Source organism: Neltuma alba, unplaced genomic scaffold, assembly GCF_004799145.2.
Source record: "Neltuma alba isolate B1F8T4 unplaced genomic scaffold, ASM479914v2 tig00011756_pilon, whole genome shotgun sequence".
Lineage (NCBI taxonomy): Eukaryota > Viridiplantae > Streptophyta > Magnoliopsida > Fabales > Fabaceae > Neltuma > Neltuma alba.
Genome location: NW_021636384.1, coordinates 687,217 through 748,164, shown reverse-complemented (window position 1 = coordinate 748,164; position 60,948 = coordinate 687,217). Strand labels below are relative to the sequence as shown.

General features: G+C 31.8%; 5 protein-coding genes across 10 annotated transcripts in view; 1 reads left to right on the top strand and 4 right to left on the bottom strand.

The window, feature by feature from the left end:
* Positions 1-2,933: 2,933 nt before the first annotated feature.
* LOC114717567 (ATP-dependent zinc metalloprotease FTSH 2, chloroplastic) lies at positions 2,934-6,983 on the bottom strand. 2 transcript variants are annotated; one of them, XM_028902763.1, is made up of 5 exons: positions 6,872-6,983; positions 4,876-6,086; positions 4,492-4,805; positions 4,027-4,267; positions 2,934-3,627 (listed from the first exon to the last, which is right to left on the bottom strand). In XM_028902763.1, the coding sequence occupies exons 2-5, from the start codon at positions 6,061-6,063 to the stop codon at positions 3,286-3,288; spliced, it is 2,085 nt and encodes a 694-aa protein (XP_028758596.1). In that variant the 5' UTR covers positions 6,064-6,086; positions 6,872-6,983; the 3' UTR covers positions 2,934-3,285. The 2 variants fall into 2 exon arrangements, with proteins under 2 accessions (XP_028758596.1, XP_028758595.1); XM_028902762.1 differs by having other exon boundaries at positions 4,876-6,071; positions 6,874-6,983.
* An 856-nt stretch (positions 6,984-7,839) lies between these two features.
* Positions 7,840-17,753, bottom strand: LOC114717568 (general transcription factor 3C polypeptide 5). 4 transcript variants are annotated; one of them, XM_028902766.1, is made up of 15 exons: positions 17,655-17,753; positions 16,485-16,643; positions 15,697-16,015; positions 15,480-15,572; positions 15,289-15,379; positions 14,754-14,823; positions 14,320-14,362; positions 13,074-13,245; positions 12,881-12,979; positions 11,997-12,065; positions 11,702-11,840; positions 10,210-10,408; positions 9,059-9,165; positions 8,922-8,958; positions 8,051-8,306 (listed from the first exon to the last, which is right to left on the bottom strand). In XM_028902766.1, the coding sequence occupies exons 2-15, from the start codon at positions 16,617-16,619 to the stop codon at positions 8,149-8,151; spliced, it is 1,731 nt and encodes a 576-aa protein (XP_028758599.1). In that variant the 5' UTR covers positions 16,620-16,643; positions 17,655-17,753; the 3' UTR covers positions 8,051-8,148. The 4 variants fall into 4 exon arrangements, with proteins under 4 accessions (XP_028758597.1, XP_028758599.1, XP_028758598.1 ...); XM_028902765.1 differs by lacking the exon at positions 17,655-17,753 and adding an exon at positions 16,870-17,563; XM_028902767.1 differs by lacking the exon at positions 17,655-17,753 and adding an exon at positions 17,149-17,562.
* A 6,996-nt stretch (positions 17,754-24,749) lies between these two features.
* LOC114717626 (uncharacterized) lies at positions 24,750-28,884 on the bottom strand. Its single transcript, XM_028902835.1, has 8 exons — positions 28,678-28,884; positions 27,486-28,001; positions 27,184-27,269; positions 26,549-26,627; positions 26,018-26,077; positions 25,730-25,851; positions 25,555-25,626; positions 24,750-25,101 (listed from the first exon to the last, which is right to left on the bottom strand). Exons 2-8 carry the CDS (start codon positions 27,930-27,932, stop codon positions 24,999-25,001), a joined length of 969 nt encoding a protein of 322 aa, XP_028758668.1. The 5' UTR covers positions 27,933-28,001; positions 28,678-28,884; the 3' UTR covers positions 24,750-24,998.
* Positions 28,885-32,885: 4,001 nt separating this feature from the next.
* Positions 32,886-37,382, bottom strand: LOC114717627 (uncharacterized protein At5g43822-like). Of its 2 annotated transcripts, none has more exons than XM_028902837.1 (6): positions 37,127-37,382; positions 36,834-36,952; positions 34,781-34,960; positions 34,489-34,545; positions 34,257-34,343; positions 32,886-33,253 (listed from the first exon to the last, which is right to left on the bottom strand). In XM_028902837.1, exons 1-6 carry the CDS (start codon positions 37,256-37,258, stop codon positions 33,238-33,240), a joined length of 591 nt encoding a protein of 196 aa, XP_028758670.1. In that variant the 5' UTR covers positions 37,259-37,382; the 3' UTR covers positions 32,886-33,237. The 2 variants fall into 2 exon arrangements, with proteins under 2 accessions (XP_028758670.1, XP_028758669.1); XM_028902836.1 differs by having other exon boundaries at positions 34,279-34,343.
* A 20,335-nt stretch (positions 37,383-57,717) lies between these two features.
* LOC114717610 (uncharacterized) overlaps positions 57,718-60,948 on the top strand; it is a 4,606-nt gene continuing 1,375 nt past the window's right edge. Inside the window, exons 1-2 of the mRNA XM_028902820.1 lie at positions 57,718-57,900; positions 60,711-60,785. Of these exons, the coding sequence (XP_028758653.1) occupies positions 57,718-57,900; positions 60,711-60,785 (258 nt within the window). The remainder of the gene's footprint in view (positions 57,901-60,710; positions 60,786-60,948) is intronic.

The following is a 60,948-nucleotide window of genomic DNA, read 5'->3' as shown; positions in this document are numbered from 1 at the left end:
CATGATTGCTAATCAAATAATCTTTTTTTTATATATTAAATATTTAACCATTGTTCTTAGGTCTAAGCCTTGATATGAAGCAACATTAATATTCTGTTAGGAGAGCTTTATTAGTCAAAGTCTATTGTATATGTTTCTTTAATTAATATTGGTTAATAAAGAAATCGAGTTCATTTTACTTAATCCAACCACCATTGCTTACCAGAGTTATATTGAATATAAAATATTTTTAAGGAAAAATACTATACATAAAAAAATATAAAATTATATGTGTGCAATATATTATTCATATAACGGGTGATTGAAATATGCATGCACAGTAAAACAGGGAGGCCCTTTAGGTTAATTGGATCTAAGAACAAAAAGGCTATCAATAAAACTAAACATGTAGGATTAACTGTTAATTATGTAAATTGGGGTTCTAAAACCAAAGTTAGTAAATTGCTTTATACAAAGCCGTTGTCTTGAGGTGGATTTTCTGAAATTTATGGAGGGTAGTTTTGTCATGTTATTATGTTAGGTTGGGTATTTATTTCTTTGGATGTAAATAGACATTTTACTTTCTAGTAACATTTTTCACTCTAATCTGAACGCAAATGGCTTCTTGAGATTATGACCATTGTGCATTTTATTCCTATAAAGGTTTTTAGCCTAAGATTCTGTCTCAGTAGTTTTGCACTCTATCCTTCGGATCTATAATTTTTTTTATCATTAATGTATTATTACTAATATTATTGTAATTAAGAAATTACTTAATTAATTGGGATTAAAATAGTTCATAAATATTATTTTTTTATAATGATAAGAATATATATGAGATTGAAGTACTTAAAAAAGTTAAGATACAAGAGTGACTGGAATTCAATCCAAAAAATTAACTAAGGCTATATATATTTCTTTCCATCTGCTTCATATGTTTTTCTCACCCGTGTTAGTAAATATACACAGAATAGATATCTAAATTGTGGCAAGTTATGCCTTATTTTTCAATTCATCACCAAATGCTTTCAACACGTCGAGCATGTAACCATCAATGTTGGATTCAGAGCTAAGATGACTCCGATCAATAATAAATTGATCAAATTGTTTATATGGTTCACTGTCTGTCAAGAAAGATTCAGATTTATCAGTAGGTCTTTCTGTCGAGGAAGCCATAACCGCACTGCTCGTATATGATCCTAATATAAGAAGAGAGGTGGAGTATTGAGAAAGGTGAAGAATTTGGTAAAGATAATGAGTTGATATAAGATGATAAAAATAATCTCAATTAGAAACTATTCAAATAAAATAAAATTTTTGTCCAAATATTAACATAAAGTATTTTATGATATTTTTAAATTTTAAATGATGATAAGAATATATATATATATATATATATATAAGATTCAAGTACTTAAAGAAGTTTAATCATATCATGAAAAATATTGGCTAAAAAAATTAATAGTAATAAAAAATTGACAAAGAAAAAAAGTTTCTTTTTGGAAAGAAAAAAATATATAAAGTCTACATATCCACTATAAAATATTATATAAGCCATACAAAAAAAAATAGAAAATAATTAGATTAAGTTACTTATATCTGTTATATCAAGTTTTTCAATCACATATGGTCATGTATTTTATTTTCCTAAATGAATTTATAATTAAATAATATTAAGTGCTAATATTTGAAAGATAGAACACAGATCCACGGTATGATGGAAGAAACTGATATAATGAATATAAAAAACTTGACCTAAATATTGTCCTAAAAAGCTTATAAATTGTAAACAATATAATCATAAAAATTATTATAATATTATAATAACAAGTAAAATAAATTTATAAAATAATATATCCGCCCGTTCCAAAAAAATTTCATGACGAGACTATTCGGCTCTAAAAATTGGGACTAGGACAGAACACAATTAAACATGATTTTTGTTGAATCCTTTACTCATCTTTGTCCTCCATCATCAAGCAGCATCTGGCTCACCTATTAAAGACTTTTTAGATTTTTTTTTTTTTTCAGATTACAAACCGCAAGCATGTATTTTTTTTTTTTTGGTCTTTACTATGTAACGCTTACATCGCATTTTAATCATTATTATATTGAAAAAAAACCCTTATCAACAATAGATTTTTCTAACCAAATAGGCCGCTCATCAAACAATACAAATAGAGATTTTTGGGACTCCCACTGCTCATCCTCCAGGCTTATATTCATCTTTTATTTTGGCCAACGGGATTATATTCTTCTTGTCCTTGGAGGAAAATAAAATTTAATGGGCATGCATGTTTGACCATATTTACTCGAAGGTTAAATGATGGTTGAAGCAAGGCTCGAGCTATCACCAGGAAGTAGAAGCCCATCGGGGAGGTGTTTGATTCCACTCCCCTCAACCAATTAGAATTAAGAAGAATGTTAGGAATAATTTTAATATCAAGCACTTCATTAAAATCGATTGATTTCAGTTGAATGATAGCATATTCAACTTACATATACTACTCCCAATCCTTAATATAAGACCTTGTTTGACTTTTATTTTGATAATAAATATAAGACCCCAATCAATTTTATCACTTATATTTATTTAATTTTTTCAAGATAATCATTTTAATAATAATAGTTCCAACTTGATTAGGATAGATATATTAGAAAAGACAATACCTATTATTACAAATAATTAATTTAACTTATTTATTTAATTATTCAAATTAATCGACTAAATTGACTAGTTCTTATATTTAGAATCAACATCTATAAAAAAGAGAAAACAGTCATGAATTTAATCCTTCTTTTAACTATACCCTCCAACATCATTGTAATTCCCACGACTCTTGTTCTTATAGAATAAAAGTGAAATCCTTTTAGATCCTACAAAATCTGTGCCAAATAAAATTATCCAACAGACTCATTCCCCTTCCTTTATCTCCAACGACCGGGGCATGACGTTTGAAAACTAAATATCATCACATTCAAGCTTTAGTCTTTGGTCTGATATACAGACTCTTCGTTGCTTTACACAAGGAAAGCGCTAGTAGCCTTTTTTTTGTTCCCAATTCACGTATTTGTATCAGGCAGTATTCTAAGTTATAATACATATTACAAATATTTTACAGTTTCAAAAATCTGAGTATGCAGAATCTAGTGCTACACTAACAATGACTGCCACACATCCTCTCGCACTGGAAATAATTTCTGGAAGAGAGACAAACGACTGTCCTGCACAAATTTGTGTCTCTTTTTCTCCCTCACCAAAGACTGTCCGGAACAAGAGAGGGTTCAACTCGAACGACAGGCTCTTCAAACAGAAACCGGTGTAGGAGTTGAAGGCGGCACCCGATTTTCAACTGGAATTTCAACAAATTCTGACAGAAGCGCCCGGAATTCGTCCCCGCTCATTGTCTCCTTCTCCAGAAGCACTTCCACAATCTTGTCAATGGCCTCCCTGTTGCTCCTTATGTGGCCAAGTGCAATTTCATATGCTTCATCTGATATCCTCTTGACCGCCATGTCAATGTCTACTGCGAGCTTTTCTGACATCGAGTTCCTGGCCATCATCCTCATGATGACATCAGCACTCTGAGCTGAAGCGTCCATAAGCGACCATGGGCCAATCTCAGACATTCCAAATGTCGTTACCATCTGCAAGAATGTGATTTTCCAAAGAAGCACATGCATCAAAGAATTGTCCAATAAGAGGTGGGAAAGTTGAAACTTCTTTCCTTCTTTTTTTACGTGAAAGATGAAAATAGTTACATGAGATGGGTGTTCGTTCCAATCAGAAAAAAAACAGCATCATTTGACTAGACAGTTAACACGAATCATTTCCACAGGTACTCAAGAAACATTTACCAATCAGATTTAGCTTACTCTAGTGCAATGCTCTCCTGTGGAAGGATTCAGTTTAAATCATGGCTGGAGCCAAACGAACAATTTTTCTTTTTACCGGAAAAAAAAAAGGGCACAACTTCCTTGTCACCAATCACTACTACAAGCTTATTCTTTCCAAACCAATTCCCATTGATGTCAATAAACAAGTACCTGTCTGGCCAAACCAGTGATTTGCTGCAAATCACCAGCTGCTCCTGTCGTAACCTCAGGTTCACCGAAAATAATTTCCTCTGCAGCTCTACCACCAAGTCCACCAACAATTCTTGCAAAAAGTTGTTGTTTGGAGATCAGAGTGGGGTCATCCGAAGGAATGAACCAAGTAAGACCCCGAGCTTGACCACGTGGAATTAGGGTTACCTTTTGTACAGCATCATGACCAGGAGTCAAAGTTCTGCATACAAGTAAAGACAAAATTGGATATAATATTAGAACATTATATAGAATTCTCAATTCCATTTAAAAGAGATTTCAAATATCAACCGTAATTTGCCCTTTTTTGCCTTTCCAGTTGACCTCACAAAAGCACAAAATGTAGCAGGCACACTTCCCTTCCAATGCAATTAGACACAGCAAAAAGTTGAAAATAAAATAAAACCAATGCCTAATTTTGCATACCCACAAATGGCATGCCCGACTTCATGATATGCCACTAAACTCTTGCTCTTCCCATCAGTCATCACTGTTCCTTCCATTCCAGCCACAATTCTATCTATGGAATCATCAATCTCTTTAGATGAAATTGCTGTCTTTCCACGACGTCCAGCCAATATAGCTGCTTCATTCAAGAGGTTTGCAAGATCTGCTCCACTAAAACCAGGTGTTCTCATTGCAATTACATCAAGAGAAACATCGGCATCGAACTTCTTATTGCCGGCATGAACCTTAAGGATCTCAGTCCTTCCCCGAACATCTGGAACATCTACAGTCACCTGCAAGAACGTTATGTTGATTAACTTGCCCATTCATAATTGCATAAATTACTTCCAGTCATTTACATACCTGTCTATCAAAACGGCCAGGTCTCAACAAAGCAGAGTCAAGAATGTCAGCCCTGTTAGTTGCTGCAATTACAATGATACCAGTATTTCCTTCAAACCCATCCATTTCAGTTAAAAGTTGGTTGAGGGTCTGTTCTCTTTCATCATTTCCCCCACCAATTCCAGTTCCTCTTTGTCGTCCAACAGCATCAATTTCATCAACAAATACAATGCAGGGCGCATTCTCTTTGGCCTTCTTGAACAAATCACGAACTCGAGAAGCACCAACACCAACAAACATCTCAACAAACTCAGAACCTGAGATTGAGAAAAATGGAACTCCAGCTTCACCAGCAATAGCCTTGGCTAATAGTGTCTTTCCAGTTCCAGGAGGGCCTACAAGAAGAACTCCTTTTGGAATACGAGCCCCAACAGCAGTGAACCTCTCTGGTTTCTTCAAAAATTCCACCACCTCCATAAAATCTTGCTTTGCTTCATCCACCCCAGCAACATCATCAAATGTCACTCCAGTATTGGGTTCCATTTGAAACTTAGCTTTAGATTGACCAAAAGCAAGAGGAAAGCCAGGCCCACCAGGACCACCCATCCCTCCAGATGATCGCCTTGATAGAAGGAACAGCCCTCCAATCAAGATCAGAGGGAAAGCTAGATTTCCAATCAGGTTAAACAACAGAGAACCTGAATCTTCTTGGGCATTATGAGCTGCAAAGTCAATGTTCTTTTCCCTAAATTTCTGGAGAAGTTCTTGGCTGAGTCCTGGAAGTTGAACCCTGACTCGCTGCACCCTATTACCCAACTCCGGAGAGACAGCCTCAACAATAGCTATGGTTCCATTCTCAAACAAATCCACCTTCTTAACTCTATCCTTGTCCAAATACTCCAAAAATCTAGAATAAGACATTGGAGAGGAGGAAACCCCTTGTTCATCAGCAAGTGCTTTCCTATTTCCCAATAATGCAGGTAAACCCACTCCTGCACCTCCAAGCAGTTTCAGAAAGCCTCTTCTCCTCTCATGCTGCTTTTGATCTGAGGATGCCTTTATGTAAAATGACTTTGATGCCCTATTTGATGACGGAAGTCTCCATGATGAAGTCAGATACCTTCGGTGGAAGTCCTTGCTAAAAGTTCTTTTATTATTCTGTGTGGATAAACTGTTTCCAACAACACAAACTGATGATGCTGACGCCATATTCAGTGCTGACAAAGTTGTAACATTGCATAGTTAATTGATCAGTAGGAAAATAAATATAGAACAATTAGCATTTATCACTGCAAAAGCGCAAAGTGGAATTTAATCTCATCTAACACCTAACCAACAAATGAAAATCAGTCTCCGTCAAAAGTCCCATCTATATTGTGCCGTTAAAAATTATGGATACACAGTTATCAAAAGAATGACAAAGAGAGCCAATGTGCAAAACATACACCAGAAGCCAGTTCAAAGAATATATATCAGCATACTGAAGAGTATAAGCAAGACAACATGTTAGAGACAATTAGTCACTCAATTTCGCTTTACAATTCATCAAAACACACTTCTTTCACTAAACTTAACCACCCAAGTCGAATATTGTACTCGTGTATGATGAATTCAACAAGAAAACGAAAAAGAACATAATTTTGCTGACGACGAAGACAAGAGTAAAGTTAATTGCCTGCATAGACTGAGAAAAAACAACGATAGATTAGTTTAAGATGTAAACTAGCTTACGCTCCGAATGAGCCCCGAATTACACACACACAATAGGACAAAAATAATAACCCCCAGTAACGCAGTTCTAAAACAGAGATTTACAAGTAACAAATATCAATAAATCAGCAGGCAAGATCAGCCTTTCTAGTCAATTTCGTAACAGAAGAGAAGCGTTTCTCCACTTGAAGGAAAGATGCAATTCTAAAATGGGTTTGATTGATCGTTGGACTTCAAGGACTGATAACTAATGAGAAGAAGTATGAACAGACCCACCAAAAATTCAAGCGGGAATAGAGAAGCACATACCTCGGGAGAGATTCTGGGAGAGATTGCAAGGGAACAAGAGAAGCTCTGGGCCTTGGGGCGCAGAGGGTGATGCAGATTACAGGAGAGACGTGTATGGGGTTATACACAAGAAGTGGATGTGGCTCTGGCAAGGTAGACGTGGCCTTTTGCTAATGCTGCCTTGTCCTTCGACGGTGTTTAGATTTTTCATTTTTGTTTGGGTTTCTCTTCTTCGCTTCTTGTTTCTTTCGGGCCACCGGTCGTATTTTAGATCTTTATCATGCCTTGATGGATTAACAGCATTCACAGATTATGTGCATATTCTTTTTTTTTTTTTTTGCCTGAAGATTATGTACATATTATATTTTAATTAAAAACATTCTTTTTCCTAAAACGAATTACTTTTTTATGTCTTACATCTTTAAACTAATTTTGGTCAAAAAATATTTATAAATCAGGTTATATTCTGTAGAATAATTTGACGAGCCCTTCCAATAATATTTGACAAAATATATCATGTTTGACAAGTCTTGCTTGAAAGAACATAGGACAAACAAGGATTAATACATTTTTAATTCCTCAAGTTTGTATAATTTTAGCTTTAGTCTCTTGAATTGTAAATCACAGATTTTTGCCCCTGACAAAATGATCTAAGACTTTATTAAATTATAAAAATCAATATTTTAAACAAAAAGAAATTTGAATGATCAAAATCAGAATGAAAACAAGCTTAAGAAACCAAAAAAATTATATCAACCGATTGTAAAAATTTTAAGATGTGATTAAAAAACGATCACTTTGGGTCGCAGTATTTTTGTCCTAAAGTAATTGTTTATTTCTTTTATGTGATAAAAGAATTACCCTTGCTATCTCTTAGAAGTATTTTTTACCCAAAAAAAAAAAAGAGTTCTTTTTCATTAAATAATATTAATTCTGGCAATGGTTGGCAAAAAACAATTCTGATAATTAATATTTCTACCAACTATCTTCATAAAAGCAACATATTAACAGACTTTGTTGGCCAAAAAAACAAAATAACAGACTTTAACCATCCTCCAACTGATACTAACTGTAGGCTTCCCAGCAAAATGGAGAAAGACAGGGAAAAAAGAAAAGAAAAGGGAGGGGGGGGGGGGAATCAGAGAAGCTAGGCAGCAATTATGGCTTTACATTGGCTTATTCCTATTGTGTCTCTAGTAAAACTACAAATTGCATTTTAATTAACAATATAAATACAAGAAAGACAACTTTAAAAGAAATCTAGGCATATCTGGAGAAAATTTTGCAGGCTAACATTCACTCATCAGAGTAGCTGTCATCACTATCTTGCTCATATATCTGGTATTCTTCATCACTAACATTTTCTTCTGGTCTGTCAGCATCATATCTGCTAGAAGGAAAGCTATCAAAAAGCTCCTGTAGATGGGTTCTTGAAATGTTCTCTGCATTCATATCTGAATCATGTATAGGAACACAATAGCACATATGGATCCAATGATACATGAATTGCCGGGCTTGTAACCCAACTTACAGTTACACCAAGCTGGCCCTCCCTTAGGTTGTGAGTTCAAACCCTCGGTACAAAGTTGGTTTAATGGGTGTTTGAGTTTTGGGGAAAAAATGATACATGAATGATATTTGAGCAATTCTAACAATAAACTATAAAAGATATTGATGTTACATAAACCTCGACACAATATTCATCAAGAAAACAAATTGAAACACAATTATTCAGATGCATGGGGTGATGTCTACCCAGACAATATAGAGACCGGTTGTCAGTCCATTGTTTTCGTTAACAACTCGAATTTGTGAAATAACACATCAGATGCAAGGAGGGGATGTCAATATCAATATAACACGTTAAAACAATGGCAAATTATACAATTTGAAGGGGGGGGGGGACAATGTGACTCATTCATAAAACTTCAGGCAATAGCTGAAGATAGCTAGTAATAAGACTGGATTCATAGTATTCAAGACACGTACACAGTATATTGATTCATGGACTAAAAGGCAGGTTTTAATGTATTGAGAAAAAGTTATACGCTTCAAGTAGATATGGATACAAGAATGTGATGGCAAAGGCATTTCACCATCTTCAGCCTACACAAGAATCAAACAGCAAAAATCACAAATTAGTCTGGACAAAAGCCAGTTGGAACACGATTGAATACAAAATGAAGTTAGACGAGAAAGATCATACCAAATCAAGTTCGTCGTACGGATCCCATTCCTCATCACTGTTGTTAGCCTCAGCGGCATCTTCCTCGTTATCTTCAGCATCAATCGCTTCTTCATTCTCTTGCAGACCTGATATTCCGGATACAAAATTTTCATTAATATCAGTAAATATTATTTTGCAAAGTCTCAATTTGATTGAGTTCATAATTACAATATAAATGAAATTAATTTTTACATTACAACTAAATAACCATGACATTACTAATTAATTAATTCAAAGAACAGGAAAAAACTTGAGAGAAACCTCTAGAGGTTTTTCTCCTTTTGATTATAATAATGGGAAGGGAAAAAAAGGGAAATTCGGTGTGTTATTTGAAATATAGCATAAAAGGAGAAAATAACAAGGACTCCCCCAAGAAAACAAAAGAAGGAGAAATAAGACAAAGGGCAATAAAAATACCAAAAGGATCAAAAGCGCAATAAATACCATACTCCTTTGCATACCCAAAGGAGAAGCCAGTTAGATAAATTGAGAAGAACATGAAATGCAAATTTTATGATAAAGGGACTTGAAAGATAAAAGTGATAGGAGGCGAGAAAAGCAACTTAAAATTTGACATTTCAGCACCTTTTGGTTTTGATAAAATAAGAGGATTTATTGAAATGAGAAGAGAGTAAGAACATAGGAATACAAGAAATCATCTGAAAAAGAACAGGTACAGTCACAGAAGTCAGAACAGAACTACAAAAGAAAAGTCCCAATTAAGAAGACCATGGGCAGAGCACCAAAGAGGAGCCATGAATACAATTTTATCTCATAATATATTCAAAGGAAAAGAAAAATCCTTGAAAATGCGGGCATTTCTCTCCAACCAAATAAAGTACATAATCACACAAACTACACATTGCAACAGAATTTTGTCTTTCTTTCTGTTACCAAACCCTTAAAACCAATTTGGAGCAACAGATCTGTTGGGGCACTAAAAACTCCATAAAAATACCAAAGAGCAGCTTTTTATCTTGTGAAACTTGAAGCTAACAGATTTTCCATGGCCCTTATAAAAGTACTGATACATAGCTATGTGGCACTAATTTATTTTAGTCAGATTTGACAGCCTCCACAACACTAAAACAAAATGTAAATAAAGAAACTAGGAAGATCGTAATATGAACCTGAGTTAGCTTGCCGGCTGTCCTCTCCGTCAAGCTTTATGGTTTCCCTACAGCAGTCCCTCTTTAACTTTTCAAACTTTGAAGTGGCAGCTCTGAGTAAGCTTTCTGCACCAGGTTTTGGAAATACTGATAGAAACCTCATCATAAGACGTTGTCTAAAACAATTGATTATGTTGTGTGAAAACCACCCTGTAGCAAACTGTAAAAATTAGAATGTTAAAAGCAAATATGATAGTTTGCCAAATTTCTTGTGATAACTTTACAGAGAAAAAAAAATTCAAATAGTTTGTGCAATTTTTAATAGTCGACGTAATGTAAGGAAACTCAACATACATGCATAATTTCAGAACAAAACAAGAGTATACAAAATCAGGAACCTGCTTCATTTTTCTTAATACATTGCTCCATAAACATTTAAATCTAAGATTTACTGCAAATTAGCAAAACTTTTTGCTACTAGACCACAACTAAAGGTTACTCAGATGCTTCTTTGTTGTTCAAGCAAAAAGTAAGCAATAAGGAACTTTTTATGGCCCCATACATAATCAGAGCGCTCTTCCTTCAAAGCTAATTTGATGCTTTATGACTAATAGAACCAACAGCTACTAAGGGAGACATGAGTATAACTAGAACTTTTATCTGTAAGAATTATTTGTTTGAAATCTGAACTGGATCATCATTTTCTCAAGGTTACGCAGAAGAGGCACATACACTAAAAGAAAGGAACAGTGTCCGAATCTGGCATATGTTAATTATTAGACACGACATGAAACTTCATACTACATATGGGCACTTCAGATTTTGTTGTGTCAACAGCATACCTTGTGTTCATTCAATATCCATGATTATAAAGCTTCGTAGTAACAATATTTATGTAGCTATATTTTGGAATGTCAATGGTTAATCACGTTGCTAGGGTGCTTAATACTATTGCATGGAAATTTATTTGTTGTTCCTGGAATAAAACTTGAGACCACTTTTTCCAATCCTTCCATCTTTCAAAATGATCCCCTATTTCCAACCCGTACACACAACCAATCAAGATTCTGAACGTAACAAAAACAGATCTGAAATCAGTCAAAATGCCATGCAACAGAAAAATTTGAAAGTTTACTCAAGGGAGGAGAAAATGTCTGGCGACTGGTCAACAACATCCGGCTGAAGAACTTTGCAGACACATTCAATTCCAGATTTTCTCTTATTTCAAGTACTGGCGTTGGAAATGATTTGCATATTCCCATCACATTATGAAAGGGAGTAAAGATCTTGCACACAGTATCCCATCAGTCAATATTTCATAGATAGGTTATCCCTTAACTTTCAAGCATTTGTTACTAGTGCTTCTAGTGAAAATTACCAATGGATGAGAAAAATATGAAACTATATAATTGCTTAGCATCTCTGCCTCTCAAATAACTGTATTATTGTGTAGACGTGTGCCTTTGAAAAAAATGTGAAAATGTTATGTGAAAAATCGTAATTAATAACTTACAGTACAAGTTGCCTGGAGGGGAGGCTTCTTTATTTCCAGCTGGATGTAATCATCAACAAGCTCAAATAACTGTAATGACGTTTGGATCTTGCAAGGGAAAACACGAAAAGCACATATGTCCTCCCATCTGTGCTTCTTTCTGCATAGAAAAGTAACATATAAGAGAGCAATAGAAGCTAAAAAATTGTTTGAACAACAAACAAGCATCAGATTCATTAACATCATGTCAAATGCAGACGCTCGAAGTCAAACCTTCATTGGTAAAGCCAAAGATGAAATGAAGAAAAGAACTTACTTGTTGGCCAATTGAGAATCACAGTAACTTCTTAAAGGTATTGGTACTCGATAATCGATTCTTTGATAACTGCCAAAACAAAGGTTTGAACATTAATAAGAGAGTCAAGGTCCAATATTTTCTTAAAGCAAATAATTCTTCAGTATATAGTTAAAAATGCTCCTTAAGGAACTTCAAGTCCCTAATTAGGGCATCCATTAAGTTATTACGTAGTAACCAAGCAGCAATAAGCATTTTAAAGAGCCTATACCATTATGACAAAACCAAGTATGCTGAAGTTGATCCGCACTGTGTCACAAACATTTGTCATTTTAGGCTCATAAACAGAGTTAAATTATTGTATAGAATTTGCAAGGGAGAGAGAAGCACGAACTCTTCAAAGTTTTGGTCTTTAAATGAGGACCAAAGTGGTATGGGATGCCTATGTGGCATATTAAGTAAACAGGCTGTTCAATGAAATATTCAAGCAAGCAGACTCCTTCACCTCAGTATATATATCTTTCAGGGACCGATCCCCCCCCCCCAAAAAAAAAAACCCCGCGAGCCTATAATGATATAAGTTGTTTGGAGTGTCTAGTTGTGAGAAACAACTTCAAGCTGAGAGCTTATGATATTAGAAGGCCCATGAATAATTTTACTAATATTTTTAACATGCTTCAGCTAGTCTATGAACATTGAACAAAACAACTTCTATAATTCTTAACTAATAAAGATTCAAAGTCTTTTTTGTTACTTATGAAGGTATGAATATACATGATATCTTAGTATTCTAAAAAGTCGTATCACAAAACTAAACAATAAATTAGAAATCATTAAACACTGAAATTAAACAAGAGTGCAAGAGCGGCCAAAGTTTAAGAGATTAATCAAGAGTAGAACTTAACATCCGAGAATCAGGATCTTTCCGAGGATCATATCCTTTCTTGATCCAAAACCTAAGAAATGGTCCACTGGAAAAGTAGTATGCAATTCTAGAAAGAAGCCTGCAGTAAGAGAGCATAGAAGGTTTCTGAATGATTATCAGGAATTCAACTATCTCAATTTAAAAAGGTGGTTCACAGAACTTAAGTTAAAAACCTTCTAAGCATCTCATTTGAGAAATTTAAGCCTTTGTCAAGTAAGCATTCTTTGATAGAATCTTTTGGCCAAATAGGCCGCTCATCAAAGAGCCTATTCATAGCCTTCTGTGACTCCCACTGATCTGAGCCTTGGGGCACATATTCTTCCCAATTCACTATCTTTGGAATCTGTAAGAAAGTTAAGTATAACCCAAAAGGCACAAGTGCAACATTCATTGCAATATATCTAAACAAATTTTTATTTACTTTCATTTTAAGACATGCAAGAAGTACCAAATACACTGCAAACCTTTTAAATGCACTCCACTATTTTCAAATTGAAAGAATTATCAATGAAAAGAAGGGTTTAACGAAAACAAAAAATCATCTTACACTCTCAATGGAATAAACATAATCAGCAAGACGTGATATTTCATTATACTGATTTGGGGAAAATAAATTATTCTAGTAATAGCGTTTTGGGACCAAAACACTTTGTTTTTTTAATTTCCAATCTAGTAGAAAACTCGTCTTCTTTGTTGGCGTGAAATAAATTTTCAGTGATATATTCAATTACAAGTTAAGACATTCCACAAGTACCACTAATTACTAATCTCAGTGGAAGCAGCTTCTAGAGAAACTTTCAGGTATAAGTTATACAAATGATAGAGAGAGAGAGAGAGAGAGAGAGAGAGAGATACAAAAGAAGAGGAGAGTACAGAAATTTCTTTTTTTTTGGGAGTGGGGGTGTTTGAGTGAGAACAAGAACAAAATCACAATGGTGGTTTTTAGCAAAAACAAATTCAACACTTTCTTCTTTTGAAAGCCCCCAGGAAGCCTGAGTTGGGAAAACCAGACGGGGATAGAAATCTGAGTTAGGAAAACCAGGGACAGGAAACTATACAGAAATTGGTTAACTTTCTTACCTTGAAGTTTGGTCAGCCAACATAATTTTGAAAAAAATTAGATGAGCCCATCTCACCTCTATTCTAAAATTGATCCCTTTCGCTTGATAAAATAATCCGTGCAACCTCAATATGTCCTAAACTAACAGTCTTTACCAGTTAAAAAAACACCCAAATAATTAACTAAAGAGCCCAACTAAACAATAAAACAGTAACTTCAACCACATAATTCAAGTAAAGAGTACCTGTCACTAACAGTTGCTTACCCTTAGACAATAAAAACAGTCATTATATAAAGGCATTAAATTTTAAGCTTCAATAATTCACAAAATGATTCTTCACTAATTGTGATAAGGATATCTTTAATGTCAAAATCAAGTGCAAGAACTGACTCTATGTCCATCTGCATAAAAAGGACAAGTATAAGTTTTCTTCATTAAAAAAAAAAAAAAAAAAAGATCATGTACTTATAAAAGCCCAACTGCAAATATCAACAAAGTCGTCCTTTCACAATATTGTACATGCACTTATATTAAGTGCCAATGCAAACATGTATAATATTTTGATTGGAACAATTTCTTTTAATCAGATTTTGAAGTCATGGGCAGGGAAAAAAAAGTCAACTGTGCAACATTGTGCGGTCTTTGTTGATATTTAGTCATTATGATGTGCCCATAAACAAACAAAATCAACAAGAAAATAAACCAGTATTTCCAACTGACTGGTTCATTCTAATGTAACAAATGTTTCACAGCCTATGTCCCATTATGAAATTAATTCAAGAAGTGTAATACCTCAAATTCAAGTTGTGGATTAACCTCTTGTCTCTTTTTTGAACCTGCCGACAATGATGGTGGTCTCAAACTGAAATGTAGAAAATATGAGTTCAAAATAATGAAAAATACTTAAATTAAGAATATATAGGATTCGAACTCAATATTTCAATATATTTTGTTTTATTAAAATTATGTTTCATTTTACTATGTTAACTTTATCAAGGATTACAAGCTAGTCAGGATTTGCATGTTATCTAGCATTCTAGAACGCTATCTTTTGGGCTCTATGTAAAGTGCTTATATAAATCAGTTTTCTGATTGATTATCATTAAAAATTTCTTAGTTCTCTATCCTTCCGGCCCTTCTTTTGCTTAACTGGCAACTAGTCCCTCATAACTCCCCGTCCAGGAAAATGAGAGGTATGCCCTGATAGCACATTGCGTCCACTTAGAAAATAAGTAAAAGTCTTCAATTGTAATAGATGATATCTAACCAGATATTTCAAGTCAGGAAGTATGCAATCGACAAAACAGGAAAGGCTACAGGAACGTACACTACATTGTCTGGCACATCTTTTGGGGAAAAAATTGGGGGCACTATAAGCATAATATCCTCGTGATCCACACCCATGAGACCACCCTTTTCTGTGACAGCACACAACCAAATACATAACCACTATAATGGCAAGTAACTATTACATGCATCTCAGAAACATATGCAAACACAGAAACACACAGTACTCACCAAAGTGAGGCTCCTCAAGTTCTGACCAGTTTCTCTTCCTCCTCTGAGCAATATTGGCATGAACTGGAATAACATGTTGGTAGTCTACCATTCCTTCATAATTTTAAAGCACAAAACAAAAACATGTCAACTTACCTTTGAAGTTGCATAAATTTAACGAAACCTACCAGACCTTAGCATGAGATCACCTAAAACAAGCCCAATCTAAGCTTCTAACCATTAAAGCAATAAGCTTCAGGAACATGAGCAACAACATCAGCAATGAGATTTGCCTCTCCATCTGCACGTATGTGGTTATCAGCTTCTTCAGTGACAGCCGTCGTATCCGTTTTTGATTGAGTTGTTTGCACCTCATTTTGCATCTGATTATTTGATAGGCTGTCAGAATCTTTAGCATCATGACCATCATGTGGTTTTCCCCTAGATATTTTGAGAAGAAAATTCTTGCAAGGACGAAGCTCCCCAAAAGCAGGATGTGAATATGGATCTTCAGGGCGGAAATGGAGCTCCAATTTCTCAGATTGTGAACTGCGTGCCTGCAGAACATCAACCAGACCATAACATAAGTGAAAATGCATTGAAACTAAATCCCGTTGACAAATCATGAACAAGGGCCTATATGTTTCATCTTTTCTATGGAAAAAAAAATCACTTTTTTTGTTCAAAATTAAGTACTTTTAAGAAATTTCAGAATGTTTGTCTATACTTTCACAAACAAACAAAATCTAGAAAAAAACCATATTTCTAATCCTTGTAAAGAAGTTATTTTGAATAGCTTCTGACTATTTTAAAAAGAACTTTCAAATAAAAACTGCTTTTTTGTAATTATAACCAAATAAAAAATAATCTCTTTTTATAAAATCTCTAAACAACAAATCAATTTTTTAAACAATTTGACAGTCCCTTAACTTTTAAGATTAAACAAACGGGTCATAAAAGTTAGTATTGTGAATAAACAAATAAAAGAGCAGCATCTGAACTGGCATAAATAAAATTTTCTGGTACCTTGAGGATGCCTTGAATTCCACCAAGAGTTTCTACAGCACGAGTCATGGATGATGGATAACCAGGATAATGGACAAGAAATCCACGGGGGCTAGGTAGAAACCCTGAGATTGTGCCATCTTTAATCACTCCCATTAAATATACAACGAAATTTCCACTCTGCCAAAAAGATTTCACATGTTTTATTAGGTTGACCTTTTTAACCATCAAAAACAAGGTATCATGCTTAAACTACATTGGAGTATTGGACATAGATGGTTAATTACTAAACTACCCACAAAAGGAGGGGCTGGGATGAAAGGAACATTGAAATGGAAAATTTAAGACAAATATAACCATGCTGCTCCGATTTACTTTGAGCTGTGCTGCACAAAGCTAGACGTACATACTATTTAGGGACTAGAAATAAAGTATCAGCATTCTTCATTCCACAAATCAATTGACTACACAAGAAAAGCTAAGTTGTCAAGCCCCTAATGCAGGTAATAAGATTCAGATCTCAGAGCAGATTATTATACTAATCTCATTGCATCCAGCCTGTTTAAAAGAAGAAATTTCATCAGAAAAAAAGAACAAGAATTACAGAGAGGAGGAGCTTAAATATCCTTCTAAAGAAAACCGTGAAGAGTGAACCTAAGAGGCTCAAGTCAAAAGTGAAAAATACCTACATCTCTCAGAAGCAGAAGATCAAAGACGGCCCATAACCACAACCCTAGCGCATAACATAAGATCAAACTCTTTTCTGGGAATGTCTCCGTGTGTACAACTACGTTTGAAGCATGATAATTGCTATCATATGTCAACTTACTCTACTTCCATGTGATGTATGCCAAAGCAATATTACATGTAACTTTGGTTATAAAAACTTCTCAAGCACAGAACTTGGGACTGGCATTCATACACATTAACAAAATCAAAATTTTGCAAAATTTGACACCCGCAAGCACACAATGAACTTCTATCTTTGTGCACACATCCGAAGGACTAGAGAACAAAAGCTATTACGCGCTATTGCGATATCTAACATGGAATGGGGTGCTCATAGGAATACATAGCATCAGTACAAAGAGAAGATAGAGATGGAGAGGTCAAGAAATTAACAGTATACCAAACAAAATTGCGAAAGCTTGCGGCAAGAAAAGGGAGAGAAAGAAAGGGTTAGAGACAAACCTGATGGCGTCGTCCAGACGTCAAACAGACTCAAAACTGATCCGCTAGAGTGGCGTGGTGGAACAACGCCGATGATTTGTAGCCGCCGGTGACCAGTGTTTGCCGGTGGTGACTCTGAGAGTGAAATAATAACGATAATAAAATGATATTATAAGTATTCACGGCAAAAAAAAATAAACGGGAAAATTGCAATTAAGTCTCATTCAAGAAAATTAAATACAAAAAATTTCTTAAAATTATGAAATTATTCTGAAGTCTCAATAGACTTTTTTACAATAAATTTTATATTTAATTACCAAATTATTCTTCTTCTTTTTTAAAATTTGTATTAACAATTGAAAGAGTAATGGTTAACAACCTAGGATGCAAGGACTGACAACTATTGTTGCTGTTTTGACAACTTAAGGTGTGATATGCTGAGAAAATGTGTTGTCAAAACAGCAGCGATAGTTGTCAGTCCTTACACCCTAGGTTGTCAATCACTGCTCTTTCAGTCATCAATACAAACTTAAGAAGAAAAAAAAAGTAATTTAGTAATTAAACAAATAAAATTTATTGCAAAAAAGTCCTTTGAGACTTCAAAATAATCTTATAATTTTAAGGGACTTTTTTGCATTGAATATTCTTAGGTGGGAGCTAATTATAATTCTCCCAAAAAAAAGATATTATAAGAGGAAGAAGAAGAAGCTTTTTTTTATTTTTATCAAGAACTGATGAGAATTGAGATAATACCCAGCCAAAAAAAAAACTAATGAGATGATAATCTTCGCAACTAAAGTGCAATCTTCATGGGTCGCCGTATCTTGCTGCACATCAATTGGATAATCAGTTTTTTTTTTTGTTAAGTTAAAAAAGAAAGAAAAACAAATAACAGGATAGTAAACTTTACAAAATATTAAAAATGAAACAATAATATCATCCATTTAAATTCTCGAAAATAAATAAACATTTTTAGCCGGTTGTTTTGCATATAAAAACTAATGTCATTGGAAAGATTGAGATCGAAATTATGGATTAAAAATTTATATAACACTGTCTCTTTTTTTAAATGTAAGAATTAGATAACATATTTGCTTTATAATAAAGAATATCCTTCACTTTTAAAGTAACTTATATGATTTCCACTCCTTAATATAAGAATTAATTAACTAATTTATGTAGATTAAAAAAATTAGTTAAGTTAGTTATTTGTAATAAATAGGTGTTATTTTTCTTAAAATATCCTTACTAGTCAAATATATTAGTTAGAACCACCATTATTAAAAGGACTACATTGAAAAAAAAAAGAATAAATATGAATGATAAAGTATATTAATATCTTATATTTAAAATTAAAATAAAAATCAAACAAACTCTTATACTACGAATCGTAAGTACTATAAGAGACCACTCTTTACTTCTCACAAATTAATTGTGTAATTTTCATATTAAAAAATAAAACCATTATGTGTTTAGTTTCACTTAAAAAGTTACTAAAACAAATTCATTCAAAAAATTACTAAAACAATAGATTCGACCGAAAACAATTTTTTTTTAAAAAAAAAAATAGAGGCAAGATGACATTAAGTGAAAAAATAAAAGTTCAAACTCTAATAGTAGAAGAAGTGCAAAAACTAGAATTAAAATGTAGAAGTTGAAATTAGATATTCAAACGAAGACAGTAACCTCTGACCCAATAAAATGCCAGTCTCAAATATAAAGTAGTGAAAAGTTGAGGCAGTGAGATTTTCATGGTTATCATGAGAGTTTGAAAGGCCTTGCCATGAAATAATATAACAACTAATTAATTGACCTAACTCTTCTTTTTGTTCTTTCATAGAGTGATATTCCAATCACCACTTGAGGTTGTATTTTGAGATTGATGAAGAGTGTTTGCTTTCATCAATGGCCTAGAAACGAAAGTAGTTGAAAAGGCCATTTGAAAGTAGTTAATTTTACCTTAAAGCTCTTTGATAACTTTCTCAGATCCTTTGTGGTGCCCATGCAACTAGGTTTGGCACCTGTCTACAACCTTTTTAATGTGTTCGGACCTTATATTGCATGCTCCCAATTATTGGCCTCCTACTGCTTGGAACAAAGATTTGCTTTTCACTCCTTATTCACCCAAAATTTCTAATACCATACTCAAAATTCCGCTTTCTTTCTTGAATGCTGGAGACCAATTGTACTGGGCTGGAAATTCATGGGATGCCACGTGTTAAACCAGGCTTCAAAAAACCCTTTCATGCTTCTCTTGGAATATGGGGACAACCAAATTCTTTCTGAAAATTTTTATAGCCCATAACCCTGCCTCCCAGGTATCTTTTATTCGTTTGAAAATGTGAAACCAAACACTGAAAAAGAAAAACACATTTTGTGCAGATGTTTGTCATTTTGTACTGTTTATACATTATTTTATTATGGGCAATTTTTAGTATTAGAAAAATAATTATAGAAAGAAAATAAAAGTGCATTGACATTAAGACGATGTACTTTTTTTTCCTCTCTTCCTGAAACCCAGATTGCCATGTCAAAACTAACTTTTTAATCCAAAAAAATAATTCAGGTTTAAAATGATACTATTTAGCATGAACAACCTGACTTTTTCTCAAAAATTATTTTAAAACTGGAACAATTTTTTCCTATGCTTTCACCTTTTTCTTCAAATTTAAACTTTCTAAAACTATTTTTTTTTAATATATCATTCAAATAGATAAATGTAAAACTGACTTTTTTATTAACTAAAGTATACATTTAGTCGTTTAATTTTATACAATATTTTAATTCAGTTCCTTATCCTTAAAGAGTATATATGTAATCTTTTAATTCTAAAATCATTAGGGTTAAATGATGATTTTTTGTAACAATTATAATTTTTTAAAAAAATTAAAACTTAATATGTTAGTATTTAAGAATATTTTATCAACCTTTAAAATTGAAACAACATTCATTTTTTTTAACATTTTTAGGATTAAATGACTAAAATTATACCATTTAAAGTTAAAGGACCATATTAAAATCATATATAAAGTCAAATAGACTAAATATATACTTTGACCCTTTTTTATTTTATCCAAATATAAATATCATTTTTACAAATGTTAATCCATATATTAGCGTTGGTTTCTCAGGTTGTGAGCGCATTTGTTTTTGTTATTCTTTCTTTTTCTTTTTATATTTTTGGGCTTATAATATGTGCCTCTTAAAACTCATTGTTTTTTTTGGGTTAAAGTGTATCTAGTAACTCAAAGTATTTTTTCATATGTATTCAGTATCCTAAAGTATTTTCTGGTATACTCAACACCCTCAAGTACCTTTGTGAGTGTGTCTAGTGTAACACCTTATCCAGAAACTTGCCAAACTTAACACAAATAAAAAATGCCAACATCATTACCATAATAATTAAACAAAGCGGGTTATAAAAGTTGTTCCAGATTTTCTTTCTCTTTGTCACATAACCATGATATAAAAAATAAGACAATCAATCAGTAGTACAACATATCATAATTATAAAAAAAATTCCCACTTACCTATTGTGCATAACCATGTTAGGAAGGATTATACCCCTAACATGGTTATAAAATACGTTCCATATACTTGATTGACACAATTTGTAACAAATAATATAACAACTAAATTTAACTTATTGAAATCCTCAAAAATGTTCAATCATGGATTAATAACCCTCAAGACTCTCAACAAGAAATTTATAATTAAAGACATGTAAATAGTTCAATCATAGAGATTACAAAAAGATATGCATAATGATGTCCTAAGTGACAAATAATTAATGACTAAATATAACCAGAGTTTAGGGTGTGATCACTAATGAAGGTGACCTCATGCCTCTGGTTCCTTCCTTACTGCGACTCCTCTACTACTTTTACCTGAAAATAGTAGATGTAACAGAGTGAGACTATTCAGTAATGAAAACTCCTACCCACTTCACTTACCAACACCCCTTAAGAAACGTTAAGTGGGACTAACATGTAAAATAATAATTAAACACGATACTATCACATTATAGACACCAGATATCATAAACGCATAAGCTAAAGGAAAATATCAACATAGGTACATGCCTTACTCATCATTCATTATTTATTACTAATCATTCAATCATCGTCTTATATCCTCCTTGTCCCTATCGACTTAAACCCATTGGTCAAGTCCTAATCATATGACTGGTGACTCACGAGTTTCCCACACGTGTAATACATATCAGCCAAAATCATAAAGTACACATGGGCCATAGGTTGCTCCAAAAAAGAAGGATGTTGTCCCAATGGATTTCTTGCCTATCATCCTAGCAGTGATACTGCTCTTAGGGGATACTACCCCGAGATACTCTGGAGTATCATAAATAAAGAGATGCTACCCTCTCTAAAAGACCAATCATAGTGCGTACTATGAAAGCAAATCACGTGGTAATATATATATATATATATATATATATCAATCTCCATCATCACACCTTCCACGAGTGTTAAACCAATTAATCATAACGATGGCATTTCTCGATTCTCATTAGGTATCTCAAGAACGTGTATCATATTATATTGAAAACATGCCTCAACCATATCAGATAATTAATATCATACTATTTAATAATATTTTTAGGTAATCAAGGCATAAACATATCATTCTAGAAATTCATGCTAACATACAAAACACAGTCAAATAAAATAATAACATGGATACTTCACTGCAATGAATAAATAACATTTCGCCATGACAACTACATGGTACGCCACAATTCTAGAATTTCATCCATTACTCATCAAGCTTCTATCCAATCCCAAAGTTGTAGCAATTAATTCTTTTTTCACAAACCAACGACACTAAGCAAGTTCCAAATTTTTAAAAATTTTTCCATAATTTCAAAATAGTTTTCCCATTCTATATTATTCAAATTCTATCCTAAAAGGTTTGGTTTAATTAACAACTCCCCATAAAGAAACCAGTAGAAGAAACAAGAAAGAATTCATATTACCTTGTATCCAATAAGTGCTTACGAGTCAAAAATCAAAACCCTGAATTTGGGGTCATCAAATCAAATTTCAAATCTGCAAATGGAAACTATACGTTACTACAATATCTTATAGGTAAGCTATATGTTAAATTTCAACTTACAACTCCTTCTTTAAGGTTTATGAATTGTTACTCAGAATTCTAGCTTGTACAAATTTTTTATGATTTGGAGTAAAAACAATGATATCAAGATTTAGATTCAATTCATAAATTTCTTTAACTTATATTATCTTTAAATTACTACGATATATCATTAAAATTGTAAATTATAATTGATTTGTAACCTAAGTAGAAAACTCTTATTTAATAACCTATGTTCTGTTTTTGAAGAACTTAGAGAAACAAATTTAATACAAGTTAAATTATTCTTACTATAGTGGTTTAATTATTAATCTAACTGTTGAGATTAATGTATTAGATGTCTTGAGTCTATTCTCCAACAGTGAACAAATTTAAAAACAATAATTTACCAAAAGAATGGTGGCATGCTCTCCTCATTACTCATTTGTGAGCTCCTTGTATCTTTTAATTTACTATTAAAGATTCTATCTATAAAATCTGAAAAAAGAGTTCAATACATACCTAATTACTCATATCTCGGAGATCATATCAATAATCCAACCGTTAAAATCGATGAGTTAGATACCTCGTCCCAAACCAGTAGACCAAATTTCTACCCGATCCTACAATTTACAAATTCGCACACGGCACTTTACTACCACCGATATATAGGCTCATAGAACCCTATTTTCTATCATTTAGTCGATGTGGGACTTCTCAACCTTATTATTTTATTCATTTTATTCATATATATATATATATATAGTTACGCACACATACATATAGTCATAATTATTTTAATTACTTATATATATTTAACTTCTGTTAAACCAATGTTAATAAATATTTACTTAAGTTATAAGGAAAAAAAATTCCAATGTTACATCCAACACCTTGAATTATTTTTTTATGCATCCGATACCCTAAAATATTTTTTTAAGTACATTTAGTACTTTAAAATATTTTTTTAATACATCCAGTACTAAGGCAAAAAAAAAAATACTTCATGATATTAGATGTACTCCAAGATACTAATATACATCATAACTTTTTTTTTCCCCTCTCGATGAATTGTTTTGATTTCCTTATGAGTTAAGTGTCATTCAGAGAGGAATTCTTATTTTACCTTTATTTTTTACATCAAGATGTATCATTTGTGAATAAGTACAATCGATTATCAATTGCCATATTGATTACCCACTACCTTGAGCTTATATGACTTGCTTTCTTTTTAAAAAAAAAAAAAATCATAACAAACTACAAACATTCTCACTTTGCCAATTAAAATATAAAATATATAATTCTCATAAATACATTTCATATGGAGCAGTAGCACATTCACGAAGTTAAAAAGGAAATTCCATCTTAACAAGTTGTGTTGAATGCTGCTTAATATAATGCAAATCAAAATAATAAAGGAGTACGCCGATTTGGCATGAGAGAGTAAAACGAAAGCAGAACTTTTTGGAAAGTAGAGTATTTATTTACTTTTATTTGATTTTAAAAATAATCTGGAACTGGGAGGTCCTAGTCAAGCATAGTTTTAGAAAGAACCTTGCTTTAACGGATCAATTAGTGAAAACTTCTCATAGGTTAAATGAAAATTCTTGTATCTTTGATCAATCTCCACCTATACTCCATGGGGTGGATCTTGATCAAAATGAGTAACTTTGTACTTGTTGTTTGTTACTAGTAATGAGATTCAGTTTTTATTCAAAAAAATAATTTGGAACTTCAGAAGTGACTTCCCAAATGCAACATTAGGAAGTTGCACTTTCCAATTCCAGGTATATATTAATTTCCAAAAACAAAACATTATTAAATCTCCTAAATCTAAAACAAGGATACATGAATCATTAACGTCTAAACATAGCATATTATTGTAAAAAATAGATTTAAAGTTCTAGGAAGTAAAATATTAAACAAGCAACTCATGCATAAACTTTCTGAGAAGTTACTTTTGAGGAAATAACTTCCCTAAAAGCACGAGTAGTTAAGTCAAGCAAACCTAAATCGACAACTCCATTCAAATAAAATTCTTCTAAAATGTTCTGATTAAGATATAACTATCAAATAAGTTCTCTCAACATATTCCGAATAAGCTACTCTACATCTCAACATAGTGTTATAGCAATTGCATCAAGCCATTGAGGAGACAACAGGTTCAAGGGAGATTTTACCATGGCATATAATTCTACACTCTTAGCAATAAATAATGGTAAAAAAATCTACAGTCTATTATGTACTCAGTACCATAAATGCCTCAAACATTGTCTAAATCTTGTGAACGCTATAACCCGCTTCCTCAGATGTCAAGTTCTCCTTCCAATTCTCAAATTCTGCTCCCCCAAACATCAATTGCTTGATCCCAACAAAACTATCAACACAAACAGAAACCACAAAGATCGATGAGTACGTCAGCAAAAAAACAAAAAAAAGAGGGGGAGAGGGAGAGAGAGACAAAGAAACGTGCGCCATCATGTGTACAGGGAGAGAACTAACTAATCAATGGTTTTTGCATTAATCTTATCAATACTGTTTGATTGCAAGTGAGCGGCACAATTAATGCCAAAATCATTACAAATGTGTAATAACTTTTTGTTTCTTTTGCTTTTTGCGTCATATCAGCAATAGCCTACACCATAAATTTATAAATTTAATGAAGGCACATGCTGCACATATAACCCGCCGCGGGAGTAGAAGTTGAAAAGCACAACACAAAAATGACAATCTCCCACTTGTTTGTAGAGCCCAAATGGCTCTGGCTGGCTAGTCCTTTAAACCAGAATAGTCAACCAAGTGGAAGAAAAGCAAGAAGTGAAGAGCATACTCGGAGCTTATCTGGGTCAATGCGTTTATTAAAACATCCAGAATCAATGGTTCATTAGTTCCAATATCGACCCTGTCACATCACAACTACAAATTATTAATAACTGAACCTCAAGTCTCATTAACGTGTAAACAAGAAGTAAAGGGAGGAAAAACAGAAGATATTGGAGCAATACCATATTCGAGCAAGGTTATCTTGGACCTCAAGATCCCCAATGTTGTAAAATGTAGTTGGTGTCACATTCGCCCCCTGAATATAATCATAACTTGGTCTCTTGTCCAAAGGACTTTGTGATAGCTGTAGGAGTACGGCTAGTTCATTAAGGACCATCATCAATAAAAAATATAAACATAAACAATGCGGTTCATACAAACTCTAATGCACAAGACTCAATCTTATTACATTGAAAAATTTACAATTTACAAAGCATTCAAATGGCATCCATTAGAGAAGAGAATCTTACTTGCATATTCATAGAATTGCATCCACCGAGACGTCCAACTATGTGCCATGCCCGAATAGTCTGATCAGAGTCAAATCAAACAAGGTCAACTAAAGTCCCTAACATATACAACTGCATCTATAAATATTGGAGAATGAACTAAATACCCATTTTACTACACGGATGAGGCATTTCTCAACTTAAGACATATAAAATTGCCATTTCAATTTGATCCTTCACGGATATATATTTCTAAATAATGTCATATTTTTTGGTGAGTTATCACTTACTCACGCTTTTATTATATATAATTTAAATAAAGATTCACAGTTAGTTTCATTAATAGTAAATAGTTTAACGGACTTAGCTTTTGTCGGCTTCATATATGAAGGACCAAATTGAGAAAGCACTTGAGAAATACCATATATATGAGATTATGAGGGATCAAATTGAAAAGGCAATCCCACGAGGGACCAACTCAATGAAAACAGTGTTATAGTCATTAGCGAATGAACAATACAAGAGCATCTTGAGTTGCATGAAGTCCCTTACATCACAAAGTAAGGAGATGTCCTTTGCAAGTGGAGTATTGTAGAATTCAATCCATATGTACGAGTTTGAGAAATCAAATCTGGAAATTCCACCATTAAGGGTATGAACAATAGTAACAAGGGCATTATTTAGGCATATTCCAACTCAAGAAAAGAAACAAAACCACAATTAAAGAAAATATAAACTTCAATTGATGCTTAATTATGATGCACATTAGGGGACCCAAAACAAAAAGGTAAAGGACAATTACATAACATTCACCCAATTATATATATACTCAAGAAAAAGACATCCGTTAAAAAATACCCTCTAACATTTTGGTAGGCAAATTTGATGGGGAAAAAAATGAAACTCACACCTATATTTTATTCTAAGAAAAAAGGCCAAGAATTATTTATCATAAGTGCCAAAAAGAAACAATTATATAGTTACAAGGTACACATATCTGAAGCCGTAGTAAAGTCATTCATCACCAAAGCCATGCATATCACTCTCTCAAAGATCCCAAAGACCACATTGTATTTCTTGTCTTCAAATGCAACGTTGTACATATATGTTAATAGCTTACTAAGAGAGATTACTGCAGCAAATGACAACAGAGGCAAAATCCTGCAAACATCCATGATTAAACTTACTTGTTAAATGACACTTTCATTGGTACTCCCGATCCGGTCTTTGAGTGCAGTATCTTGCTCCTCTTCTTTCTTAACCTCTCCTCCATCTGAAATTTTGTTAAGTAGCTCCAATGAGATTATCGCTCACTGAAGGGTTTCCTTAATTATCAATTACTATAAATGGCCACAAATATCAAAGCGACAAATATCATCCTTAAAGAAAAGGCATTATGGAAACAATATAAAATTCCCTCATAAGAATACATCAAGTAAACATTTACATGTAGAAACCGAGCAAACCATCTTTAGATTATTTTGCTTACTTTGGATCGGGCCTTGCTCGGGTCATCAAGACAACTTCCAAGAATTTCAGCAAATTCTGGATCACGGTCATAATCTTTTTCTTGTTTACCTGCATATGCCCCTCGACCTGAAAATCCAGCCGCATAATCATTTTTATCTTCTTGTTCATCCTCAAGATCAATATCCCCGGTCTCTCTTCTTGCATACAGTCCCTGAGCTGAAAATTCGCCTACATCCTCCTCCTTGGATTCTTGTTCTTCATCAAAAATATCTATATCAATATCCTTACTCTTCACCTTTTTGTGCGGATCTTTCACATCACATAAGAATCGTATGTTTCTAGTATAGCTTGGGACTATCAGTGCAACAGATGAAGATGGCACAAAGATGTTGTTGTGGAAGAAACGTTTGGAGCATGTAATGGCTGGGCCAGTCTGAAGGGAAGCAGAGAGATGAAGGATAGCCATGAGTTGTGTGATAAATTTGATACGGAAGAATGAATCGTTGAGGCCAGTTATCTCTAGTCTTCCATTAACCTGCACTAAGTATGTAAGAGGCTTTAGACCAATACATGGGTTGGGCAGATGACAAAAGTTCCGGCCAGAATTTTACACGAACCATGCATACAGGAGTCGTCAAGCTTGTGACGTATTTGACACAATTATAGCGATATGTCACGTGCTAAAATAATATTCTGCAACATGACCAATGGATGTAAACAAAACTTAAGACAGCTTTGAATGCACATCAAAATTCTCCACTCGAACCATACGCTCCAAAGAACAACATAAAGTGCACATTACCACCAAATTACACGAATATCAACATCCTAAGATAAAACTTCTAAAGCATTTTTTATTTCATCATTTATAAAACTGAATACATCTGGGTTTACTTTTTGATAGATACCCCAAGGAATATAACCGACTACCGGTTATGCATAAAAACTTGCTGGTCTAATTGAAGATTGTAAGTATTGGTCAAAAAATGGAGATTGAAATAAAGTAAAGAATCATATATATGGTAGTATTATGAGTAGAGTAACTAGCTCTTCCTCATGGGAAGAATAGGAAAGCAATGTTAACCTATCAATGATCTAAGTTGATTCGCACTCCTTTTTCAGAGTCAGCAGAATTTGACGCTAAGATATCCAAAAGAGAATTAAGTGATTCAACAAATTAAAAATTCCGCGAGGTTGCAGAAGGAGCGTACCAGATGTGTACACAGAATCTTAGAAGAAGTTAACCTCCTGAACAGATCGTACAAGAGGGCAACCACCAGAACAGGGCTCCGTGAGGGAGATAGTTTGCTGGTTCCTCGGTTCCTTGCTTCAGTGGCGAAGCTGTGGCGATGAGTCGGCGACAGTAAGGACTGAGGACTGAGGAGTAAGCGAGGAGTCAGTGAAGTTAATGCTGAAGAAGACGATAGGCTGCTTCCTTCTTGCTCGGCTGTTCCTCGCTCTTTTTACTTCTTTTTCTTTCCTTCGAAGAACAGGTAAAAATGCATTTTTTTTCTGGGTCAAGATGCACGAAAACTATTTTTTTTGTGCATCCGGTAACATTTTCCCTAATATTTAATACTGTAAAATATTTTTTTAAGTATGATTTAAGCATGGTGAAGTATTTTTTATATATTTTGAAGGTATTTTTAGTACTCTAAAATACTCTTCTGATCCTAAATATAAAATCCCTTCTATAGTGTAAATATACATTACAAAAAAAGTCTTATATTTAGGACCGAAGTAGTATTTTTTAGTACAACTAAAATCAAGACCAAAAAAATATTTAAAAGTGTTAGACTCATTTGAAAAAAATTTTAGGGTACTAGATACATTACAAAATATTTTAAAGTAAAATACATTTACTGCCCTTCTATCTTATCTCAATTATAAAAACCTCTTCTCTATTTTAAAAAAACGTTTTTTGGTGCATCTAGTATGAAAGCCAAAAAAAAAAAAATACTTAAGCATGTTGGACGTATCTGAAAAATTTTTCTGGGTACTAATGTACCACAAAATACTTTAGAATAAAATACACCAACTGCCTTTCTACCTCATCTCCATTACAGAAACCCCTCCTCTATTTTGAATATATATATATATATATATATATAAACTTTCTTAAAATTAAAACATATGTTTCACAAACCTCTCAATTATATTTAAAATTTCATGTCCATCTACTCAAACTCTAGTTCATTGTTAAGCTTGACTTTAAATTATTTTTTGATCAAAATACCCTTTTTTTGCATAATAATTATTTAGATACTTAGATTTTCCAGAAAATATTTTTTATAAAATCAAAAAATAACTCTAATGCATATATTTTTGGGAAAATGACAAACAAAAACGCTTGAATTACTAAAATTACAAGGAAGTCACCTAAATGAGCCAAATTACCATGAGGAACCTAGTCCCATATGGCAAATATGAAATCTTGGTGAAATGTCTAAAATACCCCTCAGTCAAATGACAAGTTAACTATAAAAATGACAAGTTCACTTTAGCGAATGACAATTTCAGTAGATCAAATCACAATTTAACTGAGGGTATGCCAAATGACAAGTTGACTATAAGAAATAACAAGTTCATTTTAACGAATGACAATTCTAGTAAGCCAAATCATAACTTGGCTAAGAGACATTTCAGACATTTTATCAAGATTTCATATTTGCAATATGGGGCCGAATCCCTCATTGTAATTTGGCTTATTCAGATGACCTCCTTGTAATTTTGGTAATTCAGGGGGTCTTTACTTGTCATTTTTCCTATATTTTTAAATTTTTTAATATGTTATAAAATTTATTAATTTTGATTTAAATCATAAAATTCTATAATTTTAATTTGTTATCATATTCATTAGAAATTATTTACTTTGATTTCTTTTAAATTGTAAACATATATTTCAAATACATAGTTTTTGTTTATCATAAAGTTTAAATAATATAAGTTTAGAAAATTTTATAAATTAAATTTATCATTCAACATTTTTAAAACACATCTTTTTACAAAATTTATAAACATATTTAGTCAAGTATATATGTACTGAAAAAATTAGTTAAATTTTTAATCAAGTCTTTTATGTTTGTCTTAATTAAATGAAATTTATATAACTGTAAAAATACAATGTAGGAATTTATTAAAATGAGAAGTAAAATAGTAAATAAAATTTATTTTAATATAAATTTTAGTTAAAAATAATGTTTTTATAATGTTTTTAGAGTATTTCTAATTGTGTTAACTGATTGGACTAAATTGTATATTGTTAAAATAAAAAAATTATATGTAATTGATGTAAATTACAAAGGTAATCAGAGTATTTCACTCAATACTTTAGCACACTAGATGCATCTTATTTTTTTTTTTATACAAACCATAAACCCTAAAATGTTTTTCGTCTAATTTTATCTTTTAAATTTAAAATTTTCGTAATAAAATTTTAGTGGTAAAAGTTTTTACTTTAATATTTAAATATATTTCTTATTATTGTGTCTTTCAAATTTACTATTGAGTTATTTATATTTTATTGTGTGGTTCTGAATACATTATGTATAATTTATCTTAACAAAGGAAATAAAAAGTACTCTTCCGGTCCTAAATATAATACCCTTATACCAGTGTGCATAAGAGTTTTATATTTAAGACTAGAAGAGTACTTAATATGGTTGGCAAAAAAAGGTATATAATATGGTTAAATTAATTGTGATAAAAAATGTAACATGATTTACATCATTTGTTGGTTGGCGAGTGGAAGTTTAATGGCAAAAAAAATCATAAAATCTAAGACTATAACTACAGTATTTGCATTTGAATGTAAATCCCAGTTATGTTAGACCTGATAAATAAAGTTAAGGTTTATTGAGATTTAAATTTAAGCTTAATAACAAAACAGGACAATCTCTGGGGGGATGTAAGAACCTGTTGTCTTTCAAATTATATGCAGTTTTTAAAAGAAATATTGTTATCCATGCACGCATGGCAATATAAATTTTCAAGAGGTTAGTCTAATTATATATTTTTCAGGTCAAAAAAAGTATAGTTATATATTAAAGGGTTAAGATGCATTTAACACCCTGAAATATTTTTTTTGGTACATCTAGCACTGTAAAAGTATTTTGTGATGTATTTAACACCTTGAAATATTGTTTTAGGTGCGTCTAACACCTTAAAGTATTTTTTGGTGCATCTAGTATCTCAAAGTATTTTTTTTAGATATATTCAGCACCCAAAAATATTTTTTAGTGCATCCAACACCAAGGCAAAAAAAAAAAACTTCAGGATGTTGAGCTCCCCACAAAAAATATTTCAAGGTGTTAAATGCACCACAAAATACTTTAGTACACTAGATGCACCTGAGAAAATATTTGGGGGTGTTAAATGCACCTTAACCCTATATTGACCCTTGTTGGGAGAGTACCCATATTCTGTACCCAGCGTCTTAAACAGGGTTGTCTTCGCTAAGAGAGTACATGTGCCTTTTCAATTGAAAAGAAGAAGAAGAAGAAGAAAGAATACGAAGATGGCCGAGTTGTTTTGGGTTCTACAGAACAACACCATAAACCTCATTTTCTGATGTGGGATGAGTTACGTCGTCCTTTGGAGCAAGGGGGTTTGCAATTTCGAAACATCAGCCTTTTCACTCAGGCTCTGCTTGCAAAGCAATTTCGGAGGATTATTGATGGGCATGGATCCTTATTATGTTCAATCCTAGGACAAAACTATGGTACACATGGTTCTTATTCACAATTTTTAACCGGCATACAATAGTTCAATAAATTTGAAGGACGTGTTCAAGTCGAGAGAGATTATTCTTAATCACCTTACTTGGAGAATTGGGGATGGTCAGTCTATTTCGTTGGATGATCGGCCTCGGGGGCCTTTGAAACAGTTTGGCTGCTCTTTCTCTAATTTGAAACTGGCATACCTTATACTGCGCGAACGGCAAAATTGGGATTTTAAGAAATTATACTCTCTTCATCCGAGTAATGCGGTTCAGAATTTTGATCTCCATCTTCTGTCGAAGTTCCCCACGTCAGACTCACTTTGTTGGGAGAAAAATAACCGGGCTTTGTATGCAGTTAAGGCTGGTTATCAATTCATTTGTAGCCTACTAACGAAGTCTTCCAGTTAAAATCAAAAGACAGAAGTAGTGTTACAGTTAGAGGATGGTGTTCTGAAACCTGGAAGTTGAAACTGCAACCGTGAGTCAAAATGTTTTTGTGGCTTTCGCCTCATGCACTGCCTACTTCAGATACTTTGCAGAGACGTCGTCTTTCGATTGATACGAGTTCCTGTCATTGTTCAGGTAAGGAGGACTCTTTGGAACATATTTTCTTATATTGTCCTTTCGCCAAGTGCCTGTTGGTTTGGTAGTTTTTTTTTAAATTTAAGAGTTGATCATTTTCCAAACCCTTCCTTGATGTTTCGTGATAAATAAGGCAAAGGATAGTGAATACTATTATGAGTAGCATCTAAATTTAACATTAGCATATATGATCATATTAAAAATATAATTAGATTTCCTTCTAGACGACCATATTTTACACATGGAAAAGTAGAATTGTCTTGTTCCCAACCAAAAAATATAATAAAAATAACTTAACAATAAGATGGATATTACATTATCTCCTTTTATTACCCGGGCCGGCAAGAAAAGAATCCCATTTCCATGAGTGCACAGATCGAGGTATTTGAATTCCAATGACCAAGCATCACCAGGCAGAGACTCAATACCATGAATAACACAGTTTCAGCATTCTTCAGCAAATATTATGTCAAAGACAAATTGAACTGCACCGAAATGTCCAAGAGTCAGAATGGGGCAAGTGAACATAATACAAGAGAAAGGCAAGAAACTTATTAAAGCATAATACATAAAAAAGCAAAAAAAATTTCTCTAATTAGAGATCCTACTGCATGAAAATAACAAAGTTACTACTTATTAGCAATACGAGAGAGTAAGAGGGGAATGCTATAGAGCTATTTTTAACAAAGTAATTACGATAACCATGCAGAAGAATGAGAGACTACTTCCAAAGATATGCACGAAAACAAATAAAGAGACAACTCATATTGATATATTAATATTTCACACTGCCTAGATGAGTGCCAAGTGCCAATAGACAGCGGGCAAAATTTAGCATTAATTTTCAGCATCTTCCATTTTTTAAGCTTGAAGCCTTTTTTTTTTTTTTTCCGGCCCCACAGCTTGAAGCCTTTTAAACTCCTTACAAATTATACAGAGTTTTCGTCATTATTTCCCATGCTTGTTCAGTCGTTTGTCCTTGAGAGGAAGGGAGGAAACAGGACTACACCAAAGCTGTTAAAATCAAGTTAGCTCGTGAACTTGGCCAAGTTTAATAGCTTGGGTTAAAACTTCAAGAGCATGAAAGTTCTTCATAAAGATATTACTCAATCTACAACTTCCTAGCAGGCGAAAATATCTTGGAAATTCTAAAAACGTCAAGCAAGAAAGGTAAAAAAGAAAAAGTGAAATGTGTTAAAGAAAATTGACACCATAAAACAACTGTGAAGATGAGGTCTCAGGAGAGCTGATGAATAAAACGCACATTAACAGTGAAGTTCTAAATTAAGAAAACCACATCAGTGACCTAAGGATCAACCAAGAGGGGAACCATTGCCTGTATAGAAACAGAAGACAAGCTATCTATAATTACCTTAACTACTGCACAAAGTCTTGATAAAAATGTTTAATTTCACAGATGTATTGCCCATCACATGAATGAACGTATAGACATATTTTTGTGATTTATCATCAAGAAGACACTTCTACCTAACAAATAATTCTTTCATACCTTCCTCACTTGGGATGTTGGGTTGATCAATCAGGAGTTGTAGTAGGGCACTAAGGTCACTGCCACTGCAACGCAACACAAAATAATAATATAGAATAAGATGAAGAACAGCATTGATATAAAGTTTCCTAAAAAGATAGAGACAAGGAGAAAAAGAAAACCCAAAATGTGGCAAAGATAGTATCCAAAGTTTACCATTAATCTCCATACCTGAGCTTTAAGGCACCAGCTGATAATGCTAAGATTATTGATGTCTTTAATTGATACCTACTCCAGAGAGAGAGAGAGAGAGATGAGAGGTAGAAAGGAGAAAAGAATATTATCTCCGAAGACCAAATCAATCCCTTCACATATCATACAAGTAAACAACCTTGGGGAAAAAAATTGCCAGTGAACTCCAACAAGAGAAAGCAAGATTACAATAAAACAGAAGAATCTCATTAGTCATTACTACAGTTTTACTAACAGCACAATATAAATGAAAGTAACATATATCACTTACTCAGAGTTGTGTATGTCATGAAGAAACAACAGGCCATCCAAGCAATCAGTAAGGGTAGGTTTAATGCCAACTCGCTGCTGCAGCTGTTTAATAGTTGGACGTGAAGAGCCACCTTTCACTAATTGTCGACCATCACGATGAATTTTCTCAAGAGATAAAACAATTTTATGAAATTCTTCCCTGAAAGTTCCATTTTAATTTATAAGCTCGTTTTTAAAGAGATCTCCTAAGATCATAAGCTTTCTTTTAAAAGGCAAAACAAGCAAGATTCCTGTAAAATTTTAATCAAAAGAACCTAAAGAAGTTCATGTCATGGAAAGTCGAAAATCAATAGAGTTATGTAACGTTCCAGACAAAATCTACATTACAGGACAATAAATAACACAGAAGACATCTCTCCTTAATTCTTGCAATCAGCATTCACGCAGTCTATAAAAATTAACTATATCTGGACAAGAAATGGCTATGCAAGGCTAAGTTTGACACTGATGATGCTCTTCAAGAGCTGTCAGCAAGAGTTACTTCTATAGGGCAATTTTAGAAACTACTCTGTAACTAATATCGATAGGATATATTTTAAATACTACCTCCAGGCCTAAATATAATATCTAGTTCGTAGTGTAATTTGCACTTATATTTAGAACTGGAAGTAGTACTGTGATAGGGACTTTGTATGGGCAAAGTCCCACATCGGGTAGTATGGGCTGCTTGATGGGGTATTTAAACCAATGGCTCTCCCTCCCTAACAGCTAGCTTTTGGGGATTGGCTCTCCAAAGGTTTAGGTACCTATCAATGGTATCAGAGCCGGTGGTCGACGCATCGGAAAGGGCTACCTGCGGAGGGGCTGACCGGTAAGGGCCGAGTGAAGCGTCGTAGAGTGGAGCCGCCGGGACGTCGGCTTTCCGGGGAGGATGTATTGATAGGGACTTTGTATGGGCAAAGTCCCACATCGGGTAGTATGGGCTGCTTGATGGGGTATTTAAACCAATGGCTCTCCCTCCCTAACAGCTAGCTTTTAGGGATTGGCTCTCCAAAGATTTGAGTACCTATCAATGGTATCAGAGCCGGTGGTCGACTCACCGGAAAGGGCTACCTGCGGAGGGGCTGACCGGCAAGGGCCGAGTGAAGCGTCGTAGAGTGGAGCCGTCGGGACGTCGGCTTTCCAGGGAGGATGTATTGATAGGGACTTTGTATGGGCAAAGTCCCACATCGGGTAGTATGGGCTGCTTGATGGGGTATTTAAACCAATGGCTCTCCCTCCCTAACAGCTAGCTTTTGGGGATTGGCTCTCCAAAGGTTTAGGTACCTATCAATATAGCCTTTTCCGATGCGTCGACCACCTGGCTCTGATACCATTGATAGGTACCTAAACCTTTGGAGAGCCAATCCCCAAAAGCTAGCTGTTAGGGAGGAAGAGCCATTGGTTTAAATACCCCATCAAGCAGCCCATACTACCCGATGTGGGACTTTGCCCATACAAAGTCCCTATCAATCTGCTTAAAGGCTGGCCATGCCTAATAATAATTATTATAAGCATAGCCATGTTTTTCTTTTTTGAAAAACTAAGCTCCTTCAATAATGGAAGAATTAAAATTATCCAAATAAACACGGAAATAGTAATTTTGCAAGAATTTCTGGGTATTTTAAGAAACGAGAAGTGCAAGTAACTTCCAAAAAAGCCCTCAAAGAGGGGTACCAAACCCCCAAAAAAAAAAAATTCAAACAAATTTAACAAACATCTCAATATTTTCCCTCATGAAAAGTAGAAGAAACTCACAAAAAGCACGTCCCAAAAAAAAAATTCAAAGAAATTTAACAAACATCTCAATATTTTCCCTCATGAAAAGTAGAAGAAACTCACAAAAAGCACGTCCCAACTCTGATAGAATGGTACAGAGATTCAGAATGTCAAAATACCTAATAATATGTTGAATAACTTTAGATCCCACGTATGAAAACTCAGAAAAACATACAAACTAAAGCATAATGAACTAATTTCTCCACATTAGCCAATCTAAATAAATTATAGGCCTGAAAAATACAGAATCTTACAGAGTACTTCTCATAGAAACCATTATGTTTTCCAGGGATCCCATCTGCTTGGACAACAGTGCATCTTGAATACCATTGATACAGTTTAAATTAGCATAGTTCTTCGAATTTTGAAGCACCTGATTACATCCAGACAAATTACTTTAATTTTCCCAGTAATTTTAGAACCAATATAATGCCAATTTGAACTTCCGAGCTTTACATAATATATAAAAATCATGGACAATAAAAGAAAAGTGGGGAGGAATTAAATTTTCAAACGAAAAAAGAACGATTAAAAGCAACCTGCTCACCTGCAACCTATCAATGATAGAAGAAGCATTCCTAAACTGTGAAACTAAAAGAGATTGGAGCTCATCCCATCGACTGATTTCTTCCCTAGCTTTTCTAAATTTCGCCTGAAATTTATTCACCATTGTTTCCATTGCCAGTGTCTAAATGATCTTTAGAAGGACCTTGTCGGGTCTCTTGTTACTTGAGAAACCAATAAAGAAGAGAAGTTTCCCTTCGCTCCGGCTATTAAAACATGAAGGGAGTTTCTGCGCTGGCTATGAAGAAACGGATAGAATCCAGATCGATTGAGTCACAGAGAAGAAGACGGTGAAGCTGAAGCAAGAGGAGTCAAGAATGGAAGATTGCACGAGCTAGCAAGCCGCAAAGTGAAGCCTGAAAGCGAAAGACAAGAATTGAAGACTGCAAAGTGCAAAAATGCAGGACGAGCAGGCTAACCCGTTTTCTTGTGGATTCACCATTTCACAACCCGATCCGCCAACCAGCCTTTTTTTTGGGGGGGGGGGGGGGACATTTTTTTCGCACCTATCTGAAAATCAAGCACAGAATCGAAGCTCCTTAACTGAAGCTCAAGTGGGAAGAAGCAGGACAAAAAAGATGAAAAATCCCCAATTTATACCCTCAATATTACTATCTGATACAAACCGCAGCCAATTAGTTTTCCCCCAAGATATATCAACTATAGAACTGGAAGAAAAAGGTCAATGAAAAGCCCACAAACAAACCTTGAGGAGTTTTTCTCTTTGCAAAGATTAAACTCATGGTGATTGAATCAGTAACCACAACTAGAAACCAAATTTTGTAAATTTAGAAAAACAGAAGCCAGTCAGCTGAGAACGATGAAGCAGAGGCGCTTGGGAACGGAGGGTTAGGGCTTCAGCCTAATTAATTAAACAAAAGTAAATTACTTACGTTTATGCAGATTTTTATTTTTTAACAAGTTTTGACTACACGTGTCTTTCTTGTAAATAATAACACAGAAAAAACTTGTTTATTTAAAATCTACTAATTTTTCGTGACTTTTTCCTATAAAAATATTTTCTAATATGAAATTTAAAAGTTATGCGAACAAATTAATAAAAATCAATATGCATCATATTTTTATATATAAATGATCAATTTAATCTTTTAGAATAATTTCAAATTGCAAAAGATTTGAAAAATTTTGTATGATTTTTTAAAATTCATCTTCTCTCATATGAATGTAAATAAAAATGTTTATTTCACATCAATAATATAAAAAAAATACTTGATAAAAGAACATTATAAAAAGCAAATAAAAATCAACAGCGATGCATAACTTGAGCAAATAATCCAATAAGTGAAAATATTGGTTCAGAATTTATTAGTTTGATTGTAGATGAACAAATCAGAATCAAAATATAATTTTTAGTTTTACACACATAAATATTACTCCTCCGGTCCTTATTATAAGACCCAATTTGACTTTTTATTTGGTCCTAATTATAAGACCCAATCCATTTTGTCTCTTATATTTATGCATTTTTTTCCAAGATAATCCTTCTAATAATGATAGTTTTAGCCAATATACTTAATTAGCAAGGATATTTTAGGAATGACAACATTTATTTATTATAAATAACCAATTTAACTTACTTCCTTAATCTCCTCAAATAAGTCAATTGGGTCTTATAATTAGGACCGGAGGAGTATTGTTTATACTATACGTTTTTCCCAAAAAGAAGTCATTTTTATTAAACATACAAAAAATATTACAAATACCAATAGCCGAAGTAAAAAGAAAATACTCAAAAAAATCCGATCAGTACACCCTAACACACAACAGCTCACCAAATACACAAGACAAAGAGAAATCAGCAGCACTAGAGTTTTGAAACAACAACAGTACCACTTAGCTTATACACATCCTATCAATAAAATTACAATTATTAGTCATATAAGAACTAAGGAAAAACCATATTGAAGGTACCTATATTTTCTGTCAATTTTTAATTTGGTACCTATGTGTTTTTTTCCCTTTAATTAAACATTTAATTTTATCTTTTTAGCAACATTAGCTATTATAACTTTGTTCTATTGATATTTTTAGTCTCTACATAAGGATTAATGATGTTAATAGAGGGAAAATAAAGATTTAGTTAAGAACAAAAAACACATAGGTACCAAATTGAAAATTGAAAAAAAGTATAAATACCTCCAATATGGTTTTCCCTAAGAACTAACAAAAGCGGAAGAATCATCAAACAAAGTATTTTTATAGTACTTAATATAGGACCTAATTATTGAGTTGGTTTTGATTTTAAATATAAGACCTACTACCTCCGGTTCCAATTATAAGAACTAGTTGACTAATTTGAGGAGATGAAGAAAAGAAGTTAAATTAGTTATTTGTAATAAATAGATGTTATCTTTCTTAAAATATCCTTACTAATCAAGTGTATTGGTTAGACCTACCATCGTTAGAAGAATTACTTTGGGAAAAAATACGTAAATATGATAGATAAAGTGGATTTGAGTCTTATAATTAGGACCAAAATAAAAGTCAGACGATGTCTTATATTACAAATTGGAGGTAGTATTTCTCATATTTATCAATTTTTTCTATATTACCCCCATGTATACTTTCTCAACCATAATCAAGTAAAAAAGGGAAAGAGGATATTAAAGAAGATGATTATGACATTTTAGAAAAAAACATATCATATTTTTTTTAATTAACTAACTTACTTAACTTTTTTAACCTGGTTAAATTAGTTAAATAGATACGAAGGAGTATGAGACAAAGGAGATGATCCTTCATCACGTCATCCCTCAGGACGCATCGCTTTGGCTCCCAAAACTGCTAAAAAAATTTCAACTCTATTCCCTCGATCGTTTGCCAAGGACTTGCTCCATTCTTTAACTCTTGAAACTCTTCTATCAAATCTACCCAGTGCCAATCACCCACTTTTTTTATATAAAAAAATCTAGTTAACAAATTGAACAGTACAGTTCCTCACAATTAATTTCTAAAATAGAGCTATTCAAATGAAAACTATTTACAGTAAGAAAACCTTCCCTCAAAGCCAAACACAGCTATAAAAGAAGAACTTGCTGAAATTTTCTTTCCCAAAACCCCACTATTGTGCCAGTGCTATCTCTGCAAATAATTCCTATATCAGCAGAATTTAGTTTACTGACATAAGAATCATCTAACCATTGTTTTTTGAGCTTCTGTAGACCTAGCACCTTCGTTTTCATATTTTACATCAAAGCACTCTTGGGCCAACTAATGAGCGTGTCTAATTACTTTGAATGAATCCACCAGGTCACCATTAAAAGCCCAATAACACCTCCTCACCACTCATATATTATATGTTCGAACCACCCATACGCACTATTATAATTCAAATCAATATTATTGATTATACTCTATATATATATATATATATATATAATATAAGGCTAATTTTTATTAGTATTTCAACTTATCTTTTTTTTAAAAAAAATGTTACTTTTTATACCCTTCGAACTAATGGTTTCACTCTCTAATTGATTAGTTGAATTATGAGTTTTACAAAAATAGAAATTTGACAAACAAAATGAATAGAAATTAAATAACTAGAAAAAACTTTTTTAAGTAATAAAAATAACCATAAAATAATTTTAAATAAAAGATACTTTATATTATTACTAAAATATGTATATATACTCTTACAAATATAAATATTTCATTTTAATTGTGATGAGTCTACAAACCTATAAAAGTTAAGGTGCAAATTTGCCCCCAAAATTTTTGTTTTAGTTCAATATTGATATCTGGTATTATATGTCTCCTGATATTGTCTGATACGTTATAGGTGCTAGAAGGTTTGTTTTGGTAAGTTGTCTGAGAATTTAGTTATAAGAGAAAGAGAAAATAGTACATGACGTGGCTAGGAAAGGTTATATAATACGTAGTACCTTTGCATTTTTGCCTTTAGTCCAATGCATTCTTTACTTTTCTATCTTTACCATTATAATTAAGGTATCAAAGCCATGTCTCTGATAATGACTTCAAAAACACAATCTGCTGAGCGCTTAGGCGATAAAGAGAAATACACTAGCAGTCACTGATGCAAGGATTCTCATCTTTTCACGCTCATTGTTGATGATGAGGAGGAGCAATTCGAAGATGTCTTGAAAACAAGGTTTCTGCAGAGGCAGTGGGCACAGGTAATGCTGTGGAAGGCAAAGAGGCAACCTTGACACTGAAAATACTTGGGGCGCATTAAGAACCAAGCTCTGATACCTTAGTGATGATAGTAAAGAGAGAAAACTAGAGAATGCATTCGACCAATGGCAAAAAAGCAGAGGTACATGGTATATAATCTTCCCTGGCCACGCCACATACTATTTTCTCTCTCTTATAACTAGCTCTTAGACAACTTATCAAAATAACCCTTCTTGAACCTCTAGCATATCAGATAATATCATCAAACATAGGGTTAATAACAGATCAAACTAGACCAGACTTTTACCAAGTAGGTCTTAGCCTGTAATAGGGGTTTAAAGCCCCTAGACTTGAGATTATATGTTGGCTATTTTTAAGACTCAAGTTTGAGCCCATTATAATAGGGAAAATTACGTACAAGTCCCACAGAAGGCAATTTATTACTCTTAGGTCTCACGAAATGTCAAAATCACTGACAGGTCCCAAGGGACTTCAGAGTAATATTTTCAATTTGTAAAATGACATTACTACCCTTCATATTCCAGATTCACATTTGCTCTGTCATTGCGATTTACAACCTCAACAGCGACTATTAACAACCCAATGAGAGGGTGTTAACAACCCTAACAGTATCCGTTAACAACTTACTTTATAGAATTATATAACCTCCACATAAGAGTAAATTATAACCAAATAGTATAATACAACAACTTTAACACTAAAATGGGAAGCTTTTTATATCATTAAGAATTTTAACTAGATCCAATAGGATTATAGTAATATTTTAATGCGAAGATCCATTTACAACCTCAACAGCGACTATTAACGACCGAATGAGAGAGCATTAACAACCTAAGCAGTATCCGTTAACAACTTACTTTATAGAATCATATAACCTCCATACAAGCGTAAATTATAACCAAATAGTATAATACAACAACTTTAACACTAAAATGGGAAGCTTTTTGATATCATTAAAAATTTTAATTAAACCCAATAGGATTATAGCAACATTTTAATGCAAAGATCCATTTACAACCTCAATGGTGAGTATTAATAACCCAAAGAGAGCTGTTGACAATCTAGGCAGTATCTGTTAACAACTGACTTTATAGGATAATATAACCTCTAACAACTATATAAGATTAACTTTAAGACTATTTAGTTATAATTTAGTTAGTTATAGTTAGAAGTTATATTATCCGATAAAGTTAGTTGTTAACAGACACTGCTAAGGTTGTTAATAGTTCTCTTTAGATTATTAATACTTACTGTTGAGGTTATAAATGGATTTTCGCATTAAAATGTTGCCATAATCCTATTGGGTGTAGTTAAAATTCTTAATGATATCAAAAAGCTTCCCATTTTAGTGTTAAAGTTGTTGTATTATACTATTTGGTTATAATTTACTCTTACGCGGAGGTTATATAATTCTATAAAGTAAGTTGTTAACGGATACTGCTTAGGTTGTTAATGCCCTCTCATTCAGTTGTTAATAGTCGCTGTTGAGGTTGTAAATGGATCTTCGCATTAAAATATTACTATAATCTTATTGGATCTAGTTAAAATTCTTAATGATATAAAAAAGCTTCCCATTTTAGTGTTAAAGTTGTTGTATTATACTATTTAGTTATAATTTACTCTTATGTGGAGGTTATATAATTCTATAAAGTAAGTTGTTAACGGATACTGTTAGGGTTGTTAACGCTCTCTCATTGGGTTGTTAATAGTCGCTGCTGAGGTTGTAAATCGCAATGACAGAGCAAATGTGAATCTGGAATATGAGGGGTAGTAATGTCATTTTACAAATCGAAAATATTACTCTGAGGTCCCTTAGGACCTGTCAGTGATTTTGACATTTCGTGGGACCTAAGAGTAATAAATTGCCTTCTGTGGGACCTGTACGTAATTTTCCCATTATAATAAGCCTGGCTAAGTCTGAAACCTTTTTTAAAAGTTTATTTATTTAATAGGCCTGAAAAACTATAAGTAGCCTTTTAAGCCTACATATTAAAATTGTAGGCTTTAAAGGGGTTTTGAGCTTATTTAAAGCTTACAAATTATTTGAAGATTTTTATCAACTTTAGCAATGAGCAAACTTGCAGTGGTGTAAAAAGAAACAGATGTAGACCCTTTTTTCCAGTAAAAGTAGAGCACAGACAAATCTTTAAAAATAAAAGAAAGAGAATGAACAAGAATATAGATATTGTCATAAACTTGCTTTAGCAACATCGTCTATGAGATAAAAAAAATCCCACAAAGCCCTGGCATATTCTTCCAAAAAATAATACCATATGGAGCGCCCAGTAGACGTTCAGTAACGGGGAAAATAATCTCAGCTAAAATGTTGAGGACGCTTCATATCTATGTTGCGGAGGTAATTTAAAAGAATTTAGTCTCTTTCCTATACTTCAAAGTTTCAGCAGAGAAAAGAGAACACCAGAGCAGATAAGGGACTGGAACAAAAGTTGAAATTTGAGGAGCTTTGAGCCATCTAGTTTTAAAGTTAGAAAATAAAATTGCCTCCAATAAAAAAATATTTATGTCCAACAAAAAAAAAAACAGAGTTTCCAACTCAAATGTGGGCTGGAAGTAGCCCAATCTCGCCTTATTGTTTCAACGAGCCTTTTGAACTTTCATTGTTTTTGTTTTTGGGCCTGATGAACTTTCATTGCTTGAGGCTAGCACACTTTTTCTAGTAGGCTATGCATGCCAGCCCAACAAGCTGGGCCCATGCTCCCAACTACCTTTCCTTCATTCATCATAGTGGCCCTATGTTAAAAATTCTTTTTTATAATGTAAAAAATTGAATTAATAATGATATTGACTCCTTCAGATTCAATTTTTAGTTCAAAATTAGTAGCGTATTGGTTTGAAAAGCTCAAAATGATGATCATGGGTTCCCTCAAATGATAATCATTCTCAAAATACAAATTTCTCTTTTGTCATTGTTTGATGTATCCAAAGATTAATGAGAGAAATGAGAATGAAGAAGAGGAGGATTCATGGCCAGCAGGTTGATGGGCAAAATAAAAACTTGCATTAATTTCTTTTTAGAAAACTTGGAATTTAAATTACCCATGACGTTACTATGTCGAATATTATTAAAATTTTAAATTATTTATAAAAACATCACCGTTCTTCCTTCTATGTCAGTTTTAGATTTATAGTATTTATGTTTTGTGTACTAATAATCCACGGAACTTCTGTAAAACATTAGCGAATTTTGAAAATCATATTATCCATGTTTTTTTATCATAAAATAATTTTTTTAAAAATTACCAAATAAGGATTATCAAAATATAATTGAGAAAACTGTCAGTATAATCAAGTAAGTCATGTATGAAGAGGCCCATTTTGAAGCCTGTTAGACCTTAAAGCATACAATTATGACCCAAAAAGAATATACTTCACGTGCATGGAAATCTTCAACTGCCTTGTTCACTTCTAAAACCTTAGGTTTTGTTTGGTACGAAGTATTAAAAATAAGATATAGAGACTAAGATGACAATTGAAAAAATTATTAAAAAAGCTTTTAACATGAGTAATTGCTTATTACATAGGATTAGACAAACCTATAGAAGTATGATTAAGGAATACCACTTCCCCCTATGGTATTCCTCAATCCCATATATATGGGTTTGTCTAATCTCATGTAACGAGCAATCTCTGATAGTAGATACTATTTTCTCAATCTCAATCACAATTCTTATCCCTTATTTTTAATACTTCGTACCAAATGATATCTTAACATTGACTAATAGGGATTGGGTTTAGTATATTTGAATTCTCATTGAGAGAAATACTCATATTTAGTGACAAAAGTATTTCAAACAAGATTATCTTCAATAAAAAGATATATGTACGTAGGGAAAAGAAACTTACTGTTGATGCCTACAGCAAAAATGGAATTGTGTGGGCATTTAGTATGAACTTCATTCTTTAAGCCCTCTTCTTCCAGAGTAGTCCTGTCTGAGCAATATGAGATATCTATTTCTGTGTTCTTTGTTTTAAGAGACATTTAAATCTCACATAGAATATGAGAAGAGCTTTTATCACAATATATATTGAGTACTTTAATATGCTTAGGAATACTCCAAATTCAGTGATTCTTCGGATCCCTCTTTTAATACTAGTTTTTTTGTTGGGTAATGACACAACAGAAATTATTTAAAGACGACTCTACTTTTTGCTTTAAGAAAAAAAATAAGGTAAGAGTTACATGTCACTTTCAACATGTTTTATACATACTAAAAAAAACTTTTAATTTCATTAACTCTATCTTAAAATTCAGCAACTTTTTAACTTTATCTCTATTTAATATGTAATATACCTCATGAAAATAAAGTTAACATATTAATAAATGAAAGATAAAATTATAGATTTATATGAAAAAATTTCTGCTTTTACCCTATAAATAGAACCAAAAAATTATTCTCTCTCTATCATTTAAATAGGACCAAAGAAATACAAGTGAACCAAAACCACGTAGTAACTAAAGAATTAATTTTCTCAAAATGATTGGGATCATAGAGGACGATCGGATTTGTTAGGAAGAGATGCTACAAGATTCATATGTAACAAATACTTGTTTGATTTTTGGAAAAGAATCATTTTTATTATTGATGAAAATCTAATACATTTAAGTGATAAAAGTCTCTATACTCATTTCAGTCCTACATATAAACTATAAATAAGCAAATTATGTAAATTAAAAATTGATGGAGTAGAGTTGATTAAAACCATAAATGTGTAGAAAAACATATAATTTTCTGTCCAAATATACCTTTATCTATGGAGAGAATACACGAGTGAGAAATAATGAGTGGGAAAAGAAACGAGAGAGACATACAGTTAATTAGAGTAAAAAATATTAAATGATAAGAGTGTAACTTAATTGTAAAAAGGACCAGACTTATTTTTTAAAAAAACCGTAACTTATAAAAATAGTGGGAAGGAGTAATTCTTATATGACATTTTAATTTGGGAAAAGATATTCAAGTGTGCTTCTCTTAATGTATTGAAGAAAAGTGTACTTCTCTAAATTGTAACCGATTCCACTTAAATTCTATATGGCTTATTTAAAAAGGAAAAAAGAAAAGAATTTTTTTTTTCTTTGTTTTTTATGAAGGGTAAGACCTAATTTTGCCTCAAAAATTTTTCATGGGTATCTAGATTTTTTTTTTGAATTAATATTGTCCCAAAAGTAGTAAAACAACAAAACTGTTCCTTCAAAAACTAATATTAATTATTAAAAAAGTAACATTTATCGTTAACATTTTCAACTGCTTCAAGATAATATTGCTCTTTTTTTCAATGCTCCTGGGTAACTATTAATCCAAACAAAATTTTCACCCACAGAAACCTTAACCCTTTCATTAACAACGCCCTTTTAAGGCTGAGCTCCCCACTGTCCGTAGGGCCAAATATTTTCCCTCTCCTCTCTTCAAATATTTTCAATTTGAAGGAGAAAGAAAAGTGAGAGAATCTCCTCTTTCATAGTATCGGTCGAGTAGTCAAAACTCATCTCAAGACTTTGGTATTATATTTTATTATGTTGTAGAGTTTCTATGTTGTTTAACCGAAAGACATGTGCACCTCTCAAACCCTAATCTCGTGAGCATTGGATTCTTTGCCTTTTCACTATTGATTGCCATAATTTTGTGTAATTCACCCTCAACAAAGTCCAAAAAACTTCGAAAACATATATATATATATATATATATCCAAGGGATACAACTTTTCTTAAAATGCAATATATATTCGACGAATGCAATTTTTCTTTAATTGTGTGTCAACATTTGTAAATAGCCAGACATGTTGCATGTAGTAAAAGAAGAATTGTATCCGTTTAAAGATCTGACTCCTTGACTATTTCTGGATGATAAATTTTGAAATTATAGATTTTTTTGAGTAATTTTCTCTTTAAATTATTGTTTAGCTAATTATAAGGAAGGATGAGTCTAATTTTTTTAATTATTATAGTTTAAAGAATGTTCTCCACCTGAAACTATGCCACATGGGATTTTACAAATGTCAGGAAGATTGAGACGAGTTTAGAAAATTGAAAATATGATGACACACCTCCCAAAATTAGTAAAGACAGCAACACAATTGGGTGCTTTGAGTCATTCAATAAATACAATATTATTTGTTTTTAGTGTTTCAATAAATTATGTAATCAACAAAACATTAACAAAGCAGATACCTGCAATTTAAAAAAAAAAATGGTTGACACCGCTCAAACCATTCCTCCCTCCATTTCTTATTATAAGAGACATTTGATGCTTATGGCATGTTCCTATATATTAGAGACACTTAAAAGTTGTCTCTATTTTTTTGTGTTGATTTTCTATTTTACTCATATTTATTGTCTCCAACTTACACTCTTTCTCCTTCCCACTTCTCTTTCTTTGAATAATTTACCATTGTTCTCTCTCATGCTCTCTTTCCTTATTAATGAGGGCTTTTTTGGGAAAAAAATTACATATTTTACACATTGATTGTTCTTAACTAATTTTAACTGTTTTTTTTTATCAACGTAATTCGGTTAATCGTCTCTTATAATAAGGAACGGAGGGAGTATTTTTTGAACACCCCCAGGGTGTTAGATGCAATGCCTCTGTGTGTGTATTATATGTAAGAAATTTTTTTTAATATAAATAAATGGGTTTTTAACTAAATTATATTATTCTCTTTTTACATGCATAATCGATTCGAAATATACACAAAAGGTATAATGTTTATATATATATATATATATATCAATTAAATTTATGACTTTCTATTGCAATTATGTAAGCTAATTACGTGTTTTTAAAAACTACAACTCATATATACCTCTAAACAAAAATTTAAAATAGTATAACTAATTGAGAAAGAAATAAATTAAAAGACTGCTGGTAAAAAAAAAAGAAATAAATTAAAAGACATATAAGAAGTAGTGAGAGGAAAGATGCCATTGAAATTGAAAGAGAAATAAACAAAAGAAAGGGAGAGGTGTTGGTAACATGATCAGCTTTGAAATCGAGGAAGGGCCACAAGCTACAGTAACACACAACGTCCTCATCCCTTCATTTCACTGTTCCTGATTTTAATTTTTGGCCAGATTCTGATTTTCATTATATATATACATATATATATAACTGTGTGTGTGAATGAATGCATGCATTTGTGTGTATGTGAGAGAGAAAAGACAGATACAAGTCAAAAAGAAAAAGGAGATAGCTCGTGAACTTCTGGCCTTGATGAATGTACAAACTAGATCTTATGCTTGTTTTTATTTTTATTTTCTTTTTGCATCAGATACACTCATAGAAATATAAATCAGATTAACTTGGTATGTTAATACTCCCTATCACCTAAGCTGCTGCGTTCTCAAAAAATGAAACGTGTGATCTTTTGATTTAGTCAAAACAACTATTACTAATTAATCCAAATGCTTGATGGTTAACTTGATCTCCAAACATGTATTGTTTGTAAATAATGCAATTTTCAAGAATTTATATATATGGATGATTATGTTTTAGAAAATAACTTTGAAATCTAACCCAAAAAAAAAAACTTTGATCAAGCTAGACAATATTAAATCATTTTGAAAATTGAGGATACATAGAGAAACACACTTATGTTGGAGATAGTAAATTAATGTTATTATTAAGATCCTGTGTTAAGTAGTTAAGATCATGTACGAATTAGTTAGTGACTCTAATTCATATGAAGAGTCTATTATCAAAGTATTATATGTGGTGTGTCTAAGTAGTTCAGGATACATAAATCATTTTTAGAAAGATTTATTATGTTCATTATCATTTGTTGAGTTGAAAAATGCAAGGTATTCCTCATATTCTTATCAGCTTCACTCATATATATAGGTGTGAATTTTGAATATTCTTGAAATTGTTAAGACAAAAACAAAAACTTCTTTGGCATTTTCTACCTCCGATCCTAATTATAAGAGCCGGTTAACTAATTTGAAGAGATTAAGAAAGTAAGTTGAACTAGTTATTTGTCCTAAATAAGTGTTGTCTTTCCTAAAATATCCTTACTAATCAAATGTATTGCTTAGAACTATCATTGTTATAAGGGCTATTTTGAAAAAAATATATAAATATGAGAGATAAAATGGATTGGGATCTTATATTTAGGACTAAAATAAAAATCAAACAAAATCTTATATTAAGGATCGGAGGTAATATATATTTTCCATCAATTCCACATTTTCATGTTTGCTTCCCAGTTGATGAAGTGGCTTTGTGGAAGCAAGTGGTTACTATATTGAAGTGAAGGGAATTTTTGTACATACTCTTCCTCATTGGAAAAAAGAAAAACAAAACAAAGCATGTGTATAATTTTTCAGATTGAAAAAAAACCCATCCAGTGCATTGGTAACAATTGGCTTGGAAAGATTGGGGATGTGACCCTTTCTTATCACCTCAAGTCGGCAATATCCAAAAATCTAAATTGTGATTCGTAATGATAATGTCTTTTCCTGCAATGCTCATCCTCATGTGATTTAGTAGCACGAAAACTTAGGATTCTATTTATTAATCCCAAGTCATTAGTACTTGTTCCTTCTAAAAAAAGGTTAAATTATATATTCAATATCCTGAGATATTTATGTCAAATATATTTATTATCTAAAATATTTTATAATACATTCAGTGTTCTAAGATATTTTTTGTCTGTATTTTTTTTAATGAATGATAGTGAATTCAATCTCATATGTCACACGCGATGATTTTTACTTTGTTTAGTCGTCATTATAGGACATCACCATTTCAGCGTTATTAAATTTGTTTGGAAATAAAATAAATTTTTAGATGCCTAGTGGTGTATACAGAGAAGGTCTCGTAGCCAATACTAAAAACCTTTTGAGAAGTCTACAATAAGGGCGAATTAGTTACTGCTACTGAAAGTAGATAACTTTGATCTCAACGAAAAATAAATAAATTTTTAGATTTATTTATACTTAAAATCATGAATCACATCTTGAAAAATGAGAAAAAAATTATATAAGTTTTGAATCGGAGCATTCTTAGCAAAATATAAGAAAGAATTCTAAAAAAATACCTCTCAAATTCAAAATTTTAAATCAAGAATGATAACAAAAATGTGTTCATTTGCTTTTCAAATATTATTAATTGTTATTAAAGTATAGTAAATAAGACTAATTTAGAATTTTGAAATTCAAAGGTATTTTTTTATATTCTCCTAAAATATAATTAATGTCTTCTTTAATAACTTATAACAAGGATCACTTGTTTCTTTCTAAAATTGCCTTAACTGAGGAATCATGATAGCATATTTCAAGATTGTGGTAGGCTTGGCAGTTGGCATTAGTGCAAATTTTTCTAAATATTTGGCATATTTCCTTGTGTATTTATAAAAAAAAGGAAAATAGATCATGTATGATAAAAAAAATAAGACACATTATTTATAATTGATGAATAATAATAAATATTATTTATATTGTCTGAAAATGTTCCACGTCGACAACATTGATTTGTTAGTCATTAATTAATCATTGTAAGAAAATGTTCTGACCCGACTTTTTCCTTCTTCTTTTTTTGATATGATATATACTTAACTGAATCATCATCAATATTTAAAGAGAAAATTAATTCTTTCTTATAATTTTATTTGATTCTCAATTAAATTCATTGCTTCTTCTTTTTATTGGTTCTTACAATTTTTTTAGTTGATGCACAAGTTTTTATTATGGGCATTAGTTTTTATGTTCATAATTTATCAGTGTATAAAAATATCTTTGTTTTTTTATAGAATAAGAAACACAGTGTTAATAGTTAACGACGACGTGGCTCGAATAAGAAAAATAGATTTGACATTAATTATTATATATAAATGTCAGAAGATAATTATTAGCATAATTTGTATTTTTATGTCAATAATAAATAGTGAAAAAAAAATTAACGCTAGTGACGAGAAAAGTTCGGGAAAAAAATAGAAAGTGAGTTTAGTTGTGCAAAAAAAAGTTGAACTGTGCATCACCCAAAAAAAAATTGATTGCACATAAAAAAAAATTAAATTGCACGCAAAAAATGTTAAGCAGCAAGTAATAATAGAAAGTGAGTTGCATGAAGTTTTGGAGATTATTTGTCAATTAATTTCTCAATAAGGAATGAGAAACTAATCCTCGATTTTCCTAGAAAGAAACTACAGAGATATGATTAAAATTAGGAAAAATCTAAAATAAATATCTCTTAAATTTAAAATCTTAAATAAGGAATTATTACAAAATATATTGTTATCTTTTTTAAGTGTATTCAATTGCTATTAATGTGTAATAAATAAGACTGATTTAAAATTTTAAAATTTAAGGGGTATTTTCTTTCAAATTTTTTAGTAAAAATTAGAAATAAATATTAAGAAAAATGACCCAAAAAAAGATGCAGAAAATTACTAAATTCTAAATCAAATTTGGTTACAGTATTTTATGTGGTATGGACAGTACTGAATTTGTAAATAACAACAAATTTTTGTTAATATTTTTTATTTGATATTTAGTAATTTTTAATTTTTTAATTATTTTCTCTAAATATTAATAGTAAATAAGATATCACGGGAAAAAAAAAAACAAGAAAGAAAGTCTAGACTTTTTTTTATAGCAAATAAGTATAAATAAAATAGGTTGGGGGGGTGATGTAGAGAGAAAGGGTACTACTATTAGAGATACGATAGGCTGTAAAATAGTTGGTTGGGTTACAAATGATGCGGTCGCTTTCCAGGGGAATGCCAACTTTCTGACGTCTGTGAACAAAATTAAATGATTTACGATTTGACCTTCTCCATTACTGATTTGACGCAACAAGACTTTCCTTTTATTTTTCTTTTTCTTTTTTTCTCCTCATATTAATATTAATATTATTATTATTATTTTCTCAAAAGGCTTTTCCAAAAGACTCTGATGCTACATCAATCAGTCATTGTGCATGTCACAACTATTTTTAATTTCTACGAAAAGGCATAAAAAAACAATTTTAATTTATAATTTTTAACCATTCAAAAAGTAAGTGACAACACATTTTTATAATAATTTTTAATTTATAATTTTAAAATTCAACAGTCATTTTATTATTATTATTTTAATAAAAAACACTATTTATTTTTTAAATATATTTGTATGTTAAATTGAATTATGAAATTTGCTAAAAATAAATAGTACAATACAAAATTTATGATCCAAAACATACATAAGGATTTGGATTCATTTTAAGTGGATACAACTCTTCTTCATCATGTAGTATCATATTTTTAGGTATGTACAAATATTTTTTATTTTATATACAATTAAAAATAAGTGGCATGCACCTGAAAAAGAAATATATATATATATATATTGAAAATAAGTTGTATATGGATCCTCACACAAATTTTAAATGTTTTCGGGAAATTTTTCAAAAATTTTCTCGATTAAATTTCATTAAATAAATACCATTTATTCATTTATTGTTGAATAATTATTACTGAATAAAATTTAATGATTAAAGAGTTCAAATAATTTCAGAGCTGGGCCTATATCAGTCTTTTGTCAGTAATTTTATTGAAGAAGTAGCCAATATCGTTTGATTATTTCTATTTTTGTGTCATTCTTGGCCTAAGCAAAGTATACAAATGAAGATTAAGATCATTCTGGTTAAATTAAAATTTTTGTAAATTATGAATACTCAAGGGTTCATGCTTGGAAAAATCACAAAAAAGACTGTAAAATTAGAAAAATTTAGGATCCATAATAATATTAGCATGGGTTTTGACAACAATTTTTATAAACTAGTCCCTAAGTGTAATTTTTTTAATTTCACAGTCTTTTTTTGCGGTTTTCCCTTAATGCTTTGAATGATAGAAATAAAATAAAAACTAAGTGAATTTATAAAAATAAATATTCTTTCCTTTTATTTTAAACAAGTTCAAAATTATTTCAAAGTATAGCTATTGTTCCATTTTATAATCAGCATTATTTTTTTGTATATAATAGATCGCCAAACCTAATAAAAAATTTTGTTCTTAAAAAATAATTATAGTTTCCAAGTAATCGAAGAAATAGTAATTTTTTCAGTGCTTCGAGGGAATAATTGATATTTATAATTTATAAATATAATATATATTGAAATAGCTCAGGGAAATGAACATAACAACCGGGGAAGCAGCCGGCACATGAAAACCGGGTTCAAGCGGACATGCGGAAGATATTTTTACCATTTGAACACAGTACCGTGGGGTGATTTTATGATTTAGTGTTGATTAAAAAAATCATAACTATGATATTATTTCTGATCCTTAATATAAAAATTTGTTTAATTTTTATTTTCATCATAAATATAAAGTATCAATCTATTTTGATTATCATATTTATCTATCTTTTTTCAATATAGTCCTGACAATAATGGTAGTGATAGTCAATACACCTGATTAGTAAAGATATTTTAAAAAGACAACACCTATTTATTATAAATAACTAATTTAACTAGTTTTTTTAATTTATTCAAATTAATCAACTAACTCTTATATTACAGATTGGATGTAGTATAAAAAAGGAGAAATCAGATATTTTATGAAGACTCAATCAAAACTCAATTCATAAAATTTGACTTGAGAAAACTCAGATTTATAGTTTTAATCCTTTAACGCACAACCCATTCGTATTATACTCCTCCGGTCCTTAATATAAGACCCATTTAACTAATTTGATTAAATTAAGGAAGTTAGGTAAGTTAGTTAATTATAAGAAAAGTGATACATTTTTCCTAAAACACCATAATCATCTTTCTTAATACCTCCTATTCCTCTTCTACTTGACTATGGTTGAAAGGGTATCCATAGGGGTAATTTAGAGAAAATTGATAAATATGAGAAATGGATCTTATATTTAGGACCAAAACCAACTCAAGAATTAGGTCTTATATTAAGGACCGGAGGAGTATATAATATAAAACTAATCAAATTATGTGTGTGGGTTAGTTAAAATTAATTAAAGGTAATAAATGTGTAAAAAAAATATTTTTGTTAATATAAGATTTACAAACTAGATTTTATATCAAGAACTAAAAGTAATATATTTATTTTTTCAAATGACCATTTAATTATAGTGGGTGAGTGAGAGAGAATAAGTGGGACTGTGGGAGAAAATGAAATATAAATCTCAATCAAGTTATAATAATTAATGTAGATACATGTAATCAATGAAAGATAAACATAAAAAAATCAATTAAATTTTTACTCATGTGCAAAGTGTAACTTAAAAAAAATATAAATATAAATTAATATCTGTGATCTTGATGTTATTTTTCATATGTATATGACACTCTAATTTTATTTACGGTGAATTCAGTGCCCTCGCAGGTGTTTTTACTAATCAACGCATTTGTTACCTTCTCTTGATGGTGCATATGATCACGTGCATCAGATCAAAAGTGACAATTAACCCATTGGATCATGATAATGCCTCAAACATTTCTAATTGTACGGATGATTGAGCGAATTGACTGATAAAAAAGGAAAAAAAAACTCATTCAGTCTTAAATATAAAACTCATTTTATAAGGCAATTTACACTACAAAATAGATTTTACATTTAGGATCGGAGGAGTACAGTGGTTCGATTAAAAATTAAATGAAATTATAAATATGAGATAAATTTTTTTACAGAAAGCTTGATTAAAATTAGGTAAAATTCCAAGGATATGATAAAAAATTAAAAAAATTACAAAAATCTAATTGCAAGTTAGGTGAAGTTATAAATACGCACAAATAAATCAATTTTGTTTTCATGAAGGATATGTTGAGGAAGGAGAGACCATCTATCAAACCAGAAAGAAGAAGCATTGCCCTTCCCAATTCTCAAGCCACCGTTTTTCATAAACTTGAATCCCACACTTTACAAATACTTTTCCATGTCTCAGACGAATAAGGGCTCGCCAAAACTTGGACGCATATGACGCATTTTTGCTCAGTTAAAGCAGTCATGCGCTGTGCAAGGTCAAAAAGGAATATTCCGGTCATAAATATAAAATCTTTTTTATAGTATAGTCATAAATATAAGATTTTTATAAAAAGGGTTTTATATTTAGGACGGAAAAAATACACATACATACTCATGTAGTCCTATTTACAGAATAAAGAGAGAATGAATTTTTTTATCCTATTTATAATATAGAAAGAGAAAATTTTTATATAAATATATAATTTTACTTTTTATATATTATTATGTTGACTTCATTTTAAAAAGTTATCGAATATTAAGATAAAGTTAACAAATTTTAAAATTTTTCTTAATTTATATGGATATGTTAAAAATAAGTTATAAATATAATTACAGAAGTGCGTATGTATATAGACACACACATTTGTTCATGCTTATTCCTGAGCTTAAAATATATCTTGAATTAAATTATTTATCATTCTTCACAAAAGAAACAACAATTATTAATCTTGTTCTCGTTGATCAAAGCATTTGTATGCCCATATTTTTATATAAACGAGGTAGATGTTTTATACCTGACAATGCATTTGTTTAACTCTATATATACCTTGGCATCTGTCTGTAGCAAAATTATTGTTTAATAAATATATAGATACACACACATATATATAAAGAAAAATTATGTCTAATTTTTCAATATATTCTCTTATAATACGTTTAATTAAAATGTGCCAAGTTTATAGTTTTTACATGCACGTCTTTAGTTAAAAGCATATAGTTAATTTATCTTCTAAATAACTATTCATATTTTAATGATTTTTAAATTAACAATTTTTTTTTTATATTTTTACGAAAATTTGTTGAGAAGCAAACACCAGTTTTCCTTAAGCGAATAATCAATTTGATCAGCTTTAAAATTTAACTCAACAAAAACAAAATTGTTAAACATTCACATTTGTATGTTTAATTCTTCTATCTTTTTTACTGGCAAAATTAGCCGGGAAGGGAATCATCCCATCTATGTTTGTGACTGCTAATGACTGGTATGGCGTCTTGAAATGAAAGCTTCTTTTTAAATGAGATTGTGGGGTGTTTGAAAACCATAAAAGTGACTTTAAAAAATATTTTTTTTATAAATCAAAATAAATCCCTCTACGTATTTATTTTGTATGTCGTAAAATTATTTTTAAAATTATAATTTTATTTCTATCTAAACACTTCCTATATGTATGGTTAGCCGTTAGTGCTTACGAGTTTTCTTTAAGACAAAGAAAAGAAAGCAAGTGACTAATGGTATCCTGATATATTAATACGTAGTAAAAATTATCTGAAAGTTAGGGAATTTGAATTTAAAAATAAGAAAAATTATGGAGAACTTGATTATTTCAGCCATAACTATCATGAAAATTCAGTTATTACAACTAATGAAACTCGACACAATAACCGATAGATAGCTAAGTTTTTTAAACATAATATTCTGTGTAAACTGCGTGCAGAAAAAGCTTTATTGAGATAAAACCTATTTTAATAATCTTTATGTTTTAGGGAGATTAGCCCACAGTTAACATTTTTTGGAACTTCATTCAAAATAAACTTTTAAACAAATTCATGTAAATTAAGATAAAATTCTCTTAATATATTTATTTCATATTTCATAAATCACATTTAAAAAATTACTTATAAATTAATCTAAACAAACCCTTAGTTTGTAGCAAAAAAATTAAAGTTGCTACCAAACAAATAAGTAAAAATGAGATTTAGAAAAACAAAAATGGGAATAATGGCATGGAACAATGGAGAGAAGAGAGAGAAATGTGTAAGGAGCAAGAAAGGATATACATTTGGTCAAATGAGAGGGTGGACGACCTTAATAAATGAAGGTGTCATAGTGGAGAGTGCTCAGATAAGAGAGAGGAAAAAAAATGAAGTTTTCAGAGACAGTACACATTGGTGGGCTGTCTTCCCGCCATTAAAACTCCTCTCTCTCTCTCTCCTCTAACATTTCATTTTCATTTTTCTTATTATTCCCGGCTTTTCTCTCCCATTTTCTTTCTGGGTTTTCCATTTCCTCTCTCTCTAGAAACGACAACAATTCTGGAAGCTCCTCTTCTATAAATAGGACTCTCAGGCCCTTTTCGCTTAGCCACTAGGGTTTTCAGTTTTCACACCTCCCTCACACTAGAATCATCAAAATCAAAATTTGCTCCCAAAAGGAAAAACAAAAAGGGAAAATTATTGGCCATCTCTATCTGGTCCTTCACTCCTGCTTGCAAGCAAAGCAAAGAGAGAGACCGCTCCCAATTCATAAATATCCTCACCAGAGAGAGGAGAGAGAAGAGAGAAAGAGGTTTGGGCAAAAGAATTAGAGCCAGGGGATCAATAATTCTTGTGCGAATTGAAGACTTATAGGAGTGATCATCATCAGCAGCAGCAGAAGAAGAAGACGAAGAAGACGAAGGGGGAATTTGGAAGAAGGAGACAATGATGAATGAGAGTGGTGTGAAGCCTGCATGGCTAGAGTCGCTCATGGCGGAGACATTCTTTGGTGCGTGTGGGGTCCACCAGAATCGCAGGAAGAACGAGAAGAACGTCTTTTGCTTGCACTGTTGCCTTAGCATCTGCCCCCACTGCCTCCCTTCTCACCCCTCCCACCCTCTTCTCCAGGTACTTCTTTCTCTCTCTTTCTTCATCAATTCTTCAACCTCCTCTTCAGTTTTTCCCCCTTAATTCCTCTCTCCCAATCTTGATTCTCTGTTTTCTGCTGCTTAATTTCCCCTAATTCTTCGCTGGTAAGTGAGAATTCCTTGATTTTCCCCTTCTGTTTCGCACCCGCATGTGGTTCTATCTTGGAAAATTTCCCAGTATTTGTGTTTCTGTGTTCACTTTCTGGCTTACGATTCTTTGATTTTCATCATCATCCTGTGTTTTCTGTCTGTGCTGGGAGGTTTTAATTCAGAGGCAGCCTTGTGTGTCACTGGATCTCTGTTGCCTCCTTTGATTGTACCTCGCATGCAATTAACCGTCACTGATTATGAGTTAGCTTCTGCTTTAATTTTGCATCCTTCTGGTTTCTCTTTGAACACTGAAGATGAAGATATGGTTCAATAATTAAGCTTCTCAGTGATGAAATTCAGCTGGGAAAGAACTGGGAAAAGTCATGTACAGTACCTAGTAGCAAATTCTTTGGCTCAAGATTCTTGCCCAGAAAGAAAAGATCAAATTTGTGTGTGCAGTCCAGGACGAATTAAATTAGTAATTGTTTCTGCTAGATTCTCTTTCTATGGTTTTAGGATTTGGGATTGGTCAGGGAATATTTCAAATTTGCTGGGTTTTGTTTTGTCTTTGTGGGGAGGGGGTTTCTACTAAAACTGAGAGGGGACTGAATTGATTATCGAAAAGAGAGAGTGGAGAGTAAATTTTAAGTGGGCAATAATGTCTCAATTAAAATGGTGTTTCCTGGGAAGGGTTCATGAAATGGTTGTTTGATTCCCACTTTTTGGTTTTTGGTTCGTTTCCCATTAATGGAAGATCTCTTTTTTATCCATTTCCACCTGCAAAGGTTTCTCAGCTGTTCCTTTCAGTGAAAGCGAAAGTTTGACCAATTTTTGTTCTTCCCCAATTCCTCTGTTTATTTATTTATTTATTACTATTCCCCATATTCCCTCATTTATTTCATCTCCAATTTCAGCCCCAAAATTTAAAAATTAAGGGTTATATTTCCCCTTTTGGTGAATGATTTGAGAGGATAAGTTTCAACAATTCGCTCCTTGAGCCCTGTTTTTAGCCTTTTTCTTTTTACAAGACGTGATATTTTATTTAATAAATATATGTCCACATCCGGTAAGAGTAGTGGGAAAGAGTAATAGTTGATGTGATATTAGAGTTTATTATAATTAATAAGGATAAAATTGAGAATCATTTGAATTTTATAACAAATTATATACTTTTAACTGTTTTTATTTATCTGTATGTGTGAATTATTTGAAAATGACTTACATCTAAAATTCAGAGAGAGTTGAAAGAAGTTTGAGATCATAATTTAATTTGATTTGATGTGACTGGTTTGTACTTTATGCCCTGAATAAGTTAATTGAATGTTTAATTTTAAACTTTCACAATATGTTCAAAAGGAATTTTGATTGTCTCCAACTATTGGCAGTATATTGCTAGTTGCTAAATATGAGTAAAATTAAATTAGTGACTATTTATAGAAAATGTAGCTTTATCAATTTATGTGAATATTGATATTGATAATTTGTGTGTTGTAATTTCATAGTATTCTTCATGCCACATAGAGGTGGATTGTAGTTCTCTTTCTACTCCTATACACTATTTTCTGCATAGTGCCTTCAATTATTTTCTTGTCTCATTCTGTTCAGTTTTTTTTTTTACTTATTTATTTTCATAAATTATTGGAGAAATTTGGTGCCTAGCTGTTTCAAGAGAAGGTAAGGGTTTCTATATGTGTGTGTGGACTTTTTTTAAAAAAAATGTTTTAGGAATTTATTGTTATTTTTAATGAGATTCTTACCCACTAATTATGCATTGAAAGATTTAAGCAAAAACTATTCACATTCATTAAAAAAAAAGCTATTCACATAAGTGCTTAATATTCAGAATTACAAATATTTACAAGTCTCAGTTTAAGAATTTAACCCTTAAAATCTTTCTAAATTTGGTGCTTGTGGACAATTTTTTTTTCAAGAATTAAATATAAATGTTGATATTGAATGAGAAAAAGCATGAATGTAAGGTACATATGATGCAAAATAGATTCTTTTGGCACAAATGTGGGGTCTATAGTGAGAGATTTGAATGAAGTTATTGTTCCTCAATTTCATCCTCTCTCTCTCTAATAATATAACTTCCTGTCTTTAAAGGATCTAAATTAGATTTCGTGTTTATCCTTTTTTTTTTTTTAACTATCTTTATGATCTCCATAGAATTTATTTATGTATTTATTTATTTTTGGTTTTGATGAAAGCATTTAACAGATTTTCTTAACTGTTGGTTCAAAGATATAATAATAATTTAAAATATAAAATAAAAATTTAATTATCAATTATTCAAATAAAATATCTGCAATCAGACAGAGATAACTGCCATGTATGCATCTCTTTTTATTCATGACTTCTCAATAATATAATTTATCATGAACAACATATTTGTGATGATAAATACGTGGAAATCATGGAGAGAAAAAATGAATGAGACTTAAATACTTGTACTAAAAAATAAGTGTAACATTAATTAAGCCTGCAACAGTTCACCTGCCCTATTACACTGCAATTATGTATGTGGAAGTAAACTACGAGGTTTTTGGAAAATTATTTATTAAAAACAAGAAAATTAAATTAGAGCTTTTTTTTGCAAACAATTGACCATCCAATTAGAGGGTGTATTACAGCTGGCGCTGAGTATTATTATTGATTTATTGTTTTTTTTAAAAAATTTTTGGTGACTGGTTGGGACAGGTGAGAAGGTATGTGTACCACGACGTCGTTCGACTGGGTGATCTGGAAAAGCTCATTGATTGTTCCAATATTCAGGTCAGCAAAATGCCCTTATTCTTCCGAAACAGTAAAACAATGAATAAGAGGAAATGATGCTGTTACCATTTTTGCACTTCTGTTTTTAAGAGGTCCCAGGGATCTTATTCACATAAAGGAGATTCTTTTCTTTTTGATTCGGGAAAACCAGTCAAAACGCCCT

Excerpts from the sequence above, each read along its gene's own strand:
- LOC114717567 (XM_028902763.1), bottom strand. The coding sequence starts at position 6,063 with ATGGCGTCAGCATCATCAGTTTGTGTTGTTGGAAACAGTTTATCCACA. Across the intron at positions 4,806-4,875 it reads CTGGCCGTTTTGATAGACAG|GTGACTGTAGATGTTCCAGA; the intron begins GTATGTAAATGA and ends ACGTTCTTGCAG. Across the intron at positions 4,268-4,491 it reads GTCGGGCATGCCATTTGTGG|AACTTTGACTCCTGGTCATG; the intron begins GTATGCAAAATT and ends ACTTGTATGCAG.
- LOC114717568 (XM_028902764.1), bottom strand. The coding sequence starts at position 16,691 with ATGGTTAAAAAGGTCAACCTAATAAAACATGTGAAATCTTTTTGGCAG. Across the intron at positions 16,016-16,484 it reads GAATTCAAGGCATCCTCAAG|GCACGCAGTTCACAATCTGA; the intron begins GTACCAGAAAAT and ends GATGTTCTGCAG. Across the intron at positions 11,841-11,996 it reads GATTCTCAATTGGCCAACAA|AAAGAAGCACAGATGGGAGG; the intron begins GTAAGTTCTTTT and ends TTTTCTATGCAG.
- LOC114717626 (XM_028902835.1), bottom strand. The coding sequence starts at position 27,932 with ATGGCTATCCTTCATCTCTCTGCTTCCCTTCAGACTGGCCCAGCCATT. Across the intron at positions 26,628-27,183 it reads ATGAAAGTGTCATTTAACAA|ATTTGATTTCTCAAACTCGT; the intron begins GTAAGTTTAATC and ends TGGAATTTCCAG. Across the intron at positions 26,078-26,548 it reads ACATCTCCTTACTTTGTGAT|ACTATTCGGGCATGGCACAT; the intron begins GTAAGGGACTTC and ends GACTCTGATCAG.
- LOC114717627 (XM_028902836.1), bottom strand. The coding sequence starts at position 37,258 with ATGGAAACAATGGTGAATAAATTTCAGGCGAAATTTAGAAAAGCTAGG. Across the intron at positions 36,953-37,126 it reads CTATCATTGATAGGTTGCAG|GTGCTTCAAAATTCGAAGAA; the intron begins GTGAGCAGGTTG and ends GGATGTAATCAG. Across the intron at positions 34,961-36,833 it reads GTTTCTATGAGAAGTACTCT|GGAAGAATTTCATAAAATTG; the intron begins GTAAGATTCTGT and ends TGGAACTTTCAG.